The sequence below is a fragment of the Bidens hawaiensis genome, unplaced genomic scaffold (genome assembly GCF_021521415.1).
Source record: "Bidens hawaiensis isolate Kalapana, Puna unplaced genomic scaffold, B.hawaiensis_p1.1 tig00012888_1, whole genome shotgun sequence".
NCBI classification, from domain to species: Eukaryota; Viridiplantae; Streptophyta; class Magnoliopsida; order Asterales; family Asteraceae; genus Bidens; species Bidens hawaiensis.
Genome location: NW_027492074.1, coordinates 427,897 through 488,844, shown reverse-complemented (window position 1 = coordinate 488,844; position 60,948 = coordinate 427,897). Strand labels below are relative to the sequence as shown.

The 60,948-nt window shown below is 38.8% G+C and overlaps 4 protein-coding genes and 1 pseudogene across 6 annotated transcripts; 3 read left to right on the top strand and 2 right to left on the bottom strand.

Annotated features, from left to right (window-relative positions):
- Positions 1 to 8,704: 8,704 nt before the first annotated feature.
- Positions 8,705 to 15,535, top strand: LOC143542479 (lipoxygenase 1, chloroplastic-like; annotated as a pseudogene). Its single transcript, XR_013136910.1, has 7 exons — positions 8,705 to 8,737; positions 11,880 to 12,168; positions 12,782 to 13,117; positions 13,195 to 13,388; positions 13,465 to 13,766; positions 13,842 to 14,105; positions 14,196 to 15,535. The product of XR_013136910.1 is annotated as a lipoxygenase 1, chloroplastic-like (transcript).
- A 6,093-nt stretch (positions 15,536 to 21,628) lies between these two features.
- Positions 21,629 to 25,314, bottom strand: LOC143542478 (transcription initiation factor TFIID subunit 12b-like). The gene is made up of 6 exons (XM_077035052.1): positions 24,886 to 25,314; positions 24,121 to 24,321; positions 22,537 to 23,043; positions 22,261 to 22,335; positions 22,000 to 22,078; positions 21,629 to 21,786 (listed from the first exon to the last, which is right to left on the bottom strand). Exons 1-6 carry the CDS (start codon positions 25,312 to 25,314, stop codon positions 21,629 to 21,631), a joined length of 1,449 nt encoding a protein of 482 aa, XP_076891167.1.
- Positions 25,315 to 27,103: 1,789 nt separating this feature from the next.
- On the bottom strand, positions 27,104 to 29,352 carry LOC143542490 (proteasome subunit alpha type-6-like). The gene is made up of 9 exons (XM_077035061.1): positions 29,277 to 29,352; positions 29,081 to 29,175; positions 28,924 to 29,005; positions 28,322 to 28,418; positions 28,145 to 28,203; positions 27,972 to 28,054; positions 27,500 to 27,595; positions 27,336 to 27,395; positions 27,104 to 27,259 (listed from the first exon to the last, which is right to left on the bottom strand). Exons 1-9 carry the CDS (start codon positions 29,350 to 29,352, stop codon positions 27,167 to 27,169), a joined length of 741 nt encoding a protein of 246 aa, XP_076891176.1. The 3' UTR covers positions 27,104 to 27,166.
- A 1,593-nt stretch (positions 29,353 to 30,945) lies between these two features.
- LOC143542491 (putative nucleoside diphosphate kinase 5) lies at positions 30,946 to 34,982 on the top strand. Of its 2 annotated transcripts, none has more exons than XM_077035062.1 (6): positions 30,946 to 31,002; positions 31,111 to 31,217; positions 33,671 to 33,895; positions 34,109 to 34,216; positions 34,288 to 34,397; positions 34,535 to 34,981. In XM_077035062.1, exons 2-6 carry the CDS (start codon positions 31,111 to 31,113, stop codon positions 34,564 to 34,566), a joined length of 582 nt encoding a protein of 193 aa, XP_076891177.1. In that variant the 5' UTR covers positions 30,946 to 31,002; the 3' UTR covers positions 34,567 to 34,981. The 2 variants fall into 2 exon arrangements, with proteins under 2 accessions (XP_076891177.1, XP_076891179.1); XM_077035064.1 differs by lacking the exon at positions 30,946 to 31,002 and having other exon boundaries at positions 31,057 to 31,126; positions 31,157 to 31,217; positions 34,535 to 34,982.
- Positions 34,983 to 49,229: 14,247 nt separating this feature from the next.
- LOC143542477 (uncharacterized) lies at positions 49,230 to 49,619 on the top strand. The gene has a single exon (XM_077035051.1). It carries the CDS (start codon positions 49,230 to 49,232, stop codon positions 49,617 to 49,619), a length of 390 nt encoding a protein of 129 aa, XP_076891166.1.
- Positions 49,620 to 60,948: the final 11,329 nt, after the last annotated feature.

Genomic DNA, 60,948 nt, shown 5'->3' with positions numbered 1-60,948 from the left:
CCCCGGGTGCTTTCAGTCATTAGGTAAATGGCTATCCTGTGAAACTACAAGTAGAACACCGGACCAACCATATACAAGTATATGTCCTTCAAACTTGAGCAACCGACATAATTTTAAGGGAAAATGAATCTTGAAAACTCAAATAATTTTTTTTTATAAATGAAGACAACGCACACACACTATTTTTGATATTTTGATTTTTCAACGCACACACACTATTTTTGTCTTTTTGATTTTTCTCCCCCTAAATTTGTGCAAAAACTAACCAAAAATGTACAAATTTAATCCCAAAAGGACTCAATCCTCGAACCGTAGCATTTTAAGAAAACTCACAAGCACGTTAAATTTTGCTGTTCCGACCGGTTTTGTAAATAGGTCCGCCACGTTATTATTTGTGTGGACCTGTTCAAGATGAATCAATTTTCGGTCAAAACAGTCACGAATAAAATGAATTTTAATATCGATGTGCTTGTTTTTAGAATGTTGGATTATTTTTTTTCACAATAGCAATGGCTGCATCATTATCACAGAAAATAGGAGTGTCAAGAAATTCCAAACCGTAATCCAGTAACTGATTTTGCATCTAGATAACCTGAGAGCTGCAAGCGGAAGCAGCAACATACTCTGATTCGGCTCTCGAAGTAGACACTGTTTGTTATTTCTTACACTGCCATGAAATGAGCCGATCTCCGAGAAACTGGCAGCTAGCTGACGTGGATTTCCTGTCAATGTCATCTCCACCATAATTGCTATCAGCAAAAGCATAAAGATCAAATTCTGATTGTTTGGGATACCAAAGACCTAACTTCGGTTGTCCCTTCAGATATCTAAATATACGTTTAAAAGCAATTAAATGAGAGAGTTTAGGATTAGCCTGGAAGTGAGCACATTGGTAGACAGCGAACATTATGTCGGGACAGCTGGCTGTGAGATACATCAGAGACCCGATCATCGATCGATAGTATGTTTGATCTATGGGACTCCCTTCAGGATCAGACGACAATAGTGGTCTTTCTGCCATTGGAGTATTAGCACTCCTTGAATCTTGAAGTTCAAACTTAGCCAACATATCTTCAACATACTTTCCTTGATGTAACAGAATTCCCGTTGGACTTTGCCGAACATGTAACCCCAGAAAAGTTGTCATTTCACCCAACGAGCTCATCTCAAATCTTTTCTTCATAACGCCTTCAAATTCTTTGCACAAGTCAGCACTGGTGGAACCGAAGATGATGTCATCAACATAAATCTGGACCAAAATCAAATCCTTTCCGACAGTTTTCCGGAACAAAGTTTGATCAATCGTTCCCCGCTTGTAACCGTGGTCAAGTAGGTGCGCGGTCAGTGTAGCATACCACGCTTCTGGAGCCTGATGTAACCTGTACAGAGCCTTGTCTAACTTGTAAACATGATTTGGCTTCTTAGAGTCAACGAAACCCGGTGGCTGATCGACATAAATCTCTTCTTTGACCTCACCATACAAAAACGCTGTTTTAACATCCATCTGATAAATTGTAAAACCCATATACGATGCATAGGCCAGAAAAATTCTAATTGCCTCAAGTCTAGCTACTGGAGCATAGACCTCTGTGTAATCTAACAATTCTACCTGGCGAAACCCACGAACTACCAGTCGAGCCTTATTACGAACAATAACCCCGGTGTCATCTTGCTTGATTCTAAATACCCATCTTGTATCAAGAGCTTTCTTCCCTTCTGGCAGTTTAATTAATCTCCATACTTTCAACTTATCAAATTGATTCAGTTCTTCATGCATGGCGTCAACCCAACTAGGTTATTGAAGTGCCATTTCAACATTCTTTGGCTCGATTTGAGATATGAAACATGAAAACATACAACTGTTTATATGTCCGGTCTGACTTCTGGTGGACACACCTGCTTCAATGGGACATATGATGTTTTCAATCGAATGATTCTTTTGGATTTTTGACGGAATTAGCTGATCAGAAACATCACTGTTAGGTTGAAGATTTGTTACGTTCTCCCCAGAATCAGAGAGGGGGTTTTTCCATCCAGACGTTGCTGTACTGTGAGAGTACGATGTGCCGGCAACATATTCATCTGGAATGGCGTCGGGAAACAATGTGCTCCCGAATATCTGACGAACGGAACTCTCCCCCTCAACGTTTGCAGTATTCTCAGACGAGATTGGTTGTGAATGATCGGTCTGTGAAGATTGGATAGGTTTTGATTATCGGTTGTGGTCGAAACACTAGTCATCTCAATAACCTCATCATCCAGTGACGGAGAAATATGAGACAGTGATTGAGAACTGTCTTGAGTAATCTCCACTGTGGAACCACCTTGAGAGTCTGTGATGATGACTGGAAACACATTAAAAGGCTTGAAGAATTCATTGTAGTTGAATAACCAATCAGGACCAACACGGGCATCAGTCTCATTTTCTTCTAACCAACGAACTTCATAGGATTCTATAATCTGTTTAGTGGACTTGTTGTATACCCTGTAAGTTGTATTTCCCGCATATCCAACAAAGTAACACTCATCAGCTGCAGTTCCAAACTTTGGAGTGGTTTCTAGATTTAGCAGCGTGCACTGACACCTGAAGGCTCTGAAATGTGCGACAGTGGGTTGATGACCATAAACAATCTCATACGGAGTCTTCATCTTGGACTTATTGATTATTACCCGGTTCTGAACATAACAAGCCATATTGATGGCTTCGGCCCAGAAAAATAGTGGCAGTTTGGAATCACATAACATCTTTCTCGCTGCCTCGATCAGGGTTCGGTTTCTTCTTTCAGCGACACCATTTTGTTGCGGTGTCCTTGGAGCGCTGTACTGACAAAGCACCCCCTTTTCTGAGCAAAAATGATTTAGAACTGCATTCTTGAATTCCGTTCCATTGTCACACCTGATTCCTTTCAGCTTTAGGTTCAATTGATTCTCCATTAATATCACAAACTTCTTGATCAGATCTGCAGTTTTGCTCTTATTTGACAAGAAAAATACCCATGTAAAACGTGAGTAGTCATCAGTAATAACGAGACAATAAGAACTACGAGACAGGCTTAAAACATGAACCGGCCCGAAGAGGTCCATATGAAGTAACCGAAAGACTGATGAGATGGTATTAATTAACTTAGGCTTCTGATATTTTCGATGATGTTTTCCCAAAGCACAAGCCACACATTTTTCAACAGTCACAAAATCTTTGATTGGTAAACCACGCACTAAATTTTTTTTAGCAAGACGATTCAGATTTTTAATATTTGCATGACCAAGCCGACGATGCCAAAGCATCGCATTATGTTCTGACACTTTTGAAAACAAACATGTTATTTCGTCAGGAACATTTTGGTTCATGTCGATCACATAAGCATTATCTTTTCGTTGTGTTCGAACAAGAATCCATTCTTCTGGTATGATTATACCAGGTTTCAGAATTAAGCACTCCTTTTTAGTAAAATGATTTGAAAAATCTTTGTCACGGATTTGTGACACGCTTAAAAGACTGTGCTTCAATTCTGGAACAAAATTGACATTTTCAAACTTCAACACACCATTATTTACAGTACCCTTTTGAGTGATTTTTCCTTTCTCTCCTCCCGCAAAGGACACATACCCATCATTAAAAGTGTGAATGTCGTGTAGCTGGGTGATGTCCCCTGTCATGTGCCTGGAACAGCCACTATCAACATACCAAGGTTTGATGATATTCCTCCATAGCTGTCCCTGCACGAAGCGCGGGATTAATTAGATTTTGGTACCCAATCCATGCTTACACTGGGTGACCCTGACTAATCCATGGTCGACACTGACTGCCATGACATATCCTTTTGATCATCAAAAATCGAGTGATTTGATGCTTTTGCCGGAGACTTAGGCAACCATTTATGTCTGTAAGATTTGGAATTATAAGTACGAATGGTTGTCATGATCTCCGGTGTTTTAGATGTAGAGTGATTAGATGAAACCGTCTTCTTCTCCTGTTTAGGTCTAGTATTAGTGTTTATATGAGATTTTGAACTTGAAACACCCTTACTAACCCTTCTTCTGATCATGTTGGGTTTGGTCTGATGAGGACTAAACCTGCCAGATTTGTTTCGATTCCAATCATCGTCAAAGGAACTAGCCGAATAATGTCTAAACCTTTGCCTATATGCATTATGTGGCACATATGGCATATTCCTTTGATAAAATCCATAGTATGGAATGTACGGACGATGTGGACAGTTTCTGGCAGTATGATCAGGAGTGCCACAGTTAAAACATGTCTGACGTTTTATGAAAAATTCACTCTGGTCAGCTCCTTGTCTAGACTGGTTGTGTGGACCAGTTTGTTTAGATTTGCGAGAATTCATATTTCTCTTTTTAAACTTATCACCTTGTTTGTCATTAGAGCATCCCTCCTTGACAAACTTAGGTGCACCATATTTTTCTGATGTTTTTGAATTTTTTGAAATTTTGTTTTTATTAGAAATCACATTATTAGAATTTAAGGTTTCAACCGAATCAATCACACAATTATCCTTGCTCTTTAAAACAGAGCCCACACAAACAGTCGGAATAACAGAATTCAAAACAGGAAGTTCTAAAGAAACATTAGAAATAAAATTATTATCAAAATCAAAACAAGGGTCATCATCCTTAACAGTCCACTCCTTCACAATTAATTTTTCTGCACATGAAGTAGACACGTTAGAATCATTCATATTTGAGGTAGATGAGCCGGCATTAGTAGAACCAGTCCCCTCACCTTTATCTTGTTTACCGTACTTCAAATCCTTTATCTTTTCTTCCTGTTCTTTGGTAACAGGAGTAGGAACATAGTTGTGGTTGTATGGTGGGGGAACTTAATTGAATCCTATCCCCTCACCTTCATTTTCCTTCCACCACAACTGATTCTCAATCATTGAGTTGACTACCTTCCTGGAGCCATCGAATTTTTTAAAATCAAGTTCAGCCTTTTCAAACTTTCTAGTTAGATTAAAGATTTCAAGCTTAGAGGCTTCCAGTTTGGCAGTTAACTCCGCAATTTCTTGTTTGGCATCACGATGGTGACAGCTCTTTATGCTAAAATCAGACTTAAGTTTCTTAATGTCTTTGTTAAGAGATTCAATTTTATCTACAAATCCCTTTTCATTTTTCTTAAGCTTAAAATTTTCTGAATTTATTCTCTCCATATCTCTTATTAGGCTATCGTTATGAAGCTTAAACATTTCTATTTTTTCACCACAATTTAAAGAGCATGGTTGAAAACGTACCTCAGATGGATCTGGAGAAGTGAATGCCATGTAAGCGAACTGGAGTTCCTTGACCTTCTCCTCAGTAGTGTTTTCCTGTTCGGAGTCTTCAACTGTTGCGAAATTTGCAGTTTGATTCCCAATATTGAGCGCAGCCATCTGACCTTCCCACGAAAACGTTTGAGCAACCATACCTCTTTCATCGTTTCCCAAATTGCCTCCAACCTCACCCCGAGCATTTCCAACTGGAACCAATGCCCTTTCTGTATTTCCATCTTTGGCTGGATTAGTGCATTTACGAGCAAAATGGCTCGGCTCGTGACAATTGTAACATCTGAGGGTCTCTTTGTTAAAACCCACCTTTTGGTTATTAGGCATGTTCCAATTGCTTCTACCCGTCCTCTTAGTAAACTTCTTTGCACGGAAAACAGCCATGGCAATTTGCCACGAGATGTCCATTTCTTCAACATCATCGGGATGAATCTGATCTAGTTCAGCAGTAACAACCAGCTGAACTAAGTCTCCGGCCAGAAAGGCATGATAACAATTCATAAATCCCGCCATTAGAGCAATATTCTCTTGAGTTTCTTTTGTTATAGTGGGGATCTGGTTGGAGTTCGCACTAGGAGAAGTTTTACCAGAAGCATTTGTAGACTGACTAGACTTTGTGAAAAAGGCAGGTGCCGGACTGGGCGAGCTAGATGATGATGATGATTGACCTAGAGTGGACGAAAACATCTAAAATTTTCCCTGTGGTGTTTGTTAAGCAGACTTGAATAGTGAAAAACTATCTTGAGACATAAGTGCACTGTTAGAAGCAACATTATATCCCGCAGCACTGTAAGAACTAGCGTGATTTATTGCTTGTTGTTTATCGTCCATATCACAAGCTTTAATGGTGGCTATCATTTCAGTCATGCTCATTCTGCTCAGATCCTTGGTCTTTTTGATGACCGCAACATTCATGTCCCAATTTTCCGGCAGAGAATTCACCAACTTGTTAATTTCTGAGGTTTGCAGAAAGATTCCTGCAGTTCTCATTTCAGTTGCGAGAGACATGAACCTTTGAAGTTGGGATTCCAGTGTTTCTCACAAGACATTATTGAACATATTAAACTTTTGTTGCAACAGATCTTGGCGACTTCTCTTCATATCCTCATTTCCTTCATAAACCTCTATCAACGCGGCCCATTTTGGCATAGTGTTCAAAAAGGAATTTCCACTCACTGAACCCCTCGTGAGACAATAAACGGGGAATACGAGTAGCAGTGCCCATGATGGAGTCAAGTTCTTGGTGAAGTGATGAGTTGATGGAGTTGCTGCCATTGGTTGACTGGGCCATTTTAAATCTGTTACTGATTTATTTTAGATCCAATTAAAAATTAAGTCCAAGAAGGCAAAGCCCAAATTAATAGTCTGGGTTGAATACACTGAGACACGTAAACCGAGAACCTAGATGGTTGACTAATTCTTTGACCGAGAACCACAGACAGCCGAGATCAGTTGTTGACAGAGAACAAAAGCTGACCGAGAACAATCTTTGGCCGAAAACAAATGTTGACCGAAACACCAACGTTGACCAGTTCTTTGACCGAAAACCACCTTTGGCCGAGAACTCAAAGTGTGGATAAGATGTTTGACCGAAAACTAGGTATGTTGACCAAATCAATTGACCGAGAACACTCTTTGGCCGAAAACTGATCTTGACTGAACACTGTGCCAGCCGAGAACAGAGTGAAACCGAGAACTAAGAGCAGCCGAAAACTACACTTAGCCAGGAGCTGATATTGGCCGAAATCCCTAAACTTTCCAGATTTTGCTGTAACAAACTTCCAAGAACTAAGGAATTTAATTTGTTTCCAAATTAAATCCAATCCAGAGCCAAAAATAAGAATTCCTCTTCTCCGATTACACTCTCGCCGGAATAACGAACACAACCAGCAAACCCTTTTATTTTGAATCCGTTGATATCACAATAACGAGCCTGAATTCGTCCAAGGCTCTGATACCAATTGTAAGTCCCGAATCTGGATCACTACAATATGATATCAACAAACGAGTATTGGTGCGGAATACCAATCCTCGGTGTTTCAAGAACACGAATAATAACAAGTAAAGTAACACAGAATTGCTTCAAAACACACATATATTATTGAATACGTCAGGTGTTTAAGCACTTACAAAACAATCAAACACAAACTGGAAGTCAACAACCCTTACCCTATACAAGATGTAAACTATATATAGGATAACCAAACACCTAGGCTGGCCCAAACACCAACAAGCCCACCGAGAACACATAAGTGTTCTCGGTTTACATATGCACCCAAAACCCAAGCCCAACTAAGAATAAACAAGCTCAAACCATAAACTAGGCCCAACATCCTCGCCGATGGTTTTGAATGAGCATTTATGAAAACAAAAAATTAAAAGGGTCATTTTAAGAATCTATCCTCAAATAAAATGAACCAGAGAATCCAAAGAGAATTTGTGTAGAATATTATTGATGATCAATCTCAAATGTTTAGTACATCAGAATATATATACAAGAATATAACCGTCACATATAGTTATGTAGGGTATTGTATATCTGGTTTATAACACTCCCCCTCAGATATACATTATTATACACTATCAACATTATACTACTGGATAATGTTGGCTCGGTTCTTCTAGACCTATATTAATTAATACTGCAGGGATTAGTTATGCTACCAGTTGCCTCGTTAAAACATTACTAAGAAAACCCAATGGGATAAAACTTAGTTAAGGAAAAAGAGTACAACGTATGTATTTCTCCCCCTCAATTGAACATTATCTCTAAATCTTTAGAAATCAATCTTCTATCGATGTTGCTTGACTTGATTTTGTTGTAATCGTCTCCAATCAGAACTATGCAATTTATATTGTCTTCATATATAATCTCTGGGTTCTTCATGATTTGGTCTAAATCACATACCTCTTGTAAATGTTGGATCTTCATAAGTGAAAGCGTATTTGAATTATAGTCGAGCTCAGTGTATGTCTGATGGATATCCTGCATAAACATAACATGGGACTCCGTATTTTATTCATGAAATAAATCCATGTCTCGAGTCCTTAAGGATATTAACTTATCATTTAATACGCTTAATGATGTTGCATCGTTAAAAACCTTTCTATGAAAACCAGGTGGGACAAAACCGTAGCTAAGGAAAAACAACGTGCACCGCGTATTTTAAATAATAAACAACATGCTTCAGGATTATGTTAAATCGATACTTTAGGACCTATAAGATAAATTGATGCTACTTGATCAGTTACGTTGCCTCATTAAAAACCTTACTAAGGAAACCTCTTAGGATAAAACTTAGTGAAGGAAAAAAGAGTGCAGCATATTGCATTAAATTTGTATTTCACTAGCACATATATTGATAATGCAATATTCAATCTCGTGATATTTACAAGACATATTAGTGCATCAATTGCGTTTAACCATGGTACTTCTGGACCAAGTACTTCTAATCACGGTACTTCTGGACCAAGTAGTTCTTCTCGCTTTTCTTTCTACAGTAAGGATCATATGTATATCTAGTAACTGACCAATCATGATGTGCATAGTGAATCGACTTTACTTGTATTAAAATATGTTAAAATCTTCTAGATGTAATTTGATCGATGGATAAATATACAATTAAACATATGCTCGATCTACAGGTCGAGGAATAATTTGGTCGTCTCAAAATTTTCTCTTAAATAGTTCGACAGAGTCTCTCGATGACGTAGGACATCATCACTGTAAACTGCGATTATATAAACTTTTAAGAGTAAAATTATGATAGATAGAATATCGAACTCGTAGTCATTTGTTCCATATACGACTAGTTTTATTGAGACTATATAAGAATCTTGAGATTCATAAAACATATCTTGGGATATTGTGTTTAATGCTTCAGGCATTTTTATCCGTTCAGTGATATTCATGTGAATTGTAATGTTCAATTGTCTCGTACAACAATACGGTGATAACATCCATAACTTTTATCTTAAGTCGTTCTGAGATTGCGAGGCCGATTAAAACATCTAATGGTTATCGCATCCACTGCAGGGGAATACGTTTCCTCATAATCAACTACTAGGATTTGGGAAAACAACCATTGTGTTACAAGTCGTGCCATACACCTCAAATCTCATTCTTTTAGTTTCTTTTATATATAAAGAAACCCATTTATAACCTACCGGTTTGACGTCTATGGGCGTTCGGACTACAGGTCCGAAAAAGTTTTGCTTTTCATATTCAATTTAGCCTTCTAGGCATGCAAACATATCCGTGTATGCACTCTTTCAGAGTTTTTAGATACGTAATCTTCTCATCGATTACATCTATTGCTATAGCATATGAAAGTATTTCGTTATACACGTGTTTAACTATGGTTCCATATTGTACTATATAATTTGTAGATATCTTATATCGATTCAATACCGATGTTTCTTCTGGAAACTTTATAAACTAATTAGTCTCCTATGGGACATATACCTCTTTGGGGGCTTTGACATTTCTTCTAGAAATATATTAGTCTCTTCTATGATATTTACCCCACTTGGGAATTATATCAATAATCTCTTATATGGTTATACATGTAACCTCTTCTTGGGTTATACCAACTGCATTATTCTGCTCATTTGATTTTCGTGGATTTTATCATTGGAACCAATATATCTTCCACATTTTCTTTTTATGGTAATCTTACTTGGATTACTTTAATTCGAGCAAATGAATTTGAACGGGTACATGTGAATTTGTCACTTTGTTTGTGTTTATGAATGCATCTAGCAACTCATTAGTTACTCTTTACATATGCATATGACATATTTGACTTCAGATTCATATTGACCTCTTCTGGGATCTACATTTGACATTTGTGATGCATTTCATATTATTTCATATATTACCAGACTTTTCATTCTTAGCTTCCCCTAATATTGGGAATATTATCATATTTAATTGGCGGTTAGTGATATACATGTATTTATACATCTCGAATTCCGTGTAAAGTTGTAACATCCCGAAACTTCTAAAGTAATATTTAATATATTATTTTGTTGGGTGAAATAAACGAGTTAGTGGAACGATAATAATAATAGCAAAATATGAAGACTAAGTAGGATAATTAGATGGGATTAGTTATGGACCAAAAGGAAATATGGGCCTTAGGTCCATAGGCTTAAGGGAGTATAAATACCCCCTTAAACCCTAATCCTTTCCATTCCATCCATCTTATCCATCCTAATCTCTACACACTCAAAAAACACACACATACCTCCTACACCATATACGGCCACGAGCTAAGGAGCAATCCGAGACCAAACCGAGCCTATAACTTAATAGATCTTGAGCGTGCAAGCAAGATACAAGATTTTAGTTCATCACCAAGCTAACCGTAACCTTAAAAACACGTAAAGGTATGTCCTTTATCCTTAAAGTTTACGTTTTTATGAACAGTTATCCGTGAAACTCGAACCTAGCAAAGATCGGGTATAAACGAGTATTAAAGTAGCAAACTTGACGTTAAAACAAACCTAGCGAACCTATAAACATGTACGGTTCATTTAGGATAAACCGTAGATCTTGTATTAAACGTTCATGAAATTAAAGGTCCAAACTTTACGTGTTTTCGGGTCAAATCTTATCCAAAAACGACCATAGGAATGATCGCGGGTTAGTCAAATACCATACCCATGGATCTCTCAGTAAAACGATGATGATTTTGGGGGATTAAGATTGAACAGAGGCGCAGCTGGGCAACTTCGCCTGCAAGCTTAACTTCGCTTGCAAGCAAGTTCGCCTAACTGATTAACTTCGCCTGAGTAAGTTCGCTAATGCTCAACTTCGCCTACAAGCGAACTTCGCCTGCAAGCAAGTTCGCCTAACTAATTAACTTCGCCTGCCAAATAAGTTCGCTGGTGGCCAACTTCGCTTGTATAAGTTCGCTTGCATAAGTTTGCTCGTATACAAGTTCGCTTAATGTTAAGTTCGCTTATTGTTAAGTTCGCTTAATGATAAGTTCGCTAGAGTTAGTAAGTTGGAAAATAATTAAAAACCTAATGAAAAATGTGTTAAGACAGATATTGATATTCGTACATAAAGTTAAACACTTAAACCATCATTAGTTGGGACAAAGTTCATCTAGTAGTTTGATATAACATAGGGCAAACTTAATAAAATAGAAATGAAGTTTACAATTTTTCCCAAATTTCAGAATCCAACTTTCGATTTGTTACCGAATTTAGCAGTTGATCCGACATACACAACATTGCCTATGTGAAAAATAGTTAAAGAAGTTATATTGAGATATCTACAACTTTGAAATAATATGATATTTTAAAGAAAGAAATATATTTCCAAATAAACTACCTGACAAATAAAATGTCACATCAACAATTTAAAACAAACCACTAAAAATAAGGTTGAACAGGTAACCCTGGCTGCAAAAGTTGATAAAGAAATGTAAGTTGCTTTATATCCTAATTTAAATTTGCTGCTAAAACTAAAAGGGTCACTGGTTGTTAAAATCTTAACTAGTAAACAATTATATCAACTTTTAATCAGATGAGATATAATTGATGAATGAATAATTCATTGACAACTTGCATAAAAGTAATTACGTGTAGAATTTGTATACGCATACGCCTTCTTATGGATATTATTGTACAATTCAACAGCCATATCTGCCAGATGAGACACCAGCTGGGCTAAAATTACTAAGAGAAAAAGAGCTTAAAGCTTTAAGAGGTGACGGGAAAGGAGTGAGGAAGTTATCAGACCGAATTTACGATTATGATGTTTACAATGATCTTGGAAATCCTGACAGGGGAAATGACTTTATTAGACCGTTATTAGGTGGTCAAAAGATCCCCTATCCGAGGCGGTGTCGCACGGGCCGCTTACCTAGTGACACTGGTGTGTGTTTTTAACCTCTCTTTAACTGTACTGGGTTGGGTAACGGTGTCGGTTCCAAACAGGCACTTTTTGGGTAGTCAGAATAGTTTGCTTGTTAAAAGTGATTATGCAAATATAGTATTACAATACTTTCTTTTTCGGGTAAAGTGATTTAATAAGCTGTATTGATTTAATACAATTAGGGGCCACTTGTAAGAATGTTTGGCATGCTTCCTTTTTATAGTATTACAAGATATAAAGCAAGCAATTTTAGAAGTTGTATCAAATTAAAATGCAATTTGGGGCTTCCTTTTTATCTTAGCCTTTTGAGTTAACCGTTCTGTCACGTTAGAGATAAAGTGTAACCCGAGTGGCCCATTTATAGTTAAAGTATTTGTTTGTGTATATGCTAATAAAATTGTGTTTTCCACTAGTGTGTAAACATGATTCACAGAACATGCTATTGATCATTGTAGAAAAAATATTATTACAATAATAGTATGTCTCTAAATAAAATGATTTATTGATTTAGAAGGTTGTATGCAATCTATTTTCCTTTCAGCTAACTTTTTTGATTTGACCTGTTAGCGATACAGTTACTGTAACATCGACTAATTTTGTGTGATTTTTACAGATATTTTAGCTGAGAGTCGAGTGGAGAAGCCTTTTCCGTTATATGTTCCAAGAGACGAACAATTTGACGAGTCAAAGCAAAATACATTCTCAACAAGTCGGTTAAAGGCGGTGCTACATAATCTTCTGCCCTCAATGGTGGCAAATATTTCAAAAAAACACGACTTCAAGGGTTTTTCACAAATTGAGGGTCTTTACAGTGAAGGACTCCCCCTCAAAATTGGGCTTCAAGATGATTTACTAAAAAAACTTCGGCTTCCAAATTTGGTGACTAGGCTCCATGAGTCTAGCCAGGGTGGCGGCCTTCTTAAATATGACGTCCCAAAGATTCTTTCAAGTAAGCATCACACTCGTAACTCAGCTATGAATATTGTAAAACTGCTTGGAATATTATAGTATCTTTTGTATTTGTAGAGGACAGATTTTCATGGTTACGTGATGATGAATTTGCTCGGCAAGCGCTTGCGGGGGTCAACCCGGTCAACATAGAAAAGCTTAAAGTTTTCCGACCAGTGAGTCAACTCGACCCTGAGATCTATGGGCTACAAGAGTCTGCCCTCAAAGAAGAACACATATCGCGATATCTTAATGGCCTCACTGTTCAACAGGTGAAAATACTTGTACAATTTTAAAAATAATGAGATAATGACCGAAGCATGATGAATATTTTGTACATTTTTACAGGCTATGGAGCAAAATAAGCTATTCATAATTGACTACCATGACATATATCTACCATTTCTTGACCTTATAAACTCACTTGATGGGCATAAAGCATACGCAACCCGCACCATATTTTACTTGAACCCATCAGGCACACTTAAGCCTATTGCAATTGAGCTTAGTTTACCACGAGCCTTACCCAGTTCACAGTCAAAACGTGTGGTCAGCCCACCCGTAGACGCCACTAGCAATTGGGCCTGGCAACTGGCTAAAGCCCATGTCTGCTCTAATGATGCTGGTGTTCACCAGCTTGCAAACCACTGGTAAGCACACCAGTACGTGTAATTTCAATCTTGTATCGATCATATGAATCGACTAAGTTGTTCTTTTGTAACCAGGTTACGGACACATGCAACCATGGAACCGTTTATATTGTCTGCACATAGACAGTTGAGTGCTATGCACCCAATATATAAGCTTTTGGAACCGCATATGAGATACACGTTAGAAATCAATGCAATTGCGCGCCAGAACTTAATTAACGCAGATGGTGTGATAGAACAATGTTTTACACCTGGACGTTATGCTATGGAAATAAGTGCTGCTGCTTATAAAAGTTGGCACTTTGATTTAGAAGGTCTCCCAGCTGACCTCATAAGAAGGTATGTATGTATAAACATAAATTTTTAATAATAATTTTTTTTAATCAAAACTGCTTAGGACCAAAATGTTGATTGTATTTGTCCTCATAGGGGTATGGTGGTTCCAGACCCGAGCCAGAAACATGGGCTAAAGCTTCTAATCGATGACTACCCGTATGCTGCTGACGGGCTTTTGATTTGGGAAGCCATACAGAAATGGGTTAAAACGTATGTGACCCGATACTATCCAGAGTCATCACACGTATGCAATGACAGAGAGCTTCAAGCTTGGTACACAGAGTCAATCAATGTGGGCCATGAGGATGTTCGCCACGAGACGTGGTGGCCCACGATGGCTAACCCTGACGACCTGACGCCATCCTGACAACCGTTATCTGGCTAGCTTCAGCCCAACACGCAGCGCTTAACTTTGGTCAGTACCCATATGGTGGCTACGTACCAAACCGTCCGCCACTAATGCGGCGACTGATTCCAGACGAAAACGATCCCGAATACACGAGTTTTATTGAAGATCCGCAAAAGTATTTTCTGTCTGCGTTACCAAGCATGTTGCAGTCGACGAAATATATGGCTGTGGTGGACACATTGTCTACTCATTCACCTGATGAGGAGTATATTGGTGAGAGACAACAGACCGACACCTGGACTGGGGATGCAGAAATGGTGGAAGCGTTTTACGGGTTTTCAACTGAGATTCAGAGGATAGAGAAGGAGATTGAGAGATGGAACCGAGACACGGGTTTAAAGAACCGGTGTGGTGCGGGCGTGTTGCCATATGAACTTCTTGCACCCAGTTCACAACCCGGTGTCACTTGCCGAGGGGTTCCAAATAGTGTATCTATTTGAACTGCTTTCGCCTGTTTGTAATATATTGTGTAATGGTGTTGTATTAAGTTGTAAGGTAAGATTAAAACATTTTTGTTGTGTAAAAGTTTGTCCTAATCGGTAAACCAACCAAAACTGGACATGATCGGGCCGGAAGTTGTTAGTATAGTCTGGCCCGTTTAATACCCGGGTCCAGTTCAGGCCAGAATCACATTTTTATTGATTTTAAATAAGCGATGGCTCACTGTGTCGTGTTGGACCAACCTTGTTTTAAACCGAGAACGAAACGGTATTATGTGTGTTTTAAACCTGTAAATGAATATAGGTATGAAACATAGGACGAAGAATTTAGCCGGGCTTAGTGTCTGTTAAGTTAACTGGGTTTGCTTAAGATAAGATTGTTTGGCTGGGTGTTGACTTTAAAAGTCAAAATTGGGAGTTTGTGTAATTGAATGTTGACTGTTGTATAGGTTTGGTTTCTAGTGGAGAAGTGTATATTTGACCCATGAAATAATTGATGGTGTTCCAACTTTTGCTTTAATAATTGAACACAATGAATATGATTTGGACTCAGCATCTTTATGGTTAGTGAAAGTAGACCCTAGTCCCCTACATGAGTATGAGAGGACTTGTTTTCATACATCATGTCTAGTAAACGTATATCGTCTTTTTTTTTTGTTAGCAACAACTTATTATATATGTCTTTTTTTTTTGTTAGCAACAACTTATTATATATAAGTAAAAGACGGTTTACCTTGTAATTTTTTTTCTTTACTCCTTAGGGTGTATGAAAACTAGGACCCTACGACATTATTTCAATCATTTTAAAGATAACTCAGAAGTGTTTTTAAATTAATTTATAGTTATTCGATTAATGGTTATTTTAATAATATAACTGTATTGATCTAGGGGTTGTCAACTGTGTTAAGTTGGCGTTTTGAATAACTAAACACGAATATAATCCATATACTTTTTTGTGTTAAAACCATCAACAATAACCAGACGCATAAATCGTATTACCAAATGCAACTCATTTAACCGATTCATGTAACCTAGTTAACCGGGTGGGCTGGTTGTTGTGAATGAGTTATAAACGTATTAAACAAGTTGGTGGGTTGTAATAAATGTATAAAATGGGCCAACTGGTTGGTTGTTTAATTAAGCATTCTGGCAGGTTGGTATGTTTAATCAAAAGGTTTAAACATGCCAACCCGAGCATGATTCATTTGTAAATTGGTTAGATATTACAACCCAAATCTGATTCATTAAACTAATAATAAATAAATAAAAAAAGGGTGCCCTGTTTATGAATTTTGGGTGATATCATGAAAGTGCATCACACATTTTTTCTCATTAGGCTTAATTATCAAAAGCCTTGCGTGTTAGATTTATTAGTCATTTAGGCTGTGTCCATATCAATGAATTAAAGTTGCGGTGCAGCCCTTGCAAGATTTTACAACGTGAAAATTATTTATCATGGATGTTATCTATAACTTTTAATAAGTAGGTTAGATATTTTTTCTCGGTCACCTTTGACAACTCGTCTCCACCTTAGCCTTAGTCACCATCGTTGAACCAATCAACTTTTAAATGATCGGTAAGTCAACACGAATTGTATTATTTCAAATATAACCTTTGCTAAAATGATTTAAGAAGTTTTATGAATTAAAAAAAACATTTTTAGTGACTTTTGATCCATTTGGCTTGTTTACTTTTAAGGATTAATTTTTATTCCCGTCTGGATCAACTAATTTATAAGTAATGAGTATTGTATATTAGAATAACATGAAACTGAAATTTGAAATGAAAAGTGAAAAGAAAGAAGGTACACACCATACAGATATTTGAGTAGTTGGGGCTAGACTGAACTTGTAACCATCAAAATCCTTGTCTGCGTTGCTGATTTTGATTAGGGATTGAATGAGGAATGAGCTGCTCAGAAGGCCTAGTCAACCCAAATTGGTTACGTGGGTCCGGTTTAGGATTAATCATATTTGCTTCAGAATATGAGTTCTGTTGGGTTCGTAGGCCTTGTTGGCCCGGTTTATTATATGAAGTCAAAAGAGGAGACGGGTGTGGGCGGTCGGGCCCAAGCCCGGCCCGGTTTAGATTTCTTGCATAATAATTTACTAACCCTAGTTCAGTCTCTATATAAACAACATTATGTACTTGTAATATTTGGTCACTCAATAAAGATATACCTAGTTGCCACCCGTGGACGTAGGTCAGTTTAGACCGAACCACGTTAAATCCTCGTGTTCGTTTATTGCTTTCGTGTCGTGTTCGGTTTCGTGTGTGCGTTTAATCCTAACAAGTGGTATCTAGAGCTTAGGTTCGGATCACGCGAAGAACACGTTGAACCAGCCGAGTCGCCACCAAACCATCCAGCCGCCGCCACCCTACTGCGCTAGGGTTCCGCCGCCGCCTACGGTTTTCCGATCGCCGTTAGGGTTTCCGCCGTCGTTTCGTCGCTACTAAACCCAGCCCGCGCGATCTGCGTTTTTTGTTGGTTCTGTTTGAAAGCTGTAAGCATCGTATTGTTCGATTCCAGGTTGTCTCTTTTGTTTCCGCTAGTGGCGTTTGAACAGAGAAGAAAAGAAGGGTTTGTATTATTATTTTTCTCTTGAGATTCATGCCAGACTAGGAAAAGACAAGGAAAAACAATATTATTTTGTTGACAAGGGAGTTCAATGGCCACCAACTTTATCCAGATTGTTTAATTTTTTGAGAGGGTCTAGCTTGTTTATTTTGTTGGGCCCGAGATCCATTTAAGCAAGGGTCGAGATTCTATTTTGCAAAGTACGAGTCAAGAATAGTTGAATCAAGATCCTATTTTTCGTTGAAGAACAGTTTTAAGTCAGAAGAAGCGTTAAAGAAACGGAGAACCAGTGCCAACCGCGTTTGTCAGGTTTTATCGTTTCAGTTTAAAGTTTCAGTTTCTGATTTTCAGTTCGATATTCCGCTGCGTATAAATAGGTTGATTTTCTAACAGAGTTCAGTAGAACAATCGTTAAGTTCAGGCTCGTGTTGCTGTGTCTGTCTCTGTTTTATCCAGTTTTTCGTTTTAGTCATTGCCATGGCAGAAGACGGAAAGTTTCGATACAGAAGTTTGATGGACAGAAGTTCGGTTGGTGGAAGATGCAGATTGAGGCACTACTTTGTCAGAAAGACTTGGATGTAGTGCTTGAGGATGAAAAACCAGAAAAGTTGTCAGAAGCAGATTGGAAGAAGTTAGACAAGAAAGCTAGGGCTTGTATTACTTTGTCGTTGTCGGAAGATGTGGCGTTTAACATCATGAAAGAAACCACAGCACGTGGTATGATGGAGGCGCTATCCAACATGTATGAGAAGCCTTCGGCAGCGAATAAGGTCTATCTTATCCGAGAGCTAGTGACAACAAGAATGAAAGAGGGTGGGTCAGTTACAACTCATATCAATAATCTTAATTCGATCTTGTCCCGCTTAGTGTCAGTTGACATTAAGTTTGATGATGAAGTTCAAGGCCTCTTGTTATTATCCTCTTTGCCCGACAGTTGGTCGCAAACAGTGACTGCAGTTTGTAGTTCGTCTACAAATATTACTTTCGATGGGATTCGAGATCTGATTCTGGGAGAAGATTCAAGACGCAGAAGTTCAGGTGAATCATCAGGCAATATGCTAGTCACAGAAGGTAGAGGTAGGGGAAAACAGCGAGGCAGTGGGAGCAGGAAGAGGAGTCAGTCTAAGACTCGTAAGGATATTGAATGTTGGGGTTGTAAAGAGAAAGGACACTTCAGGAATCAGTGTCCGAATGGTAAGAAAGAGGTGAACGTTACAGAAGACGACACAGATGACGGGGTCAGTAGTGATGAGGCTTTGGTTTGTAGTGTTGAGAGTAGCGTTGATGCTTGGGTGATGGATTCTGGTGCATCGTTTCATGCCACTCACTGTAGTGAAACGATGAAGAATCTTAAATTTGGGGATTTTGGAAAGGTTCGACTAGCGAATGATGATATTTTAGAGGTTACGGGTATGGGAGACGTTGATTTGATAACTTCAGCCGGTACTTCTTGGACTTTGAAAGACGTGAGGGTTATTCCAAGTTTGAAGAAACGTTTGATATCAGTTGGGCAGTTGGATGACCAAGGGCACGATGTTAAGTTCGGGAATGGGCAGTGGAAAGTAGTCAAAGGGAATCTCGTTGTTGCTCGTGGAAAGAAAATTGGTTCATTGTATATGGTCGGCATGTCATCGAAAGGAGTGGATCCAGTTTTGGTGAAAGACAAAATCCGGTTCACAGAATCTCGTGGGCAGAAGAAGGTTCGTTTTGCAAGTAACAAACCCAGAGCCAAAGTGAAGATTCAGGATGAACGAGCTAGGAAGGTTAAATCAGTTGGGGGACATCGTGACAGTGGGAGCACAGGTCGTGTTTCAGTTACAGTTCCAGGTCGACAGTGGATTAAGAAAACCAGTATTCCAGCTGTAAAAGTCTCTCCAGTGAATTACTTGCTGAATATGGAGAGTGTTTGTTCTCAGAGTATCTCGGGATCCGGTAGTTTGTTTCAGTGGGAGCCGGTAGGGACAGAGAACGGGTCAGGGGCAGTTTTAGCCGTGACTGACGTGTTGGAGCTCCGGGGAGCTTCAACGGGCCTTCAGGTTAATTGATGAGAAGGCGGTGGCAACTAGAAGAAGTTTAATGTTCAGATTACAGAAGTACAATCAGGAGTGCAGACGAGAGTACTCAAGGCCTCCGAGTGGGAGATTGTTGGGTTCGTAGGCCTTGTTGGCCCGGTTTATTATATGAAGTCAAAAGAGGAGACGGATGTGGGCGGTCGGGCCCAAGCCCGGCCCGGTTTAGATTTCTTGCATAATAATTTACTAACCCTAGTTCAGTCTCTATATAAACAACATTATGTACTTGTAATATTTGGTCACTCAATAAAGATATACCTAGTTGCCATCCGTGGACGTAGGTCAGTTTAGACCGAACCACGTTAAATCCTCGTGTTCGTTTATTGCTTTCGTGTCGTGTTCGGTTTCGTGTGTGCGTTTAATCCTAACAAGTTCTGCATCAGTCCTTGTATCTGAGTTAATCAATGATAGTTTAGTTATTTAGATGAATTATCACAAGCTGATAATATATATGATCAGACGCGTACCATATCCAAACGCTTCTTGTAGATATCACTTGCTGTCTGCCGCTGCATATTGCAATTCAGGTAATTAGAAGAGGAGTCAATATCAACCAATTTATGTCAATTTTACTGCTAAAGGGTAAAACTGATGATTGGTCAATGCAACCCGTCCCGGCCGAAGTTTTACCTGTTTTAACGCATTACCCAACTTGCCTGATTTATTTTTGTACATATATAATTATTTCATTTAAAGGAAAAATGATAGAAACCCAAAACTTAAACAAGAAATTAAAGGATAGTTGGCCCGATTCGAGATGGGCTATTCTCCAATTAATCCTATTCGAGAAGGATTAGATCTCCATTACAAGGATTTTAACCAAGTAAATTCACAAACATAAAACATTCACTCCCTAAACCTAGAACAAATAATATAAATAAGCATCAACAGAATAATAACCGACCCTAAAATTAAGCTAATAGAATAATAACAGGCCCTAATCTTTAGCATCTCATTTACTCACTTTCCCCCTTTTTCAATATCATCTTTGACCAAGATTTGAGATCTTATCAATACTTCCGGCCCGGAGACACAACTTGTCCTCAAGTCGAAAAGAGAGGAATTGTTGTGCCAAGCAATAAGCCATTCAATTATAGGTTGACCCCCTTCATAGACCCGTCGTTGAACCAAAACATATTGTGGTTGATAATTGACTTTTGTGCGTTTCAAATCCGCGTTTACAATTTTGCTTGTGCAAATCTGAGTTTCAAATTTGCCATGTGACTTTCCCCATACGAATTGACGTTTGGTGTGGGGGCTAAAGTGATGAACTTCTATTGTTTCCCTAGAGGGATTACGGGTGAACGCTAGGGTTTGATTCAAATCTTCAATCTTCGTGTTCAAGTGCAATACATTCACAACCGCTTGAACAACGAAAACCTTCTGATTTTGAGATTCCAGATAGGGCTCTTGCACCAACTTCACCGCGCCCAAAACATGCTCAGATTTGACGACGTCATCACCCGAAACATGCTCATATCCGACAACGCCATCATTAGGACTGTTGTCGGGAGCATCCTCCTTGACCAGATCTGGCAATGGCTCTGCAGATTCATCCTGAGTTTCCATGTCACCCATCCAAGCTTTCTTGATCTCGACAATATCATCCTTCAAGGCTATGAGGGAATCTAACTTGGCTATAATGGCTGCTAATTGAGCCATGATAGCATCTTCTCTGTTGTTTAACATCATTTTCTCTTTGAAATTCCCGGCAATGGAACCAAATGATAGAAACCCAAAACTTAAACAAGAAATTAAAGGATAGTTGGCCCGATTCGAGATGGGCTATTCTCCAATTAATCCTATTCGAGAAGGATTAGATCTCCATTACAAGGATTTTAACCAAGTAAATTCATAAACATAAAACATTCACTCCCTAAACCTAGAACAAATAATATAAATAAGCATCAGCAGAATAATAACCGACACTAAAATTAAGCTAATAGAACAGGCCCTAATCTTTAGCATCACATTTACTCACTTTCCCCCTTTTTCAATATCATCTTTGACCAAGATTTGAGATCTTATCAAAAACATTGTGCATAAGTAATAAAATAATATGAACAATGACTTAATTGTTCTATAGTGTAGGCCATTAGCAATAAACAAAGAAAACTCACATGTTTTTGTTCTTGTTTCCTTTCTCCACTTGAGAATCCAGGTATTGTTAATTTGTAATTCTTTTCTGTAGAATATACAAAATATTACACATTACTTAAATGCTGCTTAATAGTTGTCAATATCAGAGCATGCAAGACTCCACAAAGTGAGTAGAAATAACTCTAGGATTCACTAAATACTTTTCAGACCTGTTTGCACATCTTTAGGTTCAACCCACTAAGAGATTCACTAAATACTTAAATAAGTTGTAGTGTGTCGGTTAGGATGAAGCACAAACCTAGGTGTAGCAAAACATCTTTGGATTCTACAATTGACGATTTTCTATGTTTTGCCAACCTTGCTGCAAATGAAGTAACCTACAAATAACCAATTCAACTTTCAAACATCAAACTTCAACATTTTCTGGTGATGTATAGCAGGGTTGTTTCGCCTGGCCTAGTGGCCGCCTGAACATGTTTAATGTTTTGACCCGTTACCCAGCCCACCCATTTGCCCACCACTACACACAAATAACAAAGTACATACTAGCAAGTCTCACCGAATCAATAAACTCATCAGCAAGCATCAAAAGAAGTTCTTCAACTTCAGGATCTAAAGTTGCATTTGGATCTACCTGAACATCAAAAAACAGACAACACTAAATGTGAAAAATTTTGTACCAAGTTCACCAGAACAAGAATCATCAAATCCTAAAATTTAGTTATTGAAATTTTTTCCTGATATTGGATATTTCGTTTTTATGTCCCTAAATCGCGTGCATAATCTTAAATTCATATGCCTAATTCAAATGCATGATCTCAAATAGACTAACAACCTGGGCAACCAAATCTTGTATTTTTCTTTTCCCGAGAAGATGATTGCTGGTCTCGGTCCCTTGGCTTGAACTGCCACCCGTGGTGGTCCCCGATGCGGTTGCATCAGGTTGTGATCCGGTTAAACTTAGCGATATTTGCCCTGCAGATCCTGTAATTCTTGGTGACTGTTGCTGCAAAAGTTGTTGCTGAGTTGGCAATTGTTGCTGTTGATGGCCAATTGGTTGTTGCTGACTTGGTAGCTGCTGGTGTTGCTGAACCATTTGTGATAATTGCTGTTGGCTCAAAGACATAGAATTGTTCAACTGAGAAGGAAGTTGTTGACTCAAAGGTGGTTGTTGCCTTTGTTGTTGAAGCCGAAATGAAGGAGAATTGGGTGTTGACATGGCAGGCATTTGCTTTGACCATTGTTGTTGTGTTAGATTGTTCTGCATCATGGCTAATTGACCATTTTGACCTAATTGTGACAACTGTGGGTTCATGAATGATGTTCGGGACAGGCCCTGTGCCTGCAACTTCCAGAAATAAATTTCGTTAAATGAGCAAGGATACAAAAATATATATATATATAAGGTCGTGCTTTCTCAACCGTTTTCATTTCCTTCTTATATTTTCAAATATTATTCAATGATTTAAGTTTAAAATTCCTTCATTCGAAATGGTAGTTCTTTTCATATACGACTTGAAACATGATAAGTCTTTTATACAAAGAAAATCATTATGTGTGTTTTATTTTAAAAAGATGAAGAAGTTCTATTTTTAATCTTTTAAAAAGTGTCTGAAGAAAAAGAGATGACAGTGAAGAACAAATAAAGTGACAGAGGCAAAATGTGTTATATCTTTTATTAAAGGAAAAAAAACCATCACTCTAATGAGGGAATTTGAACTCATTTTCCAGCAACTATGTTGATCTATTAAAAGAAGTAGATATTTAACACTCATGCCACTTATCTTATTATGCATAACTTGAGGCAAACCCTATATGACAATTATGATATATATCATACACCTGCACCTATTACTGAAATTACTCACCATGAACCTAGAAGAAACTACATCAAATTAAAATAAAAACCAAACGATTTTCAAATTTACTAAAAAAAGAAAGAAACTTTAACAAAGGCAGTATGTTTCAAAAGGCAGCACTATTTCAATATTTAAATCCAGCATATTAAATAGAACAATCAACTCAAAATACATATGTTCTCGTAACTAAGAAAACGCACACAAAAAAAAAGTTCAACTAAACAATTTAACTTTAATATCTGAAGATATCAAAAGCATCAAGTTCAGTTACGATAACATCAGCAAACCACAACTTTTAAGACCATAAACATCATATTTACTTATATGTACTCATACCATAACACTAAAAAAACATAAAAAAACATCATATTTACACAACTATTGCACATTAAAGTAACATGACCAGTCCAAGAAGCATAAAAGCACCTTTCATCTTCTAAAATACAGCTATTAACAATCTTGAAATAAAAAATATTACTGAAACCTATCTGCACAGCGTTTACAAAGGCCTAAAAGCTACATGTGTGGCATTAAACATATAAGATTGATAATATGCAAACCTGAGCAGATGCTAGAGCGTTATTTTGCTGTGGTCTCATCTGACCCGCCTGATTCAACCTCTGTTGGTTAAAAGCAAGGGACCCGTTTGCCCTGACTTGAGTGTAAGAACCCATCACATTCATCCCCATTTGCATTCCTTGTCCGGCTGTATTTGCCTGGTGAAACTGAGACCCTTGAACTAACCCGGCTTTTTGCCTTGGCTGCAAACTCAATTATACACTAAATTACACATCAAAATGATATAACAAAAGGCAACCTTTCTTTTTAGGACTGGCATTACAGGTCAGACACGATTACTTATGGTGCTAGATACGAACATAACACGATAACTAATCATGTCATTTTTTCCAAACAGAACCGCTTTAGAAACAGGTTAACACAACACAACACAACATGTTTAGGAACATGTTTAGAGACACGATAAATAATTCGTTATGTAGTTATGTACTGTAACAAAAATTGCCAACACTTCATAAAGGTCTTGGTTAATACACAATCCTCAACATAATAACCTTTAAAATGTTTGTAACAAAAATCCATAAATGTCTATATTAAAATATATAAATTTTTAAAATTAAAAATATAAAAAGGTTATCAACAGGTGTTTGGTCAGGCTCAAACCCAAACCCAAACCTGTTAATACCTGTGTTGTGCCGTGTTAACGTTAACAGGTCCGGATTGCCAGCATTGTTTCTTTGTCAACATTGATGGAATTGAAATTGTGCTAAATTGTAATAACTAGTGCTACATTTGAGAAGTGTTACCGAAGCTAGTAAATTAAGCTGTGCAGCCGTGAGATGACCGGTTTGGCCCATAACGTTTGAGCGGGTCAAATTGGCATTGCCAATCTGCTGCTGCTGCTGGGGGGTAGTGAAATTCATCTGGCCGTAAATTCTGGCAGCAGCATTGCCCCCCGCACTCAAATTATTATTATTATTATTATACTGCTGCTGTTGATGTTGTATGTGATTCAATCGTGATATCGGTTGTTGATGAATTTGGAAATTAGGAGGCTGCTGTTGTTGAACCAATTGTTGTTGCTGCTGTTGAGATGTTATAACGGTGGATGATAATGATTGAGTTGATGTGATTTGAGCAATGTCTATTGAAGAAGCTAGGGTTTGAGATATCCCTGGCTTTTGTTGTTGATCGGTTAATTGAATTGGGGATGATGAAGACGAACCATCCGCCATTATTATTATTATTAATAATAAGAATGTTAATGTTAAATCATATGGGGATCATAGAGTGACCATAAAACTCACTCCGATCGTTGCCTCAATTACAATTAATAATAACTATCTCGGTCTTATGTTTGCTCAATTGTGTTCATTTATTTTCGTTAGTGTTTGTTACTGTTTTGTCGTTTCAACCAAAATATTGTCGGGTTACAAACGGGAGTTTTTTTTACTTGGTTGTTTCAGACTAAACCTAAGTAGCTTTAGGGAACTCCTCTATGGATTCTTCAACGATATCTAGCACAATCAAGTTTCATTTGCTACATCTGGTGTATGGTAAAAAAAAGACGGTTTGTAATTGGAGAATTTTTAATAAATTAATATTTCTAAATAGAAAGAACACTTAAATATTTTATAAAAAAATAGAAAAAATATTATTTCATTATAGATGTATTAGAATATGGATGTAAGGAAAACTACAAAGGAAATGAAAATATAACACTCTTGTTTAAAACATGAACTTAAAACACTCATTAAGGCTTTCTAACGACCAATGTCTTTCCGTCTCTATCTTTCTCATTTTATAAGTTTTTTTCTTTTTTGGATAGGCTTCATGTTTTGTCTCTCTTTATTGCTTCCGTATGTGACTAACTTCATGAAACTTTTTATTGTCAGATCGTTAAACTTTGATGTTAAAGCCTCTCCTTGAAAACTTGAACTCTTTTGGCTTTTACTTAACATGTTTGTCATATTATTGGTAGGGATGGACAAATTCGGGACTGGTACCAGATCGAAATCGGTACCGATTTGGTACCGTCAGTACCAAATCGGTACCAACGTTTTGAGTTTCGGTACCGGTACGGTACGGGACCGGTATTTCCCGAAATTTTAGCTTAAATACCGGTACCGAACCAAATATTTCGGTACCGATACTGGTACCAAGAATCCGCGATTTTCGGGACCGGGACCGGTACGGTCCCGATCTCATCCCTAATTATTGGTATGGGAACTCCACCCTTTTGTTTTAAATTATAAGATTATAAAATCGTATATAATATATAATTTATAAAAAATTTAATCTTGAGATATATGACTACTCTTTTGAATAATCAATACTCATATTGTCCTTTTATTTAGAACATGTTAGGGTATATATCCTTTTGTTTAGACCATGCATTGAGCTTAAGGAGTAAGGACTCATGTTTCAACTCTCTTTTGAAAGAGTGTTTTCTAACATTTGAAGAATTATATTTCCAAGTGCTCATCTATAATGAGTATCATTCTCAATAAAACTTTAAAATGATAAAATAGATTTAGAAAGTTGATCATGATGGTGGTGTTACTTTTTAATTCATTTTTCTTTTGATAATCAACGTAAGGGTAATGTTGCAATCATGAAAACAACCTACTCATTTGAATTGCTTGCGACTCACTGTGAAACTAAACCAACACCAAACTGTTAACAACGGTTCGGTTTTCAACAATCGAAACAGTCTACCTCACGATTTAACTTAAAAGTCGTCAAAACCAAACCATGAACACCCCTTGATGTATCGGATTCAATAAGATTCTCACCCAATCACACGACCTTATCGTTCTTTTGAGACTGCGTATTTAACCCGGGTTTAGCCGAAATTCAAATCCCTGACCTTGGCTAAAAAAATTTTAATTTAAGATTTAAAGCCAGACGGTTTAAATGCTTTAAATGCCGATGTTTGATATATGAAGCTTTGGCTAAAATAGGAACCAGCTAGTCTCCAAGGAGATTATACTATTTACCTCCTACTTCAATCACTGAAAGGAAAATTAACATCATCAATGTAAACATACATAAATCATTCATTCACTTTCAGAAACACAAGAACACTTAATCTCGTTCACTTATGGCAGTCAAGTGCTCGTCAATTTCCTCAGTCGACAGCACATGAAAAGCTGGATTCTCCTTTCGCACAACTCCAACCTGCTCACAGTCACAACCCAAAACTAAATATCATACCATATACAACTAACTATGAGTCAAGGTGTATTTTTCAAACCTCAATCTCATTTGCCTTGAAGTCTTCTTGTAGAACTGATTGCAAAGCAGAAATTGCAGTCTGCAAGCAGCAGATGCATCAATTTAGTTAAATTATGTTCAAAGCATGATTCAACAAACTAAAATTGCGTCCACATTTTCCAGAATAGAAACAGAATAATGCACCTGTATGGTCTCGTCATAAGAAAATTCAGGATCATTTTTCATTTTCTTCTCAAGGAAGTTAATTGCCTCTTGCTCTTTCAAGCCAGCACTTGTTGCCTGAAAAAGATTACATATTTTTGTAAATAAAACCTCTTTGTTGAGCTGCAATTTCGTATAATATACTTCTATTTTTTTAATATCATATTTATCCTTTCAAAACACTAAATATATCATTATTACCCAATACCATTCCTTAGTAAACAGAATAAAACCGTTTGTTTCAACAGACAAGCAGAGAGAACATGTACTAGCGTTGTTTTTTTGTACTATAATACTAGATATGATATTCTTTTGTTCTGAAAAAGGTAAATATGATGGCGTGAAGTTCAGAAGTGTATTCATCAAATTTCAAACTTCTAAATATAACTTAATCGTTTTAGAAAAATGTTTTCTTCTGGTACATATCAAATTTACATTTTGAAATTGCACACACCTTATGACCAAAGAAGTGGCCAGCTGGATCACATTTGAAGAGTCGAGGTCCATTCTCATAATCAATACCCAAAACCATAGAGACTGTAGGAATCGAACAAAGACAATGGATCACATGACAAGTAATAAACAAAAATGTAGAATAACTTTTAGTGACTAAAGCAAGAAATGAACCTACTCCGAGTGGTCTCATGTAAGCATGTTGAGTATAGACTTGAGATTTGTCAGCAATCCTGCAACACACAATTTCACAAAAACTATTAGCAAAACCTTTTTTTGTATATTTGTAGTCGATAATCATGTCATATAGAGAAACAGACAAGCCAAGCATGAGAAACGAAACAGGATTACCATCTAGCCAATACATCAACAGGCATCTCATATCCATATTTAAAACGAAACTCAGCAGCTTCATTCCTTGCTTGTGGAATCAGGGTCCTTGCATCAGCTGGAACGAAACAGAAACAGAATACTTAGCAAGTTGAACTGGACAATAGTATAACAGGTAAACTGCACCAACAGAAATAATGTACATGTCTGACATTCATATTTTACAAATTAACCAACCAATTTTGTATCCACACACAGCACAGAACTAACAATGTGATGCAAGTATCAAAGTAGAAAAAACAAACACAGATTAAAAGAGTATGATTTCCCAAACACTCACAATTAATCTACAACAGCATACCTAACAACACGATGCCGTTCGGCCCATTCCTTAAGTAGTCATTCTAACAAAACCAATACGCAAATAAAATTACTCAAAAAGTGACACCACATGGGCCCATAAACTGCTAAATTATGTAACTTCACTCTGAACTTTTGTTGCTAAGATAAAAAACTTGAGGTAGCAATTTGATTCAGGTCTGATAATGTTTAAAAGTTAAAACATGATATTAAGTCTTAAAAAAGCATGGAACTTAATTAGTTAAGCAACAAGCCAATCCAACCTGTGGTGCCAGTAGCCAAGAGTCCAAGAAACTTGGTGACTGGGAAAAGATGTGTAACGCTGGTTGGATCCAACAGCTTATCCTGCACACAATCCAATACCAAACATAAAATAAATTAAATCATCTGAAGCTTTCTTTAAAAATATATTAGACTCACCGGGACCTTCTTCTGGGTGACGACACAAACAGAGTCTTTGCCTCGAACGCCAATTGAAGTCACACCAGCTGCTTTCACAGCTTTAAACGCATATTCTCATAACCAACCAAAATAATTCAAACAAATAATATCATCATCTAATTAATTAGAATGAAAGAAAGAGGGATGCATATACATATATAGTAAGTATACTTACCGACTTGAAAGAGACGGCCTTCGGGGGAAAATATAGTAATGTGACGATCATATCCACCTCCACTTCCACGGCTCATTATCCGATCACTGTTCGTTCGATTTTTTTTTTTTTTAAGCTCCTACTATTTACAATAAACCGTCATTGCCAGGGATCGAACCCTGGACCTCTCACCCAAAGGCCTAAGCCTTTACCATCCCACCAAAGTGGAGATGGCACTGTTCGTTCGATGATGCTGGTTTCTATCAGGTGAACCAAACCTTTCTTTCTACTCAAGACATAAAAACATTTTGAACCAATAGTTACATAGGTACAATTGCTGACGTGACGACGTCCTTTCCAATTGGCACTGGGCCCAACCATATGTTTCAAAACCTAGCCAACCCGACCCGAGCCCGAGTTGTTTTTATCTTTATTTTTTCTTTAAATATCGAGCCTTAGTTAAATCTTATGGATTTTTTAATTTTACCTCTTTTAGGCCTCTTTGTATTAAGTTAATACTAAACAACCAAGCTTTGACTCGTTTAAAGTAGGAATATTGGATTTTAATAATCCCTATTAAATGATATTGACTGATAATAATTCATATTTGTTTTATCGCCACTGGCGATCCCAAATTCAAAAAAGTTGGCCCCCAATGGTCCCCCGTTAAAATAACTTAACGGCGTTATAGTTTTTCCTGAATTTCAAACCAATGTTTTAGGGCTTTTGATCGTTAGGAGGATATGAGTCGATTGGTTTAAAACTTAGATCGAAACAATGATCCAAACGACTTGTTTCTGGTTAATTGTAAGTTCAAACACCCGAATTTAAGCATTGTTTCCTCATTTTGAAGCACTATTTCAAACTAAGTTTTACACCAATCGACTCGTATCCTCCTAATGATCAAAAACCCTAAAACATTGGTTTGAAATTCAGAAAAAACTATAACGCCGTTAAGTCATTTTTAACGGGGAACCATTGGGGGCCAACTTTTTTGAATTTGGGACCGCCGGTGGCGATAAAACAAATAGGGATTATTATCGGCCAATACCATTTAAAAGGGATTATTAAAATCCAATATTCCTTTACGCCCTGTTCTTGAGTTTTTTTAAAGTAGGGAAAGGAAAGGAAAACTGAGGATAGTTAAAAAATGGGTGTTCTTGAGTTTTTTTAGGATGGAAAGAAAAGGAGTATGAGGAGTTAGGAGGGATTAAATTCATGTTTTTTCACAATAAGTTATCCTCCTAAAATGGGATGATTACTAGGATAAGTTTTTTCCCAATAAGTTATCATTTTCTTTCCTCAAATTTCCTTCCAACTCAAGAACATATCTATTAAAAAAAATTTCCTTCCCTTCTCTTTCCCTTCTAATCCTTCCCTCTCCTTTCCTTGATTAAAAAACTCAAGAACAAGACGCTAAAGTATTGCACGAGCTCAAGCTATGCTTAAACTCATTTAAGGTTTATTTTTCAATATACAAAAAAAATTAACAATCTTTATAAATTAATTAATAAACAAGCTAAGCCCGAATTTAAAAATACGACTCTCAAGTCAAACTCAAGCTTTAAAAAAAATTTGAGTTGACGCAAGTTAAAACGAGCAGAGCTCGAGCTTCAAATACGTGACTGCATAAAAACTAAAAACCGTCTCTTCTAGTCCTTCAACAACGCATTCCCGCCTTTTGTTTCCCCAAACCTCAGGTCTCTGACGGTTGACCGGCGGCGACCAACCGAAGGACGATACAAAGGTTCCATTTAATATAATATAATAATTCTTATCTTCCTTTTACTTTTGTATTTCGAATTCACAGCTATCAAATTCATGAATCTGATAACTGATTCTACTTGTTGTTTAGATGCTTAATAATAATAATAATAATAATAATCTCCGTTTTGGCTTCTGCTGCTTTGGGAACTTGGTGGTAATCATCCTTCTAGCCTCTGCTGCTTCGCTATCTCTCAGGTGATTTATTAATGCTAGGGTTTTAGAATTATGAAATTGCATCCAGTAGATGCAACTAAACTTTTATTTGAAACCGAATCATAAACTGTCTAGCCGTGATGTGATGCCAGATTGGCTAGTTAAACATAATAATATAAGTGGAGCTTGATGATATGCTTGTATTTTCCATTTCACTATAATTTACTATAAAACGATTACAATAGAGTGGCAGGAAAACGGGCAACAAGCTGCGCCGCAACCCCCTTTTGAATAGCAAAGCCAATCCTGCGAAAAACGAAGTTTTGGGACCTAGAAGCTGAAGAGGTTCCGTGTACGACGCGCTGAACCCTACTAAAAAATTTCACAGCCTCTGGGGCCAGAAAACCAAATGTATCAAAGGCAAATGGTAGAAAGACATGTTGATTATCTAAACAAGCTTCTCGTGTTTAACAACTTTGCCCGATTCAGCCTTCAACGCAGCCTGACCCACAACAAACCCACGGTCCCTGAGCCCAACAAGAGGAGACACTCCTGTAAGATCCACACAGGCGTGTTTCCCCCTGTCCACCCGAACACAAGAATATCAGCTGGTCGTAAAGTGGACCTCCCTTCAAGAGGATCCGTGAGAAAGTTAACAGGGCCTCCCTTTTAGCATAAATCCCTGCCTGTTTAAGAACATCACACAGAACATCCCTAACCAAATCATGTCTGTATTTAAAGCCAGACAATTCTTTGCAATGCACCGCATGGTCACCAAAAGAATCCAAACATACCTTGCGACAAATTGGGCAAGGTTCATCAGTCGGGAACATAGGGATCATTAACCGGTACTTAAGGATAGCCCGATACTCCAAACCCGACATACGTTGGCCTAATCCTTCAATGGGGATGGCCGTTAGAAAATCCTGAGCCCGAGGAGCCCGAAGGCATTCAAACACCGCCTTTTGGCGAGGGATAGATCAAACTTCACTTCTAAACTCTTGACGATTCCACTAAAAAAGGCACTCGCCACAACATGTTGGGCTTTAGGGGGGGGGGGGGCGGTGTCCTTATTAGAGAACCCGCTAAGATCAAAATCTGGAAGTGAAGTACGTAAACGATCCATCGCACACCCATAATCAGAGTCCAACCCATAAATATCACAACCCCGAAGAATATGGTCTTGCAAACACCACGACTGTGCTCTCGAAGCCACAAAAGCATATGTAGATACATCCTCGGCCGAATAGAGACCCAAACCCCCATAACGGGTCGGAAGTGATGCCAACATCCATTGGAGATCCCCAAAGAACGGACCTCCACAAACCACGATGTCCTCAATCGCCCTTCGAAGACCATTGTCAAATATAGAAACAGCTTCCCCCACATACATAGGTTGGCACGTTCTCAAACCGAACAAAAGCTTGGCGAATCCCATACATGAGCGAAGCAAAAGAAGCTCGCATTGAGGATCCCGAAGTCTTGGGAGACAGCTCATCAGTTCCACAGTGCTAGATGCCCTTTTCATAGCCAAACTGCTGATAAACCCCGCATCCCGGCTTACAGCACCACCAAGGAGTTTCACGCCAATCACCGGCCTTCCAATCCCACAAGGGAACAACCCCTCCTGAACCTTCACCCCATTGCATGTTGGCCAAAATAACTCTGTTTTCTTAACGTTAAGCTTGTATTTAGGCTGTAATTAACCCGAAACGAACCAAACTTAAGCCATTGTTCATGTTCGTAGCGTTAAGCTTTTATTAGACAACTGAACGGTTCACAAACATTTAGCTGAACCAAATTTCGTGTTCGTGTTCGCTCATTTAGGAATTGAAAGGTTCACGAACACAAACAATGTTTTATTTTATTTGGCTAACCGAGAATGGTCGGTGTCAACAGTTTGGTCCGGCTACCGAGTTTGTGGTGGTGTTTTTTTAACATTCATATGTTAATTTTACATATAAGTTAATCACATAAACAAACAAACATTAACGAATATAAACGGACACTTTATCGGACGTTCACGAACACAATTCAACGAACCTGGCCTTTGTTCGTATTCATTTATTTAGTTAATCGAATGAAAATTTCTTGTTCATGTTAAAGTTAAACGAGCGTAAACGAACTTCCCTCAGAACGTTTGATCCATTTGCAACACTATATGCTTGTATCAAGAGATATATACGTAATATATATGATAGGCAATGTTATAGCATTAATTTGTAATTTGAATATTGGCAATACTGTCCTAAGATAGATAAGGGAATACCATGTATATATATTTGATATAGATAATGAGAACATCAAGTATTCTATACCAGTTAATAGCTTGCAAGTATTTGAAACACGCATGAAACATTTGTTGTATGTTAAGTGTGAAAATTTGTATGCCAAAAGCTGCATCTCTTCCAATTCCATTATATGTTTTCTTTTTTGTTTTGTTTTACACTTTTACTGTATGTTTGATGATTTACAGACCTACACGGTTTATATAGATCATTGGCAACTGTGGATTTGGAATATGAGCGGACACTAGCAATAGTGAAACCGGATGGGGTTTCTGGTAATCATAGCAGCTCGATAAGGAAGATTATTCTTGAATCTGGCTTCATCATCCAAAGCGAAGTTACACTTCACCTTGATGAAGATAGTGTGAGGAGATTTTATGCTGAGCACTCAACAAAGAGTTTCTTTCCAAACCTTCTCCAATACATGACAAGGTAGTTTTTTCTCTTAATATCATCACATTTCTGTTTTCGCGAAAGTAGCTATAATCTAAACAAACTGTTTCTTAATCTTTGAAACAAAAGACTCTTGTTTCTTACCAATATCTTTTTAGTTGTTACTAATAAGATTGATAGATAATGTCTATGTAGCACCAGTGTGTCCTAATAGCACAAGGAAATTAATACACCATATCTTTATGTTGTTAGCGGGCCAGTCTTGATAATGATTCTGGAAAAAGTTAATGCTATAGCTGATTGGCGTACTCTTATTGGGCCCACTGATGCTCGCAAGGCTAAAATTACTCATCCTGACAGGTTGTTTGTTCTTTTCTTATGATGTTACATTCTAGCCCATTATCATTTTCTAGAATTGTAATGTTGTGTAGCATAAGAGCCATGTGTGGGGTGGATTTAGAGAGAAACTGTGTTCATGGTTCGGATTCACATGAGTCAGCAGCAAGGGAAATTTCATTTTTCTTCCCTGATTCATTTCCAGGTTAAATTTCTTACCAAAGTCTTGATTGCATTTTTTATTTGTCTTATTAGTTAAGACATAATAATCAATCATTGTGAATTTAACAAAGTTTCTTTTTACTGTATATGGTGCTAAATGCTAATTGTATCACACAACAGAAGGAACTACTCTGAAGCATGATGAACTGTGAACTGTGAACTGTAAGCATTCATTGATGCTGTCAAGAGCCCGCCCTGTATCCTTGGACCGTCATCAACGCTATTTGGAACCACTGGCCGACGATGTGCTTCAGTGTCACCATCTAGTTCTAAGTTTTTAATATTCTTAAAGAGAAGTTGATTTAATATTATTACTGTGGTGTTTGGTTTGTTAGAAGACTTGTAATCACATCCTTGTACGTACAAATGCTGATTTAAGACATTTATATATTTATGAACTGAAGGCCTGGTGGTATTTGATTTGGTAACTTATTATTACTGTGACTTATGGTCGTTACTAATAAAGTTTGTTAAAACATATTCTTATCCGACTATTTAGGTTCACAGCAAATAAATAGAATTATACTTGTAATATAAATGATTTTTCACATTACCAGATGGTACATAGATGCATGAACTGATCATGGATGGCAATAATGCATGCTTTGCAACACACACACACATGCTAAACACATTAATCTACTCAAATCATTAACTGGTTCAAACTTCAAACAACAAAAGCATATAGATGTATAAGTTTAAGAGTCAGATTGCATGAATGTGCAATGTGCAGCGCAGAACAATCAATCAAAATAATAAACAAACTAGGGATAGAGATTTTTTTTAGAATACCTGTACCCGCATATTCAATACCGGTACTGGTACCAAGATTTTAGCAATTCGGTTTTCAGTAGTTATGGGTACGGATACGGGCATTACGGAACTCGGTACCCGTTTGAAATATCTAGAGTTTTACTGGGAAGTCCCAACCCCGTGCATATCTTCAAACGGGTATTTCGGAACTCAGTACCTGAACAGGCTACATCGGATTTAGCCTCGCAAGGCCCAATATGCAATGATGAGACGGACGGACCCAAGAAGTGAAGCCCGGCCCAATGGTATCCAGTGCACACCAAGACAAGAGCCTAGGTCAACGAAAGACCGGTCGCTATTGGTCTGGACACAGGACATAACTGAGGCATATGTACTCCTGGAGGAAAGTAGATGTCCAACTGCTGCCAAAGTCAGAGGGAAGAGAAAGAACCAATGGATAATAGACCGGACCTTAGAAGTAACGGTCCAGGCAAAGATTCTGCCGGGATCCTATATATGTACACATTCTTATTGTAAAAGGTTCATGTTCAATCAATACAACCAAATCTATCATTCACATTCACACGGTCATTACCGACTAAAGCTAACTAACAAACCTCACACACACACACACACAAACTCGACGATTCATTTGAGGTTTCAAGATTGGCGCCATCCGTGTGGGACCTGTGTAAATAACAGTCCCACCCACAGTTTTAGACAAGATGGCCGACCTGAATCTAGACGAGACATCGCCAGGGTTGCAGTCCATTTTTCGGCGACGGAAGTACACTGGTAACGCCGACGGGAAACGGAATACCAGACCTGCCTAAAGCAGGTCCGCCTCCGGGTAGCATGCAAGAAATCGAAGGACCGGTGCTGATTGAATATGAGACGGAAAAGGAGGACCAAAGGTTTAGAGTAGAAAAGGGAAAGGTCTCTGGAGAGAAATGGGAGATAACTCCCGAATTCGTGCGAGCTCACAAGAACGCGCTTAAAAGAGCATGAGAAGAAGAAAAAACTCATGGCAGTTAAGACGCGCTTGTCATTTGAAACACCTGGGCCGGAGGAAGAGGAGGAACCTAGAGGGGCCCATGGCAAGGATTCCAGCGTCCTCTTGGAATCCCTTGTCACCCTCATTTCTTCCGTTAAAGGAAAGGAAGAGGAGAAATCTTCTCCCGAAACCCTACACACTCCTTACCGCCCGTCTAACACATCGGACGTGTCCAAATTCACCCGACGGATAGCGGAGGCTACCTTACCTTCTAAGCTCCGTTATCCGTCCACCGTGGACAAATATGACGGAACTCAGGACCCAGAGGACCATCTCCACGCCTTCCGGGGAGCGGGAATGATAAGTGGGTGGTCCCTGCCAACTAGCTGTTTGATTTTCCCCCAAACTTTAACGGGGTGAGCGCGAGTTTGGTTTGATAGTCTGGAACCAGGAATCATAGACAGTTATGAAGAACTGAGGGGAAAGTTCCTGCGAAACTTCGGTCAACAGAGGAAGGCTATGAAGAATCCCAACGAGATTTTACATATCCGGAGGAGAGATGAAGAAAAGGTGGAACAGTTCATGGATCGGTATGTGGCTGAAAACATGAACATCAAGGGGTTCCGGAGGTTATGAAGATCAGCGGTTTCATAAATGGGGTGAGGTTCTCCTAGATAACAAAAAAGCCGGGAGAGGATTTTCCGTCCACTTTTGACTAGCTAATGGATCGAGTACGAGCTTTCATTAGGGGGAAGGATACAGGATCCAAACGGTGGGAATGGGAAACAAAAAAGGTGACACCCAAGCCCCTGGGGGAAAAGGTGTTGGTGGTCCCGGTCCCGGGAAGAGCCGAACGCCGTTTGAAAGAGGCCGTCTTATGCCATATCGACCCGCCGAGAATTACCCCGCTTACTCACCCACGACATACTCACCACGGTTCCCTACCAACATGCGTCCCGAAGGAAACCAGTATAGCCCCCCAGGGTGAAAAGAAACCGTCAGGACGGGAAGACGTATTAGTGGTAGATAAGGCCAAGTACCCGCCCAGGACATCTAGTCCTTTTAAACAAGCATACAAGTCCAATCCCCACGGGTACTGTAACTACCACAAGAGCCATGGCCACTCTACTGAAAGTTGTGTCTAGTTGAAGAAATTGTGGGAGGCAGCCTTAAAATCTGGGCAGCTGCCCCCTCCAGCCAGGGGATCCCCATCAAAAATCAAAGAAGAGGACGAGGAAGGGGAAAACCGGGAAGGATTTCCAAGGTAGGAAGAATGGGATCTTTGGTTTCGATCACGGCATGGATGAAGGATGCAATATCTTTCCCCGGTCGGGAGGAGGAAGATGCCAGAGAAATGCCTTTAAATATTTCAGCAAGTTTAGCCGGACACCGGGTAGCCCGCGTCCATGTCGATGGGGGGAGCGAGGTAGAAGTCATGTATGAGCACTGTTTTGTAAGGCTACAAAAAGAGATCCTAAGCAAATTGGAGGAAGATGTATTTCCACTAATGGGCTTCTCAGGAGAGGTCGTCGAAACTTTGGGCTCTCTGACCCTCCCATTCACCCTCAGGGACGGAGAGAAAGCCAGAACGGTCTGCCTCCGTTTCTCGGTTGTGCGGGCACCTTCGAAATACAACATCATGCTGGGCAGACCGGGAATGAAAGCTCTTCGGACCGTTCCTTCCACAGTTCACGGGTGTATGAGATTCCCACCCCAAAAGGGATAGCTACCGTCCGTTCATCCATGGAAATAGTAGCTAGCATTGGAAGAGGAACTAAGCCAAAGAAGGGGGTGAAGGAATGGGTGCTCAATGGAGAACACCCAGACCAAACGGTGAGAATTGGGTCCCAACTATCTGATCGAGGTAAGGCCGAGTTGAAGGAAGTGTTGCTCCGCAACGCCGACGTCTTCGTATGGAAACACGAAGACATGACTGGTATCCCCCGCAACTTGGTACAACACAGCCTGGATAAGTTCCATTGGATGGAACCTGTCAAACAAAAAAAGAGAAGCCCCAGAAAAGCCAAGCCGTGCTGGAAGAAACCTTGAAACTCTTGCAAGCAGGGATCGTGCGGGAGGTTAAATATCCTCGATGGATATCCAACCCTGTCATGATCGCGAAGTCAGACAACAGCTGGCGCATGTGTATTGATTTCAAAGACTTGAACAAAGCCTGCCCAAAGGATTCATACCCCTTGCCCGAAATAGAAAAGAAGATAGAATCATTGGCCCAATTTCCTCTCAGATGCTTCCTAGACGCCTACAAAGGGTACCATCAAATCCAAATGGACCCTCAAGATGAAGAAAAAACAGCGTTCTACACCAACGAGGGGACCTTTTGTTACACCAAGATGCCTTTTGGTTTGAAGAACGCAGGAGTAACTTACCATCACTTCATGGATCGACTATTTGATCAACAGAGAGAAAGCAATGTGGAGATATATGTCGACGACCTCATCATCAAAAGCACTAATGAGGACAAGATGCTTGACGACATCAAAGAAACATTCAACACACTCGGGGGAGCCAACATGAAGCTCAACCCTGGTAAATGCTCGTTTGGAGTAGAAAAAGGAAAATTTTTGGGAGTTTTAGTTACCAAGGAAGGAATCAAAGACAATCCTGAGAAAGTAGAGGTTCTGATTCAGATGGATTCACCAAGAAAGATCAAGGAAGTACAAAGACTTAACGGGAGGTTGGTTGCTCTCAACCGATTCCTTTCCAAAACTGCAGAAAGAACCCTTCCATTCATGTCAGCCCTGAGAAGAAGCGTGAAAAAGAACAAGTTTTGCTGGGACACAGAAGCCGACAAAGCCTTCCAGGAATTGAAGGCCCATCTATGCGAGCTCTCGACAATTACCTCCCCACAGCCAGGGGAGGTACTGATCCTTTACCTCTCGCACAAAGATAGAAAAATCAGTTCGGTGCTCATGGTCGAGGGGGAGAGGCACAATCCTCATATACTTTGTCAGTCGTACATTAAAGGGTCCCAAAGAAGGGTATTCTCCCATCGAGAAGCTAGTGCTATCCTTTATTTACACGGCAAGGAAACTAAGGAGATATTTTCAAGCCCATATGATACGAGTCTTGACCGAAAAACCCGTGCAACAGATCCTCATGAAACCAGAAGTATCAGGCAGATAGACCAAATGGCCAATATAGCTGGGAGACCACACAATCGAATACAAACCCATGGCTACGTTCATACTATCATACCTTCCTTCTTTCCTTTCATACATACACATATACATATACCTCATCCTAAACATTCGCAGATATTATTAGGGCTTCTTCCCTGCATTCGGGGATATTGTTAGGGTCCGTTCCCTACGTTCGCGGATATTATTAGGGTCCGTATCCTACATTCGCGGATATTATTAGGGTCTGTTCCCTTTCTAACCATACCTTCCATACCTTTCTATACATTTGTAATCATAACTTCCATACGTACATACATCATTTATATTTCATATATATATCAATCATATCTTTAAACTATCCCTTGACGGTACATGCAATATCCGAAGATCGTTCATGCATCGTCAAGCATTCATTCATACATAATCATATAAGACATACACTTACCACTTAAGGTAAGTGTATTAACAAATCACATTGAGTATGCACACATCCCCGAAAACATAACAAGGAAGTGGGGCTAGAAACTCACATGGATCCTGTTTCTTTCTCCGTTAATTGTTAACCCCTTCTTTAATTGAGTTATGCTAACTGTATATGAGTTTCACGTATCAATACTCGTCCTATTGTATCAAATTACTTTTACTTAGATTTTAAGCGAACTTAACTTAAGCGAACTTAACATTAAGCGAACCTAGCGTTAAGCGAACTTATCATCAGGCGAAATTGTATGAGGCGAACTTATGTACACGCGAACTTATATACGGGCGAACTTATCTAGCGAAGTTATCAGCAGCATCGTCGGGATTGCTTTTTAACCCATAAACATCTCTATTTCAACATGTGAACTTTTGATGTGATGTTAGCCAATCCCGTAAACATTTCCCATGGTTATTTTCAGATAAGACTTGGCCCGAAAACGCATAAAGTTTGGCCTTTAGGCTTAAAACGTTCAATACTAGATCTAAAGTTTATTATAAACGAGCCGCTCATGTTTATGGGTTTATTAGTTTCGTTTCAGTATAAGTTTACAACTTTACGTTTCGTTTATACCCGATCTATTCTCGTTCTAAGTTTCAAGGCTAAAAGTTTATAAAACCGTAAACTTTAAGATCAAAACATACCTTTTAGTGTTTGTTTGGCTTAGTTATAGACTTTAGATCTTGTTTTCATCTTGTGTATTGAAGAATCTTTCAAGAATCAACATTTGCTTGGCCTTGGATCGCTCCCTCACCCTCACGGCCGAAAGTGGCTATGTGTGTGTGTGTGTGGAGTATGTGTAGGCAAATATGGAAAGATGGAATGAGGATTTAGGGTTTTAGGGTGGTTTAAGGGGGTATTGATATACATCTATTTATACATCTAGAACCACTTGTAAAGTTATGTTTATTTAATGTTTTGAGTTCGTTTTAGTTCGTGTTTTGGTTTATCTTTTATTATTTTAGGTTTTGAGTCACGTTTATTATATGTCTACATGTTTTATATCTTTTGGTGTCTTGCATGTTAAACTTAATTCTTTCTATCTTTTCACGCGAAGTTTATGCTCGTTTTGTTCATCATTGGTTACATGATTACTCCACTTAGTGTTTTGATTTGTTTTTATGTAGATGATGATTTGTAAGTCAAGGAAAAGAAGTTCCAGAAGGTTCTTATCATTTCTTGGAAGCTAAGGAAGAGATCTAGCAAGTTTAAGTAATAAATAACATGGAAAATTCGTGGGCTACATCAGAAGCAAGCCGCGCCGCGCGGCCCCTTTAGGCATAGCCTTCGCGCGGCGCCTAGGCCTCCCTGGTCAACCGTTTTTGCAAGTCCAAGCCCATTATGCGTTCTATATATACATCTTTATACCCTAGCCGATTGAAAGAGACTTTGGCAGCCGATTTTCAGAGGGTTTAAGCTAAGATTGAAGGTGTTTTGAAGGCTAGGAAGAGAGAAGATCATAAAGCTTTTATACGGGTGTTCAAGGGTCGATTAAGACGGATTCTTTCGTTCTTTTTCATTACCTTTGTTCATTAATTTTCATGATGTTTCTCTTTGTTCTTTGGTTTAGTTATTTGTCTTTAATTATGACTATGCTAGGCTAGACTTCATGTCTACCTAGGCTTGATGAACATGTTTTTGACTTGATTCTTGCTTTGGACAATTGTTTGATTATGGTTTCGTTATATTAATAGTAAATACTTGGTTTTGTTTTCATGATGCGTATAAGTATTTACTATCTTGGTTGATTATTAACTATTGCTTCACATAGATCTTTTATCTTTTGATTGTGTTCTTTAGATTTAGGGTTTATGTTTAATCATTACTTGGTGTTTTGATTTTTGTGATTAAATGGGCCCATTAGATCATAGAAGCTTGTTGATGGTTGATTAGGATTTTGAATGTTTTGCTAAATTCCAATAGCTGTAAGGTGAGGAGTTGTTCATGTTTCTTGGTTAATGGCATGCTAGGATAGATAATGACAATATTCTTGCTTATTGTGTTGATCCTTGTTCATGATGTCATGTTTAATTTATCAAGTTATCTAGGGTTTAGTGTTTCGTGAGATTGGTTGCTTAAGATACTATTAATTAACCCTATTTGATAACTATGAGGAAGTCAATATAACTGATTGCTTAATAATCTAATATTCATTCTTTTTTATTTTACTTAATACAATTGAGGGTCCTTTAGGGTTTGTTAGATGAACATGTTTAGAAATCTGTTTCCATAATCATGTTATTTGTCCATTGCTTGATGATTGTTGATGAATGGGATTCTTACCTAAGTCGATTCCTTCTCTTATCGGTTTCGATCTTGTGTTTGGTTGCTTGTTTCTAGTTTACTTGTTCATTTATTTTCTTAGTTTAATATTAGTTTAAAAACCCCCTTAAAACGTTATTAACAAATAGCCGTGTCGTAAGTCGAGTCTAATTAGTTAATTTACGTAATTTATAGAGTCATGTGGGTTCGATATTCCGGACTTACTTAGCTTTAGTACAATTGACCGGTTCACTTGCTGGTGTTTTGTTTAGTTGAGTCTTAGGTCTAGTATTTATTACTTGTTTAATTTAGTTAATATTTAATTGACTGTTTTGAGCACATCAAGTTTTTGGCGCCGTTGCCGGGGACTCTTAACAATTGCGTTATTTGCTTTACTTGGACTTATCTGCTACATACGTGCTATTTGTTTTATTATTGTTTGAGTCGTAGGAGTCTAATTTAAGTTTTAGTTTATTTTAGTTTATTTTTAAGTATTCGAGTCTGCTCACTTGGTCTTTTGCGTTTTTCAGGTTTATGCCACATCTTCGTTCGCAAGGACCACCGCTAGATAATCTTGGATCTTCTCCGTTGAAGTCCGAGGCTAGTTCGTCACAAAAGTCATCTCCGCACAGTTCACCACCCGAAAGTCCAAGACGTCAAGATCAAATGGCCGACAATAGGACAATGGCTGCTCATGCCTTCGATGGCTTAACCGGAAACCAGTCATGCATCGTCGTTCCCCAGATCAAAAACCCCAACTCGTGGCAAATTCCGTCATACGTCATGAACAACATCGTTCAAACCAATCAGTTTAATGGGCGTGATGACGAGGACGCACTAGCTCACATTAACCGACTTTACCGCGTTCTTAGAACTTTTAATTTACAAGGTGCTACCGAAGATGCTATTTTCTTACATTTATTTCCGTTTTCACTTGCAGGTAAAGCAACTACTTGGCTTGACACACAGCCACCTGGCACGTTCACCAATTGGGAAGCACTACGTTCGGCATTTATCAAGAGATACTTCCCACCTGCTAAAGCGGCTATTCTTCACGATCAGATTCACTCATTTCACATGGAACCGGGGGAGTAATATTGTCATGCTTGGGAGCGTTTTCAGAGCTTGCTGTCTTGATACTCATAGAATGGCCTCACACCATGGGCTCTCGTGGAGAAATTTTACAATGGGTTGAACTACGAAACCCAAGTTCGGTTCGACACGGCCGCGGGAGGAAGTCTACTGGCTAGGAAGAATGTCGCCGAATGTAACGAGATGTTTGAGAGCTTCGCTCAATCAGACCTTGCCAAAGTGCCACATCGCGGGAATTCCACTCACGTTAGCAGTACCTCCCCATCCGCTCGAGGTGTACACCAGGTTAATCTGGATACTAGTGAGGCGGCTGCTTTGGAATCACTAACTCGAGAGGTTAAGGAGCTGAAGGCCAAGGTGGACAGGTGTGAGTTTTGTAGAGGTGGACATTGTACGTTGGAGTGCCCGGTGATGATTCAACAGGTCGATTTTGTCGCTGGTCAGAATAGGTTTCCAAATAATTACAGCAACAATAATCAGAGTTGGAACACCTACAAAAATCCGAGTCAGAATAATTCTAATTGGCGTCCGTCCAGCGCACCACTCGGATTTCAAAATTCTTATGCTTCAGGAAAAGGTCAGCATTTTAATAATAATAACACTGATGGTACTAATGTTCAAAATAATGTGCAGGATTCGAACGGTGGAATTGGGCGTTTGGAAGAGATGATGAAGCAAATCCTTGAGAGAGATCAAGTTACACAGAAAAAGTTTGCCGAACACCATTTGCTTTTCAAGAATCAACAATCTTCTATTCTCGATATTCAAAGAACTGTTGTTGATATTGCTCGTCGTTTGGAAGAAAGGCCTCCAGGTCAGTTTTCGGGTATTCCTCAAACTAATCCGGCTTCTCAATTGAAAGCCATCTCCACTCGTAGTGGTAGGGTTTTTGGTCCGGAGGTAGTTAGTAAAGAAATTGGGAAAAATGGGGATGATGAATTGGTAAATGAGGAGATAGAGGTAGAGGCTTCGGGTAAGTCACAAGTTTCAACACCAACTATTGAGACACTAGTCTAAAAGAAGCCGGTTGAAGCCCGGCCACCACCACACATCATTAACCCTACATATGTCCCGTATCTCGCTTGTTTAAAGCATCAACAGTATACGAAGGATTACGGGCATTTTCTTAATATATTTAGCCAATTAAATGTCAACCTCCCGTTCGTTGAAGTCCTCTAGCATATGCCCAAATACGCCAAGTTTTTGAAAGATCTTCTTAAAAGGAAGGATAAGTTGAAGGAGCTTTCGACTGTTCCACTAAATGGAGAGTGTTCTGCAGTAGTCCTTAATAAAGTACCGGAGAAATTACCCGACCCCGACGTTTTTACCATTCCATGTCTTTTCGGAAGGGATACGACTTGTCAAGCATTGGCCGATCTTGGAGCTAGCATAAACCTCATGTCGTATTCTTTATATGAAAAGTTGGGTCTTGAAGAGCTCACCCCTACTCGTATGACGTTGTCTTTAGCTGATCGTTCCGTTAAGTATCCGAGGGGTGTCGTGGAAAATTTGCTCGTTAAAGTAGATAATTTGGTTTTTCCCGCAGATTTTGTTGTTTTAGATATGGAGGCCGACGAGAGAGTTCCTATCATTTTGGGTCATCTGTTTTTACGTACTGCTAGGGCAATCATAGATGTGTTTGAAGGAAAGATAACTCTTAGAGCCGGTGATGATAGTGCCACTTATTTGGCCATGTCCATGAGACATCCGAGTGGTCAAGACGGTCTTATCGATCCATGTCATCTAGTTTATTCGATAGAATCATCTATCTCAGGCATGGGTCCTAGTCTTGATGATTCCCGTTCGGTGAGTTTTAGTGTGGAAAAGGGACGAATGGTTTCGAGTTCTCGGGAAATGGTGAAGTGTGTTGGAGAAAAAGGTGGCGGTAAGCGAATGTTTGAGAAGGTTCATGGAGTTAAAAAGAAGAAGACAAAGGTTGACAAATGGTCGGAGCGTGATTTGGAATCTTTGAGGGCATTGGAGTTCTACCGTGGTGGAGGAAGCTCCACTCGGTCCGCCACGTGATTCGTATAACATGGGTTCTTGAGTGAAAACTCAAGTGTAGAGTTTGTATATTTTCTTTTATTTTTATTTTTATTTTCTTTTTCTTTGAATCACTAACGTAATTTTTTGTAGTTTTTCTTTGTTTTTGTGTTTTTAAGTTTTGCTAGTTTGGAGATTGAATGAGCTAGAGAGACGATCCCCAAGGAAGAATTTAATGAAAAAGACAAGTGTGGGGATGGAGCAGCTGATCCGTATACTTTATGTTTTATTATTATTTGCTGCTGATTATTCATGTTTTATATATTTGTCGGTTGATTGAAACACTTTGAATGCATAATATCTATCATTATGATAATATATATTTTTAGATATGTTAGTTTTGTTTGGCCGTTTACGTTCGTGAGAGAAGGAGTTACCATTTGCTGAGGACGTTCGTGGTGGGAGGGCATTCATGGAAAGAAGACTTTAGCATCATGTTTCATTCGCATATTACCAGCTAAGTCTTTTACATTATCTAGCTCGTTAACTTTTTTATTTTGTTTTTATTTTAGTTTCAATTTTTAGTTTTTTATAGTTTTTTGTAGTCCGACTTTATTTTTAATTTTATTTTTATTTTAAGTCGTCCTTATCCTTGCATTGAGGACAATGCATAATTTAAGTGTGGGGATAGGATATTTGAGTCGTAGTTTAATTTTGCTTTAAATTAAGAAAAATAAAAATTTTTTAAAAAAAATTGAAAAATGTTTAAAAATGTCCCTTGAAGTTAGTTTTTTGCGTTAAAGTGGGAGATGATGATTTTATCGGAAATTGGTTTTTCAAACTACTAATAATATGAGATAAATAAAAGAAAGCGCACTTAACTCGAGATGTGTCGGTAGGCTCAGCCTTGAAAATGAAAGGGCAATTTGATAAAATGGGTCGGAAATCTCTTGTGGGTAAAGCGTTTTGTCTGTAGAAAATAAGTGGTGAAAGGTCAGCCATACTCAAGCCTCAATTCTTGGTATGAAAAGTGGAAGTATATATAAAATTTGAAAAATTGAATACGTTATCATATGATGCTTGGGTAGGTTTAACGTTAGAGTATGCCGTGTAGCCTGTGATATTAATCTTAAACTGATAGCTTTAGTGTTTTACACATCATTGGCGTATGGTTTTACAACCTTAAATCTTGTATTGATGGGATGCCCCGGGTCCGGAGACCATGGGTCTGTATGCCGAATATTCATCTGGGTGTTCACAATTCCAAATGGGGTTGTGAATATTTAAAATAAAGCTAAAAAAGGGCAAACCCGCATATTTTATGCCACATAAGTCTTTAAACATGATCACAAAAAGTATAAAAGTACAAATGCATTACAGACTTGATCATCCATACTGTTAGCCATGTGGGGTCCCCTTGCTCGCGTCTCATTACCATTAAGAAACAGACCACAAGGGACACGCCACATGTAAGCCCTACAGATGAAATTTTGCATACTCACCTATGGTAATGGTTCGGTGTATTGCTTGATAACGGGGGTATGTCATGTTGTGGGGAACACTAGCTATTAATAAATTGTACCTTAATCATATCTAATGGCTGCTTGGTAGACTTTGATGCTTAAGCTTAGGTGGATAAACAATACCCTTGATCGTCTTAACTATTCATGAAAAAAGAGAGCAACAAAAGTTTTAAATCTGCTAATTTTGAGGTTTAAGTCAAGTTGGGGTGGTCTGGTCCGGTAAAAGCTGAAAATAAGCGGGTCTTAATTGTGTAAACCACTGAGTACTATTATTGTAGGATCATATTTGTCCCGGTAAAGATTAAGGCATGGGTTTAAGTGGACAACAATATCGGTGATCGCGGTTTTTGCGTTCTTCTAAGCTTTAAAAAATTAACCCATATGTTTGTTAGACTATATTTTCCGATTCTGATCCAACCGCATCAAACTTTTTCAGGGATGAAAAAATGAGTAAGTGTGGGGATATTTGATATACATCTATTTATACATCTCGAATCCCTTGTAAAGTTATGTTTATTTAATGTTTTGAGTTCGTTTTAGTTCGTGTTTTGGTTTATCTTTTATTATTTTAGGTTTTGAGTCACGTTTATTATATGTCTACATGTTTTATATCTTTTGGTGTCTTGCATGTTAAACTTAATTCTTTCTATCTTTTCATGCGAAGTTTATGCTCGTTTTGTTCATCATTGGTTACATGATTACTCCACTTAGTGTTATGATTTGTTTTCATGTAGATGATGATTTGTAAGTCAAGGAAAAGAAGTTCCAGAAGGTTCTTATCGTTGCTTGGAAGCTAAGGATGAGATCTAGCAAGTTTAAGTAATAAATAACATGGAAAATTCGTGGGCTACATCAGAAGCAAGCCGCGTTGCGCCGCGCCGCGCGACCCCCTTAGGTATAGCCTTCGCGCGGCGCCTAGGCCTCCCTGGTCAACCGTTTTTGCAAGTCCAAGCCCATTATGCGTTCTATATATACATCTTTTTACCCTAGCCGATTGAAAGAGACTTTGGCAGCCGATTTTCATAGGGTTTAAGCTAAGATTGAAGGTGTTTTGAAGGCTAGGAAGAGAGAAGATCATAAAGCTTTTATACGGGTGTTCAAGGGTCGATTAAGACGGGTTCTTTCGTTCTTTTTCATTACATTTGTTCATTAATTTTCATGATGTTTCTCTTTGTTCTTTGGTTTAGTTATTTGTCTTTGATTATGACTATGCTAGGCTAGACTTCATTTCTACCTAGGCTTGAAGAACATGTTTTTGACTTGATTCTTGCTTTGGACAATTTTTTGATTATGGTTTCGTTATATTAATAGTAAAGACTTGGTTTTGTTTTCATGATGCGTATAAGTATTTACTATCTTGGTTGATTATTAACTATTGCTTCACATAGATCTTTTATCTTTTGGTTGTGTTCTTTAGATTTAGGGTTTATGGTTAATCATTACTTGGTGTTTTGATTTTTGTGATTAAATGGGCCCGTTAGATCATAGAAGCTTGTTGATGGTTGATTAGGATTTTGAATGTTTTGCTAAATTCCAATAGCTGTAAGGTGAGGAGTTGTTCATGTTTCTTGGTCAATCGCATGCTAGGATAGATAATGACAATATTCTTGCTTATTGTGTTTATCCTTGTTCATGAAGTCGTGTTTAATTTATCAAGTTATCTAGGGTTTAGTGTTTCGTGTGATTGCTTGCCTAAGATACTATTAATTAACCCTATTTGATAACTGTGAGGAAGTCAATATAACTGATTGCTTAGTAATCTAATATTCATTCTTTAGGATTTTACTTAATACAATTGAGGGTCCTTTAGGGTTTGTTAGATGAATATGTTTAGAAATCAGTTTCCATAATCATGTTATTTGTCCATTGCTTGATGATTATTGATGCATGGGATTCTTACCTAGGTAGATTCCTTCTCTTATCGGTTTCGATCTTGTGTTTGGTTGCTTGTTTCTAGTTTACTTGTTCATTTATTTTCTTAGTTTAATATTAGTTTAAAAACCCCCTTAAAACGTTATTAACAAATAGCCGTGTCGTAAGTCGAGTCTAATTAGTTAATTTACGTAATTTATAGAGTCATGTGGGTTTGATATTCCGGACTTACTTAGCTTTAGTACAATTGACCGGTTCACTTGCTGGTGTTTTGTTTAGTTGAGTCTTAGGTCTAGTTTTTATTACTTGTTTAATTTAGTTAATATTTAATTGACTGTTTTGAGCACATCATGTATTTATATCCCTTAGAGTCCATGGACCTAAGGCCCATTACCCTTTAATCCTCTTTAATTAATCGAAGTCCATGACCATTTCTTTATTTAATACTAATTAATAATTTAACACACGACAATTTAACGCAACTCTTTTTATTTAATACTAGAATATTTAGGATGTTACAGGAGAACATTGTGTGCCGCTTCGGGCTCCCTCACATCATTGTGAGTGACAATGGGAAGCAGTTTGCCGGGGGTGGGGGTGGGGGGTCTTTCGAGAATGGTGCGAACAATTGAAGATCAAACAGATCTTCACGTCAGTCGCCCACCCCCAAGCCAACGGGCAGGTAGAAAGAGCAAATCGAAGCATCGTCGAAGGTATAATGGGGCGTTTGGGAGGACATCGGAATTCATGGGTAGGAGAACTGCCACATGTCTTGTGGGCCCATCGAACCATGCTTAAGGCCAGTAATGGAGAAACACCTTTCAGTTTAACCTACGGGACAGAAGCTATGATATTCGTGGAGATAGGGTCACCAACCAGACGGATGCAACTAACCGAGGTGGGCAACGAGAATGACCTCAGGCTGAATCTGAACTTCACCGAAGAAAGAAGAGAGATGGCAGCCCGGAGAGAAACCGAATACAAGAAAAAGATGGAAAAATACTATAACTCAAGGATGAGGGAAGTCAGATTCAAGGTGGGAGACTTGGTCCTGCGAGAAAACGAAGCGAGTAGGCAGGCTAGCCAATGGAAGTTAGGACTCCGATGAGAGGGCCCTTACCAAGTCATTTGGGCTGGGGAAAAAGGGTCTTATAAACTGGTGTACCATACAGGGGAAGAGGTACCCCGTACATGGAACACGATGCAATTGAGGAAGTACTATGTGTGAGCCCGGTGATGGTCAGGCGGAGGGGCAACACACGTCAGGCAAACGACATATATTTTTGTTAACATAATCAACGTGTTCCCGAGTAGGAGCCCTTAGAATCAACAATAACCTCTCCGGGAGGGCACTCACACATGGAGATTAACCCTAGTTGACATTTTGGGGGTTTTAGTTAATGTCTTTTTTGTAATTCACTTGTGTAATGAGACACGAACTCGATGGCAGGGAGCCTGCCTTGAAAATCTTATGAAAGCCTCTCCGAGAGGACATTCGTTCATTTTGCAACATTAAATGACATATCACTCACAGTTCAAAAAATATATAATGACCCATTCATGATAACCAAAAAACTACTTTTCCCCGAGAAAAACGTTTAAATGAGCTCATAACAACTAAACGATTCTATACATCCTGTCACAAAAGGCAAGGAGAAGGCATCGCCGATAGGCTATCTGGTTAACCAAAATGATCAAGAAACATAAAAAAAAACTCATAAGATTTTCATAAGCATGTATGATCAACGCATAGCACAAATAAAACATAACGTCATCAGACGATTAAGATACCCAAAAAAGCCCTCCGGGGGCAGGATGTCAACACACAAACCTAAACCCTTAAGGGGTCAATATTACAAATATCCATACAAAATGTTTAAAGTTTAAAAAGGAAATCCATAATAGATGACTACTTCCCATGATTTACAGCAAACAACAAGGTTACAGGTAAGGCGACGGGGGATCAACCACTGAGGATAGGGCTTTGATTTCATTCACAGGCACATCAGGGGTGGCAGAGAGCTGCTGCAGGATTGGGGACTCAAAAGCATTATATGCAATGAAGACTTCCTCAGCCTTGACCTCAGCAGTCGCGGAGAAAGAAGGCACCTCAAGGATGGGAACACCCTGGGCTTGGTAATCATAACCCGCCTTCAAACCATGTTGGAACACGGAGGCAAAAAAGCCCTATTCAGGACATCCCTAACTTGACAAGTCTCCCGGAAAGACTTAGCTCGTTCATACACCAGTCTAAATCCTTCCATCACCATCCAAGCTCGATTGGCTTTGTGGCCTTCACGCTCCTGCCTCAACTTCGCACATTCTTCGCGAAGATCCTCGATCACCCGATCCTTCTGAGACCGGATCACGCCAACTTCACGCTTCAAGCCCTCATGCGCCTCCTGCTCCCGTTTGATGCCAGCTTCCAACTAACGACAAGGCCATAAAAATTAGACAAATCACAAAGAAAGAAAGAAAAGAGCAAATGGAGAAATCCTTACCTCCTGAAACTTTTCCCGGTTGGCTTGGGCTGCAATGTACTGAGCTTCCAAGGCAGTGGCTCGTTCATGGGCAGCAGAAAATTAGCAGACAACTGGGTAATGCGATCCTGGGAAGCTTTCAAATTCGCTTCCAAACTAGGCACCCCCCTGGGAAGCTTTCATCTGCTTGTTCTTCTCAATTGTGTGCTCCAGCTGGTCGATTTCTTCTTGGTTTTGTTGTAATAAGTGATCCGCATCAATGACAGCTTGGTGGGTGACTGCCCCCAATGCCAAGGCACGATACATATGCGTCCCAAATTCACCCACCAGATCATCAATGCTCATGGCCCGAATATGTGCAAAGTCTACAGGAGGAATGACCTCTGTGAGAAAGTCATGCGCCTGTTGAGGAGTAAGCACTGAAGCACCCGTGTCCAACTTCCATTTAGGAGCAAATATTTTGCCACTAACGGGCTCTTCCGTTGTTGAGGGCAATGGATCCTGTCATCATCGGGAAGTGACCTGGGTTCTTCTGGGCGCTTACCTTTGGGATCGGCTTGGTTGGAATGAGGGCTGGCGTCACAATGTGTTCCTGATGTAGTAACCACGGGAAAGACAAACTAGGAATCTAGATCAACAACCTCAGTAGAAGACGAGGCAACGAGACAAGAAGAGGATGACTGACCCAGATAAGGACGCTTGGAGCTCTGTAGCCGATTCTTCATAGAGGCGTCAAAAACGTCTGATAACGGATTCTTACGCTTGGGGGTGTCCGGGGCAAATCGATCCAACGACGCCGGCTCAATTTCTGAGCTAGTCACCGGCGTCATAGGAAGAGTGACAAACTCGGCAGTCTTCATGGACCCTTTCTAAAGCATTTCCTTCAAACTAATTTCTGCGTAAAAAGTAAATACCATTAATAACATAAAAACAAAGAGCAATATGAGCGAAAGAAAGAAACAACAAGGGACTGAGGACCTCGAACATGGCCGGCCGAGTAGAAGGATCCAGCCATATATGGCTCATTCTGGCCAAGTATAGCATAGGTTCAGGGTAGGTCATGGCCTCTGTTGGGTTAGCCACAAGCAACTTATACAAAGTATCCTGGTTCGTAAGAGGACGGGGAACTGAATCATGAATAATGGAGTCTACACGACGACGGTTATGAATACCAGGAGTGAAGTTGGGAGAAACAAAAAAAAAGCTATTTTTCCAGTCTCTTGGATAAAACCCAGTGGGCATCTTTGAGTAGCAAGGCGGGTGCTTTTCGACCGGGCGGCGTTCAAAAGTGAACCAGTCACCATCAACCTTAAGGTGATAGAACAGACGGAATAAAGGCACCGTAGGAAAACCCCCCATGGCATGGAAAGCAAGCTCAAAATGGGTCACCCGCAAGAAGCTCAACGGATGAACCTCTGAAAACCCTAGTTTATGATATTTCAGCAACGCCGTTTGAAACTCAGTGAGAGGGTAGCGAATGTTAGCACATTCCAAATTTTTGGTGTATAATGTAATGAGTTTAGGACGGCTGATGGCTTTTTAATGGGGTTTGGGCAAGATCGAAGATAGTGACAGGGGAATACGGTACCCGCGAACATAACGTAAGCATTTTTTCCTATGTAAGGATGGAAGTGATCGAGGATAGACCCTCACGACTCATGGTGAAAGGGAAGAAGATGTAATATAAGGGTATAGCGAACACTAACCTGATGAAAAAATGGTAAGAGGAAAGGTCAGTCGGAAATGGATGAGTCGCCGGAGGTCGTGGTAGTGAGATAAAGAAAGAAAAGTAATTGAAGAGTTATGGTGATGAGATGTTTAACCAAGTGAATAATAACGGCATAGGGAAAGGCGCGGATTCAATTTACATAACATATTTTACCGCCTCCATTCCGTGGATCGAGGATGGGCCCGATAACGTGTTGGGCCAAAGTCTAATTGAGGATGGGTTTCGCCTGTGAAATGGGCCCAGAAGCCAGCTATCCAGGGCAAGAAAACAAATAGGAAGAGAAGAAAGATGGGCTTGAACTAAGTCCACTATCCTTGCCATAAATAACAAGGATAGTAGACTGGGGAGACTTGAAGAGGCTACATCGGATTTAGCCTTTCAAGGCCCAATATGCGATGATAAGACGGACGGGCCCAAGAAGTGAAGCTTGGCCCAATGGTATCTAGTGCACACCAAGAAAAGAGCCTAGGTCAACGACAGACCAGTCGTTATTGGCCTAGACACAGGACATAATTGAGATATACGTACTCCTGGAGGAAAGGATATGTCCAACGGATAATAGCAAGCTCTCTGCCAAAGTCAGAGGGAAGAGAAAGAACCAATGGATAATAGACCGGACCTTATGAGTAACGGTCCAGGCAAAGATTCCTCCGGGATCCTATATATGTACGCATTCTTATTGTAAAAGGTTCATGTTCAATCAATACAACCAAAACTATTACATTCACACGGCCATTACCGACTAAAACTAACTAACAAACCTCACACATACACACACACACAAACTCAACGATTCATTTGAAATATCTAGAGTTTTACTGGGAAGTCCAACCCCGTGCATATCTTCAAACGGGTATTTCAGAACTCGGTACCCGTTTGGATAAGGCATTTTGGTATGAGGTACCCGTTTGATATTATGGTTTATTGGTATAGAGAAAATCCCCAAAATAGTCTAGTTTGACCAAATTTTTCCAAAAATAGCCTAGTTTTACAAAAAAAATCCCCAAAATAGCCATTTTTTGTTGTTGAATCTGAAGGAATTTCAACATCATACGACAGAATTTGTGGGCCTTTAAAAGCGCGCCACGTGTCAACGTATTAATGGATCTGACGGAGTTTGTTAAAGAACCGTTGAATCCGACGGAATTTTTAATTGATCCAAAGGAATTCATCATCTTCTACCTATCAAACCCTAAACCTCCATCTCCATCTTTATTTATCCACAAATTCAAGAAAATCAATAGTGCAAATAGCTTAGTTTTTTGAGGAGAACACGACCACGGTGTTCAATTTCACTCTAGATCTCAAATTAAAAAACCCCCGAAATGAAAATCTAGGGTTCGATAGACGAATTAAACAGTTGGATCCGACGGAAGCATGAACTAAACCGTTAGATCCGACTATTTATTATTACATCGTCTAGAACGCGAAATTCATCGGATAGCTTAAAAAACGTCGGATCTGCCAGAAAATTTGAATACGTGTCAACATCTGATAGGCTATACTAATCCTTCAGATCAATTATTATTTTCGATGGATCCGACGGAAAAATAAGCTATTTTGGGGGATTGTTTGAAAACCTAGGCTATTTCTAGAATAAATTGGTAAAAATAGGCTATTTTGGGAGTTTTCTCTTTAATTTTTGGTTTTGGTATTTCGTTTTTGTGTATCACGTTTTTTGTATTATAGTTTATTGAATATCGGTACCATACCAGTATCTGTACCAATTTAGACAATTCAGACCGCTTACCAGTACCGATACTAAGTTCACTAAAGATTTGAAAAAAAAAACACTCAAAGTGGTACCAAAGCAGGTACCGTACTAAAATACCCGCACCATAAAATTCGGCACGGTATTCGATACCCAGCTTTACTAATTTTCAGTATGAATACTTTCGGTACGGGTATTGCACATATCTCATCCCTAAAACAAACTACACCGATAAAGTAGAGATGTATGAATGATCATGAATAACATACCTTACAACATACAAACATATAAAATACATTAATATACTCATCAACCACTTCTAGAGTTCTAGGGTATGTTTAGCAAAACTAGCTGCTAGCTATATCATAAAGCTGGTAACTGGTGGCTTGAAGCTGGTAGCTGTAGTTTTTTAGATATATTTAGATATTTGGCAGAGTAGCTAGAGTTTTTAATAAAATGTATAAAAATTACTAAAATGGGCATAACTAAAAACAATAACAGTAAATGTATTTATTTTGAAAGATTATTTAAGTAAAATAAAATACTATAATCTTGTAGCTCTTTCTAATCACTACTAGTAGAAGCTTTAAGCTTATTCTTATAACCTAAAAGTTTCAAGCTCCTTGAACCAAACAAGACTTTTAATTGAGTATGAGTTTTTTCTTAAAAGCTTAAAGCTAGAAGCTCCTAAAAACTCCTAAAAGCTTCCTTCTAAACATACTCATAATAATAAAAACATACACATATCTAGTGTAAGTTTAAAATCAAGATTAAATACATGTGCAACACAATAATAAACAGCCAAACAAGGGCATTACCTAGTAAAAATCCCACCAAATGGTGGGATGAAGACAATCTTTCCTCTTCTAATTAGACAGAGAAATGCTACCACTAAGACCTTAGCTTGAAAAATATTTTAAAGTGTACCAATACAAATAACGTATAGTATGGCTATGGAAATACAAAACATAATTAAGATTGTCTTATTAATACCGATCAATTAATTATTACGGGTAATAGGCAACCGATAAACATAACATTACGAGAATTAAATACTGTACTATTAAATTCTTCAATAACAATGATCAATTAATTTTTTGTTTTATTTTATCAATCAAATTTTAGAAAAATTGAGAAATAATAATGTCTTCTTATACAAAACCAAAAGAATATGGCATTATGTTCGAAAGAAATAAATGCTGTATATTTCATTTACATGCATACATAATATATATACAAAATATATCCATAAATCAAGGAGGGAATCTTTCCTTGACCAAATTATGCGATAACAACATTTGATCAAAATTAATTCATTTGAATTTTGAATATTGTTGTGATCGGTTATTACCCCCTTCAAGTGCATATGTAGGGATCCAGCGCGAAGCATTTTCTGGAAACGTTCAAAGAGTGGACGTGGAAGACTTTTGGTAAAAATATCGGCTACCCGAGGCTTGGTTGGTACAAACTTGGTATAGAGACGATCATCAGAAACTAATTCCCAAACAAAATGGTAATCGATATCAATATGTTTATGTCGTTTATGTGATACCGGATTTTCACTTAAAAATAAGGCACTTTTGTTGTCACACAATAATGTTGGTCGATCAGATGGTAGTGCATGTAGTACACGAAGAAGATGAGTTAACCAAACAATTTCGGCGGCGGTGTTAGCCATCGCTCTATATTTGGACTCGCAACTTGAACGCGACACTTTTGGTTGCTTCTTTGCACTCAAAGACACTAAGTTTCCCCCCAAATAAATTGAGTAACCGTAAGTGGTACGTCTAGTCTCGATGCACCGCTCCCAATCCGCATCGGAATAACCAACCAACATCGTTTTGATGGGTCTATCAAATGTGAAACCATAGGCTAGAGTTCCTTTGACATACTTTAAAATTCTTTCTACAAGTTGAATGTGTACCGTGGTTGGATTTTGATGATATTGGCTAGCTTGATTAACGGCATAGGAGAGATCCGGTTTCGTTATAGTGAGGTATTGAAGAGCACCAACTAAGGAAGGACAAAATGTGGGGTCGTGAAACGGTGTACCGGTAGAGGTGAAAGTATCGGTTGTGGTAAGAGGGGTGGCAACCGGTTTAGCCTCAACAAGGCCTGCTCGAGAAAGAATGTCATAAGCGTATTTAGCTTGACTGAAAATAGACCGGTTGAATTTTGAGTCACTTCAAGGCCGAGGAAGTAGCTCAACTAGCCGAGATCCTTGATTTTAAATTCTTTGTGAAAACGACTTGTGAATTCTTTGATGATCATTTCATTGTTGCCTGTAAGAATAATATCGTCTATGTAAATAAGAAGATAGATGATAGCATTATCTGTTTTGTAAACAAATAATGAGGGGTCGGCCCGACTACATTGAAAACCGAGGGTGACAAGAAACACGCTGAGACGTTGAAACCATGCACGGGGTGCTTGTTTGAGGCCATACAAAGCCCGTTTGAGCCGACACACTTGGTTTGGAAATTTGGAGCTAACAAAGCTGGGGGGTTGTTCCATGTAAACCGTTTCGGTTAGATGCCCGTTTAAAAACACATTGTTTGCATCAAGTTGACGGAGTTGCCAATTGTAAATTGTAGCAAGAGTGAGCACAACACATATAGTGGAAGCTTTTACAACGGGACTGAAAGTGTGTGAAAAATCTAGACCGGGAACTTGAGTGAAACCTTGTGCAACTAAGCGTGCTTTGTATTGATCAAGTGAACCATCCGCCTTGTACTTGACTCTATAAATCCATTTCGAACCCACAACATTTGCATTAGTTGGTCGTTTAACAAGTTCCCATGTATCATTATGTCGAAGGGCTGTAAGCTCATCGTTCATAGCCATGACCCAGTTATGGTTTTTTTGAGGCTGTTTTGAAGCCTTTTGGAACATGAGCAGCAAAGAGAGAATGATGAAGTTGATGTGATGAGAAGTCGGTAAGGTCGGCAAAATTCTTAGTTTTATATATATCGGATTTTGACCTCGTTGTCATTTGGTAAGAGAAGGTGGGTAGAAATTGGGTGGTATGTGTAGCTGGTGGATCAGTAGATGATGGTGAGTTAGTTGGTGAAGTTGGTATGTAATTTTGCATGGAAAGAGTGGGTGGTGAATTATTTTGTGAGCTAGAAGTGTCGAGTTGAGTGGGAGTATTAGGTTGGCTAGGTAATGGGTCCGATTGTGAAATTGAGGTTGAGGGAATTTGGGCTTGAGTTGGAGGGTGAAGGCATAGTGAACAGATGTGTTTGGTTTCAGGTTTGGTACGCGGGGAAGGAGTTTGAGGTTGCATTTCAACAGTAGGTGCTGGCAGAGTGTAACATCCCGAAATTTCTAAAGTAATATTTAATATATTATTTTGTCGGGTGAAATAAACGAGTTAGTGGAACGATAATAATAATAGCAAAATATGAAGACTAAGTAGGATAATTAGATGGGATTAGTTATGGACCAAAAGGAAATATGGGCCTTAGGTCCATGGGCTTAAGGGGGTATAAATACCCCCTTAAACCCTAATCCTTTCCATTCCATCCATCTTATCCATCCTAATCTCTACACACTCAAAAACACACACATACTTCCTACACCATATACGGCCGCGAGATAAGGAGCAATCCGAGACCAAACCGAGCCTATAACTTAATAGATCTTGAGCGTGCAAGCAAGATACAAGATTTTAGTTCATCACCAAGCTAACGATAACCTTAAAAACACGTAAGGTATGTCCTTTATCCTTAAAGTTTACGTTTTTATGAACGGTTATCCGTGAAACTCGAACCTAGCAAAGATCGGGTATAAACGAGTATTAAAGTTGCAAACTTGACGTTAAAACAAACCTAACGAACCTATAAACCTGTACGGTTCGTTTAAAGAAAACCTTAGATCTAGTGTTGAACGTTTTTAACTTAAAGGTCCAAACTTTATACTTTTCCGGGCCGAGTTTTCCCCGATACCGATCATAGAAATGTTCACGGGGTTGTTTAATATCATTTCAAGGGGTTACACGTTAAAATGAAGATGATTATGGGGGTTAAGGACGAACAGTAGCCGCTGCTGGGCAACTTCGCCTGCGGCTAAGTTTGCCTGCGGCTAAGTTCGCCTGCGGATAAGTTCGCCTGCGGATAAGTTCGCCTGTTGATAAGTTCGCCTGCGGCTAAGTTCGCCTGCAAGCTAAGTTCGCCGAGCCTTAACTTCGCCTGGTGATAAGTTCGCTCAATGCTTAACTTCGCTTAATGTTAAGTTCGCTTAACACTAAGTTCGCTTACAGTAAGTTCGCTTAATGATAAGTTCGCTTATTGTTAAGTTCGCTTAATGATAAGTTCGCTGGGGTTAGCAAATTTGAAAATAAATTAAAAACCTAATGAAAAATGTGTTAAGACAGTTAATGGAAAGTGAACAGAGGCGATGTATGTTAGGGTTTGAGAACCTAGACTTATGATACCATGAAAGAAATAAAGGCTGTATATTTCATTTACATGCATACATAATATATATATACAAAATACATCCATAAATTAAGGAGGGAATCTTTCCTTAACCAAATTAAGCAATAACAACATTTGACCAAAATCAATTCATTTGAATTTTGAATATTGTTATGATCGGCTATTAATGTTGTTATTCTAGACATGATTATGATTAGACAAAATGGCAAAACTGGTCCTTTATGTTTACATGGTTTTTCAATGTTAGTTCTTTGGAAAACTTAATGACTGAAATCATATTCTATGTTTCAAAAATGTATCACGTTACCTCCTTTTACACTAACCCAGTTAAATAATCTCATTAACTCTGATCACATGACCCCCACATGAGGGTGAATCCGTAATTTCGCTGTCCAGCTCATCCCCCCCCCCTTATAACCCTCCCCACGTTTCCCTCCTTCAATTAGAAATTAGGGCTACGAGTCATTATCAGATTGGGGAAATTGGGACGCCGTAATCAAATTGGGAAAGATGGTGTTTCGTGAATGTGGTAATGAAGTCGTGATTAAAACCTCTTGGACGGATAAAAACCCAGGTCGTCGTTTCTATTCATGCCCTGTCCAGGTACAGATTTCGATTTCTTTTCTTGAATTAGGGTTCTGTGAATGTGCTTAACACAAGTAATTATATGTTTTTGCTTGAAATTACGGTTCAAATTGCAAATTTATTGGATGGTTTAATCATAAAAAGTGTCAAATGTGCATGGACATCATACCTGGTCTGCTAAGAGCTAAGAACATTCTTGAGGAAGCTAATAATAGTCTTGAAGAAGCTAAGAACAAGCTTGAGGAAGCAAACAAGAATATTGGATACAAAGCAAGCAAAATGAAAAAGATGTTGATTGCTAGTTGGATAGGTTTCATAATCTATGTACTTTTATTCTAGATGAATGTAGCTTTTGTTTAGCTTAATAAGGTGTTTATGTTGTCTTGTAGTGTTGACTGTTGTTGTTGTTGTTGACTTATGACACCTTCTAATGTAAGTTTTCAAGGTTGATGTAATATGTTTTCAAATCATGTTCCAAAATCCACTATGCATGTTAGCTTGTGTATTTTGATTGCCTTATTAGTAGTGAAAAGATGCGTATTGGATGTTTTCAAGGTTCATTTGATTTCATTAACGTACATTAGACAATGCAAAGAAACCAATTGTTTATTTTGACAGCACATTTGCATTTGACAATCAGTTTGTGTATGTAGAAACCAAATGTGCATTGCACTAGGCATATGTTGACTGCAATAACCAAATTGTGACTGCACTAGGCATATGTTGACTGCAGTAGTCAAAATATTCGCTAACACAAAGTCAAAAACATCAACCAAAGTCATTACATCAACCATTCAACCAAAGAGATTACATAAACCATTCAACCAAAGTCATAAACCATTCAACCACAGCTCGACCCCAGCCAGGGGCTCTGCCCCTTGGACCCTGCTAGGGGCTGCCGCCCCTAGACCCCGCTGCCAGGGGCGCTGCCCCCGGACCCCCGTTCGTTGTAGGTTATATAAAGAAAGAAATACAACGTGAGTAGTAGTAGTCAATTGATACATGTAAATATTATACAGTTAGCCGTGCACAGCTCAAGAAGGGAATAACGATTAACGGAGAGCGTAACAGGATTCAGGTGAGTTTCTAGCCCCATTTCCTTGTTATGTTTTCGGGGCTGTGTGCATACTCGATGTGAAGTGTGAATGCACTTACCTTAAGTGGTAAGTGTATGCTATAGATGTTATACGAGGTAGCTATTATATAATGCTTGTCGGTACGTGAACAATCTTCGGATATTGCACGTATCACCAAGGATAGTAAATTCCAAGTGGTTATTAGTGTCTATGAATGCTATGATGTGACCTGCTTATTACGTAAATAATGAACTGATATGAAGTGTGATATAGGCAGGAAGAGGTAGAGTGTGTTAGAATTGGCAAGAGTCTAGTAAGGGTGTTAGTGGCATAACGTGAGTGCGTGATAGGGAAAACCTATACGTGCCTTCGTTATTAAGTGGCATAACGTGAGTGCGTGATAGGAAAAGCATATAC

What these genes read in the sequence shown, in the direction of transcription:
- LOC143542478 (XM_077035052.1), bottom strand. Translation starts at nt 25,314, where the DNA reads ATGGCGGATGGTTCGTCTTCATCATCCCCAATTCAATTAACCGATCAA. An exon ending in AGCTTAATTTACTAGCTTCG is followed by an intron (nt 24,322 to 24,885) that starts GTAACACTTCTC and finishes TTGAGTTTGCAG; the next exon opens with CCAAGGCAAAAAGCCGGGTT. An exon ending in ACGCTCTAGCATCTGCTCAG is followed by an intron (nt 23,044 to 24,120) that starts GTTTGCATATTA and finishes TGGAAGTTGCAG; the next exon opens with GCACAGGGCCTGTCCCGAAC.
- LOC143542490 (XM_077035061.1), bottom strand. Translation starts at nt 29,352, where the DNA reads ATGAGCCGTGGAAGTGGAGGTGGATATGATCGTCACATTACTATATTT. An exon ending in CTTGGCTACTGGCACCACAG is followed by an intron (nt 28,419 to 28,923) that starts GTTGGATTGGCT and finishes GTTTCGTTCCAG; the next exon opens with CTGATGCAAGGACCCTGATT. An exon ending in GTTGATGTATTGGCTAGATG is followed by an intron (nt 28,204 to 28,321) that starts GTAATCCTGTTT and finishes TGTGTGTTGCAG; the next exon opens with GATTGCTGACAAATCTCAAG.
- LOC143542491 (XM_077035062.1), top strand. Translation starts at nt 31,111, where the DNA reads ATGCTTAATAATAATAATAATAATAATAATCTCCGTTTTGGCTTCTGC. An exon ending in AAAATTACTCATCCTGACAG is followed by an intron (nt 34,217 to 34,287) that starts GTTGTTTGTTCT and finishes AATGTTGTGTAG; the next exon opens with CATAAGAGCCATGTGTGGGG. An exon ending in CTTCCCTGATTCATTTCCAG is followed by an intron (nt 34,398 to 34,534) that starts GTTAAATTTCTT and finishes ATCACACAACAG; the next exon opens with AAGGAACTACTCTGAAGCAT.
- LOC143542477 (XM_077035051.1), top strand. Translation starts at nt 49,230, where the DNA reads ATGGGGCGTTTGGGAGGACATCGGAATTCATGGGTAGGAGAACTGCCA.